Consider the following 72089-nt stretch of genomic DNA (forward strand, 5'->3'; position numbering starts at 1 on the left):
ATTATTATAGTTATTATACTTTAAAAGGTTTGTAGGCGATCACAGTCAGAGGGGTGTACAAATTGTCTGTGGGGTGTACACTGTGGGTACGAAATGGGAAGCAACAAGCAAAAGCCCTAGTCCTGACAGGACATCCAAGGCTGCCGTTTCCCAGACTTTCCAAGGGTGCACGTCACTGTGAGACTTCCAGTCTTCCCAACTCCTGAGTCCTGCCAAGAGACCCGTCCTCCCCTTCGTTTCCTTCTCGCCACTCTAGGCCACTCCCACAGGCATCGTCATACAGATCATACTAGGAATGGGACAATACCATTTTTTTCAAACAGAGTATGAGTATTCACTTTTGTGTACTTGCCAATACCGAGTACCAATACGAGTACTTTTAATATTCAACTACCACAGTCAGGCCCGGAATATCAATAGCAAAGTAGCTACAAACCAGCCAAGTGTAATATCAGATTCTATACTAGCTAAATAACAAGCTAGTAACTAGGTTAGGGCTGTCGACTTAGACAGATTCAATTCAGTGAAGAACTCAAAGCTATCTAACGATGCTGGCTTCCAGGAGGCTAATGTTGTAACGTAAGCTAATGTTAGCTAGCTAGCTATCTTAATTTAGGCTATATAAAAGTTATCTTGCACCTTTTGTCACTCCAACTCCCGTTTCTAACTTGCATTGAGGTTAAGATATTCGTCTAGGAAGCATTTTCGCTATTGCTAAATCAAGAGACATCTCTGTCTCTCTCGCTCTTGGAGCAGGTGTTGCACAACACAGCCACAAATGCGTGCCAAAGACCCGTTCTGAGAGATGGCGGGAATGAGATCTGAGACGGCCTTCTGCAAGGGAGGAAAGATGAACAACATGAGTGTTAAGTTACTCCAAACCGATACCAACGTCGTCGTATCGGGACATTATTAAAAGTACATGAGCACAGTATTGGCCCCGATACCAGTATCAGTGCATCCCTACATCATACATTTCATTGAAACCTCTGACAAGCCGCTAGACTACAAACCCACTGTTGGATTTCATTATTAATCTAATTAATAACCAAACATAGACTCCTTAGGCTTCCTGCGATTCTTCCTGAGATGGCACTCCTACTCACTAGGGGCGATCTCGAAAAATGGTTGCGCATTCGATTTGATACAATGTAGATCCCAGCCATTGTGTTGCATTCACCCTGCTTCTTGTTCTGAGATTGTAGTCTCAGCCAGTGAATGTGAACGAGCGATTAGCAGCGGCAGCCTACATTCCATGTTTGCAGTGAGTTTAGTGAAAGTATGCACTGAGGACATTTGTTTGTGATTTGACTTTACAGTAGTAGGTAGTTATTTGATTGAAATTTTAATATTTTTCTGATTGTTATAGAGGTTATTTTTTGTTTTATTCTGAGAAATAAATATTCTATTTTGTAAATTTGGTGTATTTAGACATCATATTCAGAGATCTGAAAGACCCTCATTCCTGCTGGGTTCGGATCTCAGGTTCTACTATACATCTCAGAAAATATTGTGGAAAGTTCATTATTTTCCATAATTTAGTTCAAAAAGTGAAACTTTCATATATTATAGATTCATTACACATGTAGTGAAATATTTCAAGGCTGATTGCCTCCATGTTGCTCCACGTTGATGCAGTAATTTGTGCAAAAGGAGCCCCCACCAAGTATTCAGTGTTATAAAAGAACATATTGAACATACTGTACAATCATAAAGATTAAAACCAAAAAGGCTTGAAATATTTAACTTTGTGTAATGGATCTAGAATACATTAAAGTTTCACTGTTTGAATTAAATTACGGAAAATAATGGACTTTTTCACATTGTAATTATCAATGGGAAAAATTGCCCATAGTGTGTGCCACCAGATGGTGGTCTCTGGTACATTTGTGAAGAATACACACACAAACTAACGTACATGGGTCCCTTCCACTAGATTGGGAACCACAATGTAAACTCTTAAAACAGATTTGTAACCATCTGAGAATGAGAAGTCAAATGTAACTACGATGACAAAAGTATCAGATGTAACTAGCATAGAGGGATCTTAGCCTAGCCTAATCATCTTCATTTACATGTGTTTTAGTCTGTTGACCCGTGTAGTGAAAGAGTTTCCTGTACATGTATGTTTTTCTTGACACACAGGGGCGGCGTTCACCGAAGGGCTCTCCAGTGGACTCAGTACCTCAGTAGCTGTGTTCTGCCATGAACTGCCTCACGAGCTGGGTAAGGCAATGCTCCCATATATGATTTTAATGTGGATTGAATGAAAATGATTTCCTAAAACTTACCATTATGTTCGACTTAAACTCATCACAAACTTTGTGCATGTCATAGTTCATATGGGGGCTATCTACAAGCCTAGCTGAGTTTGTCAACAGCATGTTTGGCCAGTGGTGCGACCATTTTGAAAATGTTATCCTGTCATTTTCAGTGTACCCTCTCTGTACTTGGTACTTCGTCTAGCCACTACTGAGCATAGTAGTACTGCTTTCTTGACCAAGGTCCAAGGCAAGTATCATAATAATCACATGAAAGTCTCACCAGTGAAGCTTTATCCTCTGTCCTTTTGTAGGTGACTTTGCAGTGCTGTTAAAAGCTGGGATGACTGTGCGTCAGGCCATTCTCTACAACGTGCTGTCGGCCATGATGGCTTACCTTGGCATGATAACAGGCATCCTCATTGGGCACTACGCGGAGAACGTCTGCATGTGGATATTTGCCCTGACTGCTGGTCTCTTCATGTATGTGGCCCTGGTTGACATGGTGAGTCCTGTGATGATGCAAGACTGCTGTTGTACTCGCGTCATGCATCTATCTGACAAGACACGAGTGTTGTGAAGTACAGACATTTACATACAGACGTAAACAATAATAATAAGCTTTCCTTCGTTGGTAGTGATGCACAAACCACAGGTAAAGTGCCTCTGGCACAAGACATTTTCCTTGGAAAAATAGAATCAGCACACTAGATTTGCTCTCATGAACATTTATTCCCAGAGTGGGAATACATGTTCATGGGAGCATATCTAGTGTGCAGATTCTATTTTTCCTATCTACTTGTACTTCTGTCCAGCACCTAGAGATTATCCCATATGGATGGGTGCTCTAAATCTTTTTACCAGACATGTTCCTCTTGTTAGGCCCATTCAGAATTTGTTTTCCACCATTCAACACCACCTGTTCAGCTGGGGCAGCAGGTCTCGTCATACCAGCCCTTAAAGCAAACAAGGTGGCAAGGATTGCTTAGATTTTTTGCGTAACTTGTTGAAACTGGTGGCCTTCAAAACCAAATGGCCTCTTCACACACACACACACACACACACACACACACACACACACACACACACACTCTGACAAGCAGCTTGGGAATGGTGCTGTCACTTACATGTGCTATCAAACCCAGGGCAGTTTTTCCCCATCCAAGTATGACCTCTTGTGGCCATTGAAATGCATGCACCTTATGGTTTGGATCTTAATCCATTTTTATTGATTCTCTATTCAAAGCTTGCACCCAGAAGACCATTCAATACATATTGTTACATTACTTCGTCTTGTTGAGAGGGGTCAGGGAAGAATTTTTACAGCTCACTTTTCTGGCCCCTAGGTGAAACTGTTTTTTGCTTCCCTCTGGAATATGTAGGGGTGGGACCTATGCCCACCTCCCCATTGTTCTCTGTAAAGCGCATTGTGTTGCCTCTGTATGAAATGCGCTATACAAATAAAGTTTGATTTGATTACTTGCAGATTCCTGAGATGCTCCACAACGACGCTGGGGACCACGGGTTCAGCTACTGCGGCTTCTTCCTGCAGAACGCAGGGATCCTGTTGGGATTCTGTATCATGCTCCTCATTGCTGTCTTTGAACATAAAATCCATTTGGACATTGATATCTGATGAGTTTAAAACCTCTCACCTTGAAGTGCCCCTCTGTCTGCAGGCTTTCGGGAGGACTCGGATGTTGTAAGATTGGAATCAGGTGCATGATCTTTAAAAGAAAATACTCTTGATTATAGAAGGTGGAACTGGAATACATGTACACCTGCTCACACAGGAGTGCTTGGGGACCAGCAGCTTTGAGCAACGTTACTAACATTAAAAGGATATTCTGGAATTTTTGAACTAGGGCCTCATTTTCAAATTACCTATGAGGTTTTTGACAGATGGAGATCATTTTCAATTAATTCCATGCTGTAGATGGCTTTGGGTTCTTCCAATTTCACTGGTTGCTTATGCTAGTGCAACACTGGAGTCACGTTAGCCTGTCCAAAAAACACCCCCAAACACCCAAAGCGCACCCAAAAACAAATTAAATATGAGCAAAGTCTCTGGGATTTTTTTGTGTCAATTTACTATCCGTTTTGAATTCAAACTATCGTGCAATCCGTTCTGTTTTGGGGACCTACATTTCTGTCGCTTGTACTCGCACTTTGTTGTCATTGTGCTGGCTCCAGACAGATCTAACTGAGTGTTACTCCGCCTGCCGACAGAAATATAAATTCCACAAACCAGAATCAATTGCACGATGGTTTGAATTCAAAACGGATGGTAAATAGACTCAAAAGAAGCCCCAAGAGACTTTACTTGGAAGAATCCCCAAGAGACTTTACTTGGAGCAACCCAAAGCTATCTACAGCATGGAATTAACTGAAAATGATCTCCATCAGTAAAAAAAACAAACATCATAGGTAAGTCGAAAATGAGGCCCTGTTTCAAAGGTTCCAGAATATTCCTTTATTTATTCCTTTAGCACCACGGGCCTAAATGCACATTCTCCTCCGTGGGGGGTAATATTATTGTATAGGTGGAAGCCATTGCTTCTCTGCGCAGCTGTTACGAAGTCAGTCATAAGCAGGTCAGTGAATTCCCTAAGGTAGGATGTAAGAAATAAATCATTTTATTAGTATATTAGTTGTGCCCAAGCATCTAACCTCTTACAGTAAGCCATTGTGTCCTTATGTCTCATTTCTAAAAAGTAGGAAATTGAATTAACACATTCCATCAGTAGAAATATATTGCTTTAATGTATAAAATGTGAAAATCATTTTGTTGGTCAAGTTGTTAGTTACAAAATGTCATTCTAGTTAGTCAACAACATGATGCAGTTTGTCCCCTGTGTGCCCGCCATTGCAGGTCAAGGTCTTCTTTGCCTAAAATATAGGCAAGGCCAAGCTTTATTTGTGAGGATCAGAGAATATGGGTCAAATGGGTCAATTCTTTTAAGATTTTGTTTACATCTAACACCAATGAGACAATTGAAATGCAAGGCAAAACCCACTGCCTTCTGTAATGCCTCGATCCTGTTGAAAAGTTATGTTCTGGAGAAAATTGAACACGGTTAGATTTTTTATGAACCATTGCTTTTAATGTTTGAGCATGCATCATGTGACCAAGATGTTTGTAAAGTCAATTAGAATGCGGTTATGTTTAAATGTATTGTGCCAATGTCTCCATAGCTGTGTTGAAAATGAGAACCTGGTTTTGATTGTCAAGTCTTTGTTTTCACCATGTGAGACATACATCATGAAGGCAGCCACTTGTGGACTATTGTTTTACTGTTGTGTTCTTTAGGCAGATTTGGGTGACACTTTTGTTCTTTAACATTCAAGAACAAAATAAAACATGGTTGTCTGTCTTTTCTTTTGATCTGTGAGTGCTGTACTTGATCCCCGAGTGACTAATAAATCCAAGCGACTAATAAATCCAAGCAAGAGAATTCTGCAGAATAAGAGAGTAACCAGGCCAGGTCTTCTGGCTGATGGGCATACATATTACAGTTCTCTTGATAAGTCTAGACAAATTTAATCAGCATTAAGTGTAGACTCGTGAGTGCATTGCATTGTAGCCGTGTTAAATTGTGCCCATTTGCACTGGAGTATGCATATTATGTAGAATGTCAAAGAGATGATGCATTGCGCAATCAGACCTCACTTCCTGTTTACGTTGAGTGGCAGCCCTGTTTAATTGTGCCCATTCACTCTTATGGAGTATGCATATTCATACCTGCAAACTAGTCGCCTTTCGGCTACAATCGCCGTTTTTTTTGTCAATAGGCTCTGTGCACCAGCTCCACTACTTCCTGAGAGTCACTTGGCATCTTTATTTCCTGTCCTATATGATTGGCTTAAGTGATTAATCAGGTGTGCGGAAGACCCAGCGCACACCTGATTAATCACTTAATCCAATCATATTGGACAGGAAATAAAGAAGCCAAGTGACTTTCAGGAAGTAGTGAAGCTGGTGCACAGATCATTTATGAATCGTGCAGATCCGGGGAGTTTTCCAAAAAGGGGGGGGGGTGACTGCGTTTGATGTTCAGGCTAGAATAAACCTTATTGGATAATACTAACTGGTTAGCTTGGCATAGATATAAGTACAAACTTGGATGCTACAAGCTAAATGTTATAGAGTGGTGGGTCAATTCCGAACGTGAAATGGTGACTAACCACAGCAGACGAGGGTATAAATACAGATCCTGTTGGATGTAACGTTGCTTGATCTCCAGTTGAATAACATCATGTCAACAGCGTCCAACATCCATTACAATTGCGCCAGTTTTCTCTCAGGATCTCCTGATACAGCGTTTATTCATACAGCCCAAATATCTCCAAAGCTGCTGCTGCTAATCACTTGTTAACGAAATCTTTGATCAGCTGTAGTTTGGATATTTTTGCGGTTTAAAATTAGGATAGAGGACACTACTAGTTGCCCCTCAAGCAGAAACGAAACTTATGTCCGGGAGCTTTCTTTCAAGGAATTCCAAAATAAAAGTCACGGAAAACAATTACACAACAAAAAACAAAACTTTTTTTTTTTTTACGCACTTGGCATTGGTCCGAATGGTATACATACTGTATACTGAAGTATGAAGTCTACTGAATCTGATATATACAGAATAATATTTGGAGGGCCTATTCATCAGTTAATAAGTGATAATAATGGGCAACCTTAATCTAAAAATATGCAAGCAAAGACAGTGTCATCATATCGATACAATAATATGGGTAAGACCATTCTAAGAGGAGAAGTTTTTTTTGTGTGTGTTATTTTATAAATCGGTATCGATATTGGCCGATCCTGAGGAAAGTGATCGGTATCGGCCCAAAAAAATCAGATCAGAGCATCCTTAAGAGCTATCATGTCTCCCTGTCTCATTCTTTCCTGCATTTCAGGCAATGGAGGTTGGTTGTCTTTTTTTGAGAGGCAAGAGGGAGAATAATGTGTAAAAAAAGTAATTGTTTGGTTGCTTAAGTAAATGACTAACTTTTTATGAGATCTGTTCTCTCTTTTTATGGAAAAGAAACATTGAAATTCTGATTAAAATGTTTCAACTGAATCTGGATATCTACATAATTGTATTTGGGGTTGTAATTGGGATGGATATAGCCTACTATGCGCCTCGCAAGAGCCATGTATCTACTCGCACACAGAAATTCTAGTTTCAAAACACTCCAAAAAGCGTAATTTGCATATTAAAATCACTAAAAATTTCTTCCGGGGGAGGATGACTCCGGACCCCCCTACCATAACTTGGTTTCGGACCTGTCACCTTTTTCACTCTCGGGAGTTTGCAGGTCTGATATTAAGTAGAATGTCAAAGGGATTATGCATTAAAGGATATGTACACTGAATATCATGTTTAGCCCTATTCCTGGCTTCCCTGGCATGTATCAGACTAGTACAGGTTAAAATATTTCTGTTTTGTGCAGTACAGAGTTCTGTGTCAATAACGTCGGCGCGCGCACCCTGGCTCGTTGCTACCTATGGGCACACTCGAAAAACTCTAAAAAGTATGATATACGTGGATTTCAAGTTCAGGAATTACATGGTTTATCCTTACCAAGCTCTGAAGTCGTCCTGTAAACACCTGATTTTATCACGACCAGAGGGGCCGCAAAAGTGCCGAGTTATCTCATGTAGCTTTAACAGATAAAACAGTAAAAAGAATCCGCCTGGACAGGCTGGGGGTGGAGTAGGAAACCACAGATAGCCAGGGGGCAGGGCAGAGGCCGACAGGCAGAGCAGGTCTGGAGTCCAATAGCTGGAGTTCTGGCCGGTGCCTATGGGCTGTGGGACTGTAGCCTAAGCGCCCGACTTCATCATCAGTCCTTCCAACCAGTCCCTATATGGGCTTATTTATTTCACTGTTGCTACTTTGCCTCCGCCAGCAATCTTGCAAAGAAGAACACTACGATTTATTTTGCACTATATCAAATAAAGAGGCATAGGCCTACATTTGACCTACAGTCAGATCGGATTATCCTGATGGCTGGTTCTTTAACCTCCTGAACTGATGATCATGCATTTGGCCCACATGTGCACTTGCTGCATACAAATTAATAACAACCGATAGGGCTCAAAAAACGTACCTAAACATTACAGGTCTGGTTTGTTTACTAACGTTATATAATTCAGTAGGCAAGTGAGCCTCGTCATGGCTTAAATCTTGCCGCGGTTGCAATGGTAGGCAAGTCGTCGCTGTACAGGATTGTCTCATATTGAAAAATAAAATGCACTTTCAATAGCCTACTAAATCAATACGAGACACGAGGAATTTCCTGTATTTATGTGCACAGAACTGTAGTGTTGACGGAGGCTCTGAGCTTTGTAGCTGTGCAACCAATTTCAACCATACAGCCAGCCTCTCACTGGCAAGAAACGGCAATCCAATCTTATTAGCGATATTGGTCTATAGGTGGGAGTAGTAGAGAAGGAGATCTGTTAAGCATTTGTCTAGCAAGTTATTGTTGGGTACAATTCAGTAGTCTCTGAATATTGATGTCCCCATGCAGCGTCCCCCTTAAATTCAATGCACATAATTTGTACATAGCGCTGCATTTCTTTGCACTGTTTTTGGGATTTTGTATTAGCACTGTTTTTTGTACTGTTTTGCACTGTCATGTCTTTGCACTGTCCTGTCCTGCACCATGTCCTATGTCGTCTACAACTGCGTATGCCTTAACTCTAGTCAAATTCCTAGTATGTGTGAACCATATATATGGCAATAAACACATCTGGAGTCTTGAGTCTAACTCTACTGTTAACCCTTACACTATTAACCTTTACACCACTGTTAACCCTAACACTAAACACTACTGTTAATCCTTACACTATTGTTAACTCTAACTCTAACAATCTAACTTGATTGTTTTCAAACAGATTAATGAGTTCCTAGCTACAAGTTCTACCCTTGACCTTTTCCAGTCCGGCTTCCGTGCCCACCATAGCACAGAGACGGCATTAGTCAAAGTTGTAAATGACCTCAGAATTAATGCTGACTCCAAAGAGATCTCTATTCTCGTCCTCCTGGACCTGAGTGCAGCCTTTGATACTATAGATCATGCAATCCTCATCAAACGACTGGAGAAGTGGGTTGGCCTCTCCAGTCCAGTCCTTAATTGGCTTAGGACCTATCTAACCGGTCGTGATTTGTTTGTTGCCCTCGGTGACCATAGTTCAGGAAAGATCCCTATGACCTGTGGGGTGCCCTGAGGATCTATCCTAGGACCTCTACTCTTCAGTCTGTACATGCTGCCCCTTGGCAGTGTCATTAGGAGGCACAACATTAGCTACCATAGCTATGCAGATGATACCCAACTCTATATCTCTGTAACACCCAGTAACTACAGCTTGGTTGACTGCCTTGTCAAGTGTATTACAGATATAAATGTATGGATGTCACATAATTTCCTCCAACTAAACCAGGACAAAACAGAAGCACTGATCATTGGAGAAAAAGCTGAAAGAGAGAAACTATCTGCACATTTAAAAACTCTGGAAATTCACACCAAATGCCAGGCTAAAAACCTAGGTGTCATACTTGACTCAGATCTTAATTTCGAAAACCACATCAAGAATATTACAAAGACATCTTTTTACCACCTAAGGAACATTGCCAAGGTGCAACCCTTTCTCTCTCAGGCTGACACTGAAAGACTAATGCATGCTTTCATCACAAGCAGGCTGGACTACTGCAATGCTCTATCAGGCCTACCAAAGAAAGCAATCTCTAAGCTACAAATGATACAGAATGCTGCAGCACGAGTCCTCACTAAGACTAGACGAAGGGCACACATCACACCAGCCTTAAAATCACTACACTGGTTACCTGTCAACTCTAGAATAGACTTTAAAATACTATTAGTAGTCTATAAATCTCTCCACAGTCACTCACCACAATACATTTCAGACATGCTTGTTAGGTACATGCCCAACAGGTACTGAACTTTTAACAGTTCCAAAAGCCAGGACCAAGAAACACGGAGAGGCAGCTTTTAGTTTCTATGCCCCCAACCTCTGGAACACCCTGCCGGAGTGCCTAAGAAGGGCCGAAACAACGGAGGTCTTCAAGCGAGATCTCAAGACGTACCTTTTCAACCTAGCCTTCAATCACTAGCCAGGACCTTGAGACACAGAAAGGCAGCCTCAAACATACCTGTGAATCCTCTGTATAAATTTTCTGCTATGCACTGTATGTATATCAAGTAGTGTACAGAAGCTGTTTACCCTGAAACAGGCATGTTCTGTTCTGACATCTGTGTTGGTTCAATGGCTCAGTGTGCTACTAACCGTTTTCTGCCTCCCCTAGTGCCTCTCTCTCTCTCCCTCCTATCTTCTAACCAGGTCCAGTGGATGCCCCACTGTCGTCCGCAGACCACCCTGTGTCCGATTGATACCCCCGTGTCAGCTGTGGATGTTGTAGTATTTAGTTAACACACACACACACACACACGTACACACAGACACACATTAGTCCACATCCGGCTTAGGCCTGGACCTGATGCTCTTAGCCTTTCTTGCCCTGAAAATGTAATTTAATGTAATTTATTGCTCTATAAATGTTCTTAGCCGTTAGACATATATTCCAGGAGCTTGCTCCAGGTTGCCTGTTTTAATATCCGTGTTGCTTTTATGGCTCTGTGTGCTACTAACCCTGTTCTGCCTTCCCTCTCCCTAGTGCCTCTCTCTCTCCCTTCTATCTTCTAACCAGGTCCAGTGGATGCCCCACTGTCACCAGCAGACCTCCCTGTTTCGGATAGATACCCCTGTGTCTGCTGTGCATGTCGTAGCATTTAGTTAACACACACACACACACACACACACACGTACACACAGACATACACCAGCCCACTTCCGGCTTTAGGCCTGGGCCATAGCAAACACACACCAGTATTTGCCATGTTTCTCCTATGTTGTTTTTAGCTTCTCTTACTCTGAAAATTTAATTTAATGTAATTTATTGCTTTATAAATGTTCTTAGCTGGTAGACAAACATACTCCAGGAGCTTGCTCGATCGCCTTGTTGAGAGGGGTCAGGGAAGAATTTTTACAGCTCACTTATCTGGCCCCCGGGTGATACTGTTTTTTTTCTTCCCTCTGGAATATGTAGAGAGTGGGTCGTATGCCCACCTCCCTTGTTCTCTGTAAAGCGCATTGTGTTGCCTCTGGGTATCAAATGCCCTATACAAACAAAGCTTTGATTGATTGATTGAACTCTAACACTACTGTTAACCTTTACACTAAACACTACTGTTAACTCTTACACTACTGTTAACTCCTTTGTTTTCTTATATCTCTTTTGATAATGATTTGGACTACTTGTCATGCTTTTTACTAATTCGATACCATTCATACTGTTTTAAATCTATTTTTTATATACTTCCATTAATAGTAGCCTACTATCTAGTACTATTAAAGCTATATAACTACTATGCTTTAACTATATCTTGATTCCTTCAGTTCATCTGACTCCATTTCATCCGACACCTTCAGTTCATCACTCCTTCAGTTCATCACTCCTTCAATTCATCCGACTCCTTCAGCTCATCACTCCATTTAATCTGACTCCTTCATTCATCTGACTCCTTCAGTGCATCTGACTCCATTCATCCGACTCCTTCATTCATCTGACTCCTTCAGTCAATCACTCCACCAGTTCATCTGACTCCTTTAGTACTCTTTTATGATGATGTACCTTATGTGTTTTGTTGCTTTTGTATCCTATGTCTGAAATTGTGTATGCTGCTTTCTTGGCCAGGGCTCACTTGTAAAAAAAGAAATGTCAATCTCAATATGATTTTCTCTGGTTAAATAAAGGATAAATAAATCGCAAATGCCTATACGGCACCAGCGTTAGCTCTGGGTGTCTCCACTACATTTTTCTTCTGATTCTGCTTTTTAGAAATGAATCCGAATTTAGCAAGTAATGAACTTTGCTTTTGCATTTCCCTGACTTGATGCATACATATTTGTAATCAAGTGTTGATGTCTGTTGAAACAGAAAATCACACCTAGGTGGTGAAGTAAAGTATGTGAGTAAAGATGCAGGTTTATGAGCAATCTCTACTGCACTCTGCGGAAGGGGCGAACGTACACACAGACAGGTGTATAGCGGCTGTACTGTTTAAACATGTGTCTGTCCTGTCTTTCTTACTGTATTCTGAACCTCACAACTAGGTGTCACTGTTAAGCTTCTTAAAGGTAGAACAGTGAAGTATAGGCTGGCCTGAAGTCCAGCCAAAAATTCAACATAGTTGTCTGCTATGATGGGAGAGAGGCCAGTTGAGGGTAGACTGCAATTGTATTACAAGATTCTTCCAGGCAATATGGTAAACATATTGTAATATTTACAATTTCAGGTAAGAAGGATATTAGATAGATAGATAGATAGATAGATAGATAGATAGATAGATAGATAGATAGATAGATAGATAGATAGATAGATAGATACAGTAGTCTACTGAAGATAAATGCATGGATACATTTTTCCAGATCCTGCTGAGACATAAATCTTTTAATCCTTGATATATTCTTCAGGAGATAGTAGGCTGACTTTGTAATTGTCTTAATGTGACTGTTGAAATTCAGGTCTGAGTCCATGACTATACCAAGATTTCTGGCTTCGTTTGTGGTTTTTAGCATTACTGATTGGAGCTGAGTGCTGACTTTTAATTGTTAAATAATTACAGTTAGAATAAACCGTTAATTAACCTCTTAACCTCAAAAGTCTGACAGACAGACATCTGTGTGTGTGTGTGTGTGTGTGTGTGTGTGTGTGTGTGTGTGTGTGTGTGTGTGTGTGTGTGTGTGTGTGTGCATGGGCACGCTTGTGTAATGAGGGCAATTTTGGAGACATCTATTAATAGAATCAACAATGGCTGGAAAATCAGGGATGATGTTTACATTCATAACCTTTCAGATAAAGAGGTTGTAACAGTTTGCCTTCTTACCTTCTCACACACCTACTGTACTGACTACTGTAATGCCTTGTATGTGGGCCTTGACCAGCGGTCACTGAGGCGCCTGCAATTGGTCCAGAATGCTGCAGCACGCCTCCTGACTGGAACCAAGAAGCGGGACCACATCACACCGGTGCTGGCCTCCCTCCACTGGCTTCCTGTTCGCTTTAGGATTCATTTTAAAATCTTAATGTTTATTTTTAAGGCTCTACATGGTTTGGTCCCCCAATATCTGGCTGAACTGATTCAAGTTTGTGCGACATCTATAACCCTGAGGTCCTCCTCCGAGACTCTTTTAACAGTCCCTAGATCGAGACTTAAGACGAAGGGTGACTGAGCTTTTGCGGTGGCTGGCCCAAAGCTCTGGAACAGCCTCCCTCCACACATTAGACACGCACAGAACTTAGGGGTTTTAGGGGCTTTTGAGGCCTGATAACCTACATCTCCTGTCTTGTTTTGTGTCCTGTACTTTTATTATTCTGTAACTATGTGCACTTTATACTGTTTTCTGCTTTAGTTTGTTTCATATATTGTACAGCACTTTGGTGCAACTTCGGTTGATTTTAAACATGCTTTATAAATAAAGTTGACCTTGACCTTGACCTACCTTCTTACAGATTTGTGATAGATGAGAAATACAGTGCTAATCGGCACCCAAACAGTTCTGGGCTACGTGCAGGTTTAAATGTCCCTCCTTTAGTGAAGGTCAAGGCTATTACTCACCTCCTTTGCTATTGTTTTCTCACTAAGCTGGATGTCTGCTGCAAGACTACAACCAACAAATCAAACTCAAACCTCATAATACCTACAATCGTTATAAGGCTTTATCACTGACACTGATCCAGTGCAAATGGTAGATGATTCATTTCTCAATCAAGCAATCAATCAATTAAACTGTATTTGTATAACACATTTCATACACAGAGGCAACATAATGTGCGTCATGGAAATGTACATATATATATATATATATATATATATATATATATATATATATATAGAAATCAAGCACCTAAATACATATCAGACATGCTTTTAAAATATACACCTAGTTGGTCCCTCAGATCCTCTGGCACTGAGCTTTTAAGAGTTCCTAGAGTCTGGATTAAGAGGCGTGAGGAGGCAGCCTTCAGTTCTTCTGCCCCCAGCCTGGAACACCCTGCCAGACGACCTGAGAATATCTAAACCTGTGGTATGTTTTAAGCGAGATCTTAAAACATACCTTTTTAGCATTGCTTTTACCACATAGTTTTACTATCTTAAAGCATTCTTAATTTGTATTCTCTGTTTCTATAGTTTTTATTATATTTTACATTATCTTTCAGTTATTTTACTTTTATTTTCTTTAAACCTGTTCTCACTGTGTTTACATGATTTATGTTTTTATCCATCTCTTTTTATATAAAGTATAATGTGCTACATTGATGTATGAATTGTGTATGAATGGTGCTATATAAATAAAATTACATTGACATATACTGATCTTGATGCTAATTCAATTTCCAGAGAGAAGCCAAAAAAACATTTAAAAATAAAACAGTTAAGCCATTTGAGCCAATATTGGAGAACTGTAAAAATTCTTCCCTGACCTCTGAATGAGACGATCAAGCAATTTCCTGGAAAATATTGACTACTGTATTAGCTATACCGTAGAAGCATATTATACAGAGCACACACACAAACAGTAGCTGTACATGGTCTGTAATATTATCCATGGTCATAAAGTGAGGCCTACCCCCTAAAATATGGCTGCATCTATTTCTGACTACCAGCTTTTCTATTGGTAACCATATAAAGAAAGGTCAACTATCTTAATATGTTGTTGACATTATAGCATATCACTGAAGTTCCAAAAGCTTAATTTGTCCAAACATTCAAGTTTGATCTATTTCATTATCATTTTATCACACTGTTAATACATTCTCATTTATATTGACAAACATGAGTGAAAGGGGAGATTAAAGTGGTGAGCATCTCCCATAAATATTTTTAACTAGTAGGCCGCTTTGCAACCTGAAGACCCCCAGTGCAGTGCTGACCAAGCAGTTATTGGGCCCTATAAGGCCCTATATACCCCGCCCTCCCCTCACATTGTTGACATTTGTGCTATAATAGATTTACCACCGTGATATTTGACTTGAAATATAAACCCTTAGTCGAGGCTTGGCCTATTGTAACTATTTCTAAGAGGCCACTAAGGGTGTCATGTAGAGTCCATCCATTGCATCATTTAAATTTCCAAATTAGACTTAAACTCAGGGGACACTTTTTTAATAGCTTAAGTCAAGTCACGCAAAAAAACACTGAAGTATCAGGCCGACTGCCAGCTGATATAAAACTGTTTGTGAAGCAATATCATGCGAAGCAGCCAAAGCATTATGTTTTCGATCAAATGATTCAGTTTAATTAGTTTTTTTTTCCCTTGCTGACCTTTTGTAACAGAAGTTCAAACCACATACTGTGCAATTTAAGACTCAGGTCTCAAGACACACAACCCAAGCCCACTCAGTAAACCACCTTCACTATGTGTGGTTCGAATCCCGGCTCCTCCCGTCCACATGTCGAAGTGTCCTTGGACAAGACAATGAACCCCAAATTGCTCCCAATGAGCAGGTGCCTCGTATGGCAGCTGCTGCCATTGGTGTGTGAATGTGTGTGAGAATGTATGTGTGAATTGGTGAATGAGAGGCCACTGTAAAGCGCTATACAAGTGCAGTCCATTTACCATTTCCATTCCACTACCCCAAAAGAATATTGTGCAAACTATCCCTTTACAATCAATTATTAACAGGTTGGAAAAATCTGGGCCTAATTGAAAGAACAGTAAATACCATATCCCCATTTCCTTGTTCATACTGTATGTAGGGAATGATGTCCCTACAAACTGCTATACAGTAGGCTACAACATTGTTTGGTATTATAAATCATGCTGCTAAAGCAAGAAAATCATAACAGTACAGTCATTCCCTGTGAAATATCTTTAAGTTATAATCGAGCCAGCTGAGCAGAAAGGTGTTGCCAACTGAGCAGCAAACATTGGCTTCCATTCGCTCTTTACAAGTTTAGGGAGGAAGATCATTAACGTGAGTGACGTTAGTAGAGAAACTGAGAACAGGATGTTGGATTTGGAACCCTGTCAGTTGGCAACCAGTAGAAATGTGACACTTCACTATGGCATCTTTAATATGTTGTCTCTAAGTAATAGCTGGCCAGCAAGCCAGGATTGATGTTATCAGATCCAAACCATTAGTCAAGCAGTAAAGTAACCCAATAACTTATAGAATTATGCCTTACATTTCAACTCTTTAATGGAACAACAGAATGAACATGAAACTAACAAGACAGAATATAATGTTTCAATTCAAAAGATTACTGTACATTATGCTCTTGCATGTGGAGGGCCAAGTCTTTGATGGGAATGGTGTCCGGTTCTAGACTGTACTGCCAGGGTGAACAGTCAGAAATATTAGTTGGACAACTCTGTTAGCTTATCATTTTGTACATCTCTGTAAAATGGCTATAAATTGCCAATCACTTGATTATTTTCAACCAGTGGCGGCTGGTAATAGACATTTTTCTGCCGCGAAACGGTTGTTTTCATCAATCTGTCTTGATGAATCGCTAGTTGTGCTTACATAGAGCATAACTGTTGTGGTTTTCACATGCCATGATCTTTAGAAACGTCTTTAGAAACGAAATAGCTTCCTCACTTGCTCCAGCACTAATGCGCATGCGTGCTGGAGCAAGTGAGGAAGCTATTTCGTGTCTAAAGACGTTTCTAAAGATCATATTACAGAGGCATGTGAAATACCACAACAGGCCTATGCTCTCTATGAAAGCACAACTAGCGATTCATCAAGACAGATTGATGAAAATAACCGTTTCGCGGCAGAAAATAGATTTTTAGAAGCTGCATTCTCGTTGCCCCCACCACTGGATATACTGGCTCGCGCTGGATTTTAAATTTCTTCTACATGCCTCCGAACTACACCAAAGTGATCTCGGTGAGTCAAACGTCTTATAATATGTCGTAAATAAGGTCCGACGAGCATTGTCCTTTAAAACAGGGCTAAACATGATTTTTCCCTTTACTACTCCGTTAACCTGTTTGTTTGTTTTTTAAGTAAAAAAAGTAAAAGATTAGTTGACTAATCGTTTCAATAATTGGTGACTAATCGACAATTAAAATTGTTTGTTGCAGCCCTACTATACAATATGGCATGTTTGGCCGTGAAAGCGCGCATTTCTGAGCGCCTGTGCCCTTTTTCAATTGTTACCAAAGAGGATAGAACATTGGCGGCTGCCTGGAGAAAAGCGCTGTATATAGAGTCTTTTTTCGAGCACCCCGGCTTTTTGAAAACTGCCATCTCAACTTTTCAGAAAGGCGCTGCCAACATCACTGCGGCTCTTTCAGGCAACCAATGATCAGATATTAGATAGGGCATGACTCGTCAGCTGTCCGGGGGACCCCCCTGCCTGGCTATTAAACAGAATATCAATCGTAAAAATAATAAATGCAGCCAGCTGTCAGGGGCAGTAATGACTGATTATTAGTTGACTACTGTCTAGCCAGCTAACTGGTTACGTTTTAAAAGCTATATTAATTTACATGGACACAGTGCTTGGGTGCAAAGTTACGTGGTCACGAAAACTAGCAATAATTAGCCCATGGGCTTGCTACTGCTAGCTGTCCATGGTTCAAGGTTTTGCATAGTGTTAAAGCATTTTTTGGATCGAGCCTCAGACTTTCAAACCTGTTACAGCGTAGGTAGCCTATGAGAGAACTAGTGAGTATAGCCTATATATGCCACTTGATTTGTTTTGTTTTGACAAATAAACGCTGGTAACGGGTCTCTGGTTTTGTTTATCTGCATACTGTGCATAGTATACAGTGGTGTGAGTGGACTTTGTACTCCGGCTCCATGCAGCACTCCCATCATTTTGCGGTAGGCTAATCATTTTGGTAATGATCCCTGAGGTGATGCTGAAAAAGACAGCAAGTACCAGCACCGGTCCATGTGCGTATAGCCTACTCCTATAGTTTTCCAGCCTGCTATACATAAATATTGAATGAATAGGCCTATTGTTCAATAAATCTATTAAATTTAGTTTTGCATGAACATTTCTCTGATGAAGGCTTGATGCCGAAACATCCATTTTTGTCCAAATTGGAAATAGGCAGTGAGTTCCGCAGTGCTTTTTAGATAACGTAAAAAATTAATTCACTTGTTATCCGGCATCGGCAGTAAAGGCTTGGTTTAATACTTAATTTTGATTAGTAAATTAGAGGTCTGGTTGCATGTTGTAGGCCTAGAGTGGAAAAAGGTGTAATTGGGTTCCCTCATGGTCCCACATGGTTCCCTCACTCGTGAACAAGACCCCCAGATACTTGAACTTGGGGTAAGGACTCATTTCCTACTCGGAGCGGACAAGCCATCGGTTTCCTGCTGAGAACCATGGCCTCAGATTTAGTAGTGCTGATTCTCATCCCAACCGCTTTACACTCAGTTGCGAACCTATCCAGAGAGTGCTGGAGGTCGCAGGCAGATGATGCCATCAGGACCACATCATCTGCAAATAGCAGCGACGTGATCCCCAGCTCACCGAACTGCAAACCCACCTCCCCACGGCTATGCCTCGATATCCTGTCCATGAAAATCACAAACAGGATTGGTGACAAAGCGCAGCCCTGGTGGAGGCCAACCCCCACCGGAAAGGAAGACGACTTACTGCCGAGGACCCGGACACAGCTCTCGCTCTGGGTGTACAGGGATTGGATGGCCCTAAGTAGGGACCCCCTCACCCCATACTCCCGTATAACCCTCCACAAGACCTCTCGAGGGACCCGGTCGTAAGCCTTCTCCAAGTCCACAAAACACATGTAGACAGGTTGGGCAAACTCCCAAGCCCCCTCCAAGATCCTCGCGAGAGTGAAGAGATGGTCGGTGGTTCCACGACCAGGACGAAATCCGCATTGTTCCTCTTCGATCTGAGGTTCGACTATCGGCCGGACCCTCCTTTCCTTGGAGTAAACTTTACCTGGGAGGCTGAGTAATGTGATGCCTCTATAATTGGCACACACCCTCTGGTCCCCTTTTTTGAATATTGGGACCACCACCCCAGTCTGCCACTCCTTTGGCACTGACCCAGACTTCCACGCAATGTTAAAGAGGCGTGTCAACCAAGACAGCCCCTCAACACCCAGCGCCTTCAGCATTTCTGGACGGATCTCATCAGTCCCTAGGGCTCTGCCACTGTGGAGTTGTTTGACTACCTCAGTGACCTCCTCCAAGGAAATTGACGACCCCCCATCATCTTCCGGCTCTGCCTCGATCGTAGAGGGTGGATTAGTCGGGTTCAGGAGTTCCTCAAAGTGCTCCTTCCAACGCTCAACAACCTCCTCAGTTGAGGTCAGCAGTGTCCCCTTCTTGCTGTATACAGCTTGGATGGTCCCCCGCTTTCCCTTCCTGAGGTGTCTGATGGTCTTCCAGAAACACTTTGGTGCCGACCGAAAGTCCTTCTCCATGGTTTCTCCCAACTCCTCCCACACCCACTGCTTTGCCTTGGTCACGGCCGAAGCCGCAGCCCTCCGGGCCAGTCGATACCCTCCAACTGCTTCTGGGGTCTCCCGGGCTAACATATCCCGGAAGGCCTCCTTCTTCAGTCGGACGGCTTCCTTGACCACCGCTGTCCACCACGGTGTCCGAGGGTTACCGCCCCTTGAGGTACCTATGGCCCTCAGGCCACAGCTCCCAGCCACAGCTTCAGCAATGGAGGCTTTGAACACCGACCACTCATGCTCGATGTCCCCAACCTCCACAGGGATGCCTGAGAAGCTCCGCCGGAGGTGGCAATTGAAATCTCTCCGGACAGGCTCTTCCTCCAGACGTTCTCAGTTTACCCTCACTACACACTTGGGTTTCCAGGTCTGTCCAGAAGCTTCCCCCGCCATCGAAACCAGCTCACCACCAGATGGTGATCAGTGGACAGCTCTGCACCTCTTTTTACCCGAGTGTCCAAAACACATGGCCTCAGATCAGATGATATGATAACGAAATCGATCATCAACCTTCAGCCTAAGGTGTTCTGATGCCAGGTGTACTTGTGGGCATCCTTGTGTTCGAACATGGTGTTTGTTATGGACAAACCGTGACTAGCACAGAAGTCCAACAACAAAACACCACTCGGGTTCAGATCGTGGTGGCCATGCCTCCCAATCACGCCCCTCCAAGTTTCTCCATCACTGCCTACGTGTGCATTGAAGTTCCCCAGTAGGACAGTGGAGTCCCCTGCAGGAGCCCCAAATAGGACTCCACTTAGGGTCTGCAGGAAGGCCGAGTACTCTGACCTGCTGTTCGGTGCATAAGCACAAACCACAGTCAGAGTCGCCCCCCCCCACAGTCCTAAGGCGCAGGGAGGCGACCCTCTCGTCCACTGGGGTGAACTCCAGCACAGAGGCGCTCAGCTGGGGGCTAGCTAGTATAGCCACACCTGCCCTACGCCTCATACCGTGAGCAACTCCGGAGAAGAACAGGGTCCAACCCCTATCCAGGAGTTTGTTTCCGGCGCCGGTGCTGTGCGTGGAGGTTAGCCCCACCAGGTGTAATTCGTATCACTCCACCTCCCTCACAAGCTCCGGCTCCTTCCCCCCCAGCGAGGTCACGTTCTATGTCCCCAGAGCCAGCCTTTGCCGCCCGGGTCCGGTCCGTCGGTGCCCCCCGCCTTCACCGCCACCTAGTTGGCAGCGCACCCGACCCCGACAATTCCTCCCGCGGGTAGTGGGTCCACGGGACGATGGAGGATGAGATGGTGTTGCCACGTTGCTTGTTCGGGCTGGGCCCGGCTCGCATGCGGGCCCTCCGTCTGGGCCTGGCTCCAGACGAGGGCCCCGGGCTTCCTCCGGGCCGGGTCTCTCTTCCTTTTAGTTGTTCTGTCATCAGTTTTTTTTTTTACCTGTAACCCCAGGTAGGGTATGTGTGTAAATTAATACAAACTTCATTCAGTTCATAGTTCATCCTGTCAAAACCTTGAGGCAAGTCCCTATGTATTTTTGCTATTATACACAATTGTGATCTGATTTGCTCAGTAGTTCAGTGATAAGGTGGTTGAAATCTTTGCCTTTTCGATGAAAGTACCGACACTTCTCAAATATTAGCAGTATCCATTAATAAATTACTAGACATGGCCAGTAAGTTGCAAATTCCACCCACTCATGCAAGCAATGACACTCCTTGACCTCAAGGTGATACTGTACTAATCACGTTCATGTTTTCACGATTATCTTGAAAACAGCTTTAGCTAGAGTCAAAATTCTTTCAGCGTTTTAATCTTCATCTTCTGCTGTAAATTCTGCCATTTTTCCTTAACATTTTTACAAACTCTATTTTAGACATCTTGTCGGAAACCGATTGGAGCCCGCTTGCAGCTATATTTGAAAGCTGAAGATGTTCAACTAAATTCAACAGACTTGCTAATGAGCTGACATTAGTTGCTGGGGGTATTTCAGGAAGCAATAAAGAAGCTGGAGTAAAGTTGATTGAGTAACCATACTCTCTCTTTGTGCGCAATATTGAACTTTTCAATCATGACTCAGCAGCCCAGAGACTTGTATATACATTTTTTAATGGTCAAAAGTTCACCATGAAAATCATATTTTATGAGACATAGCAAAGCTTTGGCACAGGTTCTTGTTGTGTCTATTCAGCTTCCTTTGCCTGACAGAAAGAAAGAGAAAAACATGAGTAATTTTGTCAGGAAAGTACCATTGATGTCTGCAAAGATACAAAAATATGCATTTTAGTATTATGACTTAAAGTAGTGTTTGAGGTTCCAGTAAAGCATGATTCAGGCCTTGGTGGAACAGTAGGTCTTTACCTTTCCAGAGTCACGGCTCTTGACTCTGAGCTTGTTGACCTGAGACTCAGCGATGTCAGCACGCTCCTCAGCCTCTTCCAGCTCATGCTGAACCTTCCTGAACTTGGACATGTGGCCGTTGGCTTGCTCCTCCTGGGAGGAATTGAGAGAGATACATCAGGAAGGTCTAAAGATTGTTGCAGCATGGGCATCAAGTTGTGTAACTCCTTAGTGAATTTGAGGGTGGGCTTCAACTTTTGTGAGTACTGCACCTTTTTCCTTTATAGAGGGCAAACAATCAAGTATTTAAAATGAATGGAACCCCTACTTAATGGTTTTAATAAACTCAGAAACACAATGTGATTAAAATCCTGCAATGCAGGTTGAATAGTGTATTTTACTATACACTTTATTTTAGACTTACAGCCTCCTCAGCCTGTCTCTTGTAGGCCTTCACTTTAAGCTGCAGCTTGTCCACAAGGTCCTGAAGTCTGCTCACGTTCTTCTTATCTTCTTCAGTCTAAAGCAGATAGGAAATGAATACATTTTAATATGTGTACATTAAATTTATTACACATTTAAAAAATAGTACATATATTATGGTCACACACACATAAGCTGTTTGTATAATGAATGTTGTTACCTGGTATGTCAGCTCCTTGACTCTGCGCTCGTACTTGCGGACTCCCTTGATTGCGTCTGCGCCTCTCCTCTGTTCAGCATCAATCTCTCCCTCCAGTTCACGCACCTGCATGGAGAACATGAGCTCATTGAGATTTTATCAATTACATGCCATAAAAACATTTTACCCCATTCAAGGCAACTCAGGTAATTCTACCACTGCTATTAACTCACCCTGCTCTCCAGTTTCTGGAGCTGCTTCTTGCCACCCTTCATGGCCAGGTTCTCAGCCTCATCCAGACGGTGCTGAAGGTCCTTCACTGTCGTCTCAAGATTCTTCTTCATCCTCTCCAGGTGAGAGCTGGTGTCCTGCTCCTTCTTCAGCTCTTCAGCCATCATGGCTGCCTGCAATCACAGAACACAGCTTGGGTGAGGTGGAGAAGTACTGCTAAGTAAGTCTGCATACAGTAGCTATGACGGCTGGTATAGGTTCAGTACAGTGTGATGATCAGTAGTGTGATTTAGGTGAAAGATGCATAGAAATGAAACTTATCCAGACTCACGTCAGTGATGGCCTTCTTGGCCTTCTCCTCAGCATTCCTGGCCTCCTGGATGATATCATCCACCTCTCCTTGCACCTGCACCAGGTCACCCTCAAGCTTCTTCTTGCTGTTCAACAGGCTGGTGTTCTGGAAGGATGAAATAATGATAAGTTAAAAAATAACTTCCACTATAAATATTCCTTGGCTTTATTTGTGTCTGTGTGTTAGTACCTGGGAATGCAGCAGTCCCACTCTCTCACTGGCGTCCACCAGCTCCTGCTCAGCCACTTTGCGGCCTCTCTCTGTCTGCTCAAGAGCCGCTCTCAGCTCCTCAATCTCAGCCACCATCAGACCGTTTCTGCGGTCCACCATGGCTGCCTGCTCCTTCATGTCCTCTCCAGCACGGACGGCATCGTCCAGGTGCAACTGGGCATCCTAGAAACAACAGGGTGTCAGTAGGTGTGGAGAGATATGTTATAGCTTACTTACTATACTGTACATATTGTATGTTGTCTATAGTGTTTCGTACTCTAGTAGCTCTGTCTGTATACGGTATTTGTGTAAGCCTCTATGGAAAAAAAGTCATGTAAGGACAATAGTAAAGGATATTTCTATATACTGTATCTGTTCCTGTTTCTCAACCCGTTTCCCAGTATAGACAAATCCTGGTGAGGTCAATATTGAGTCGATTCAGGGGCTCTTAAGTCTAGGATGGAGATTCAGTCTAGATCTGCAGTACTGGCCTGGGTTTTCAAGTACTCCTCTAAAGTGTATTCATTATTGTAAACATTCTTAGTACCTTGAGCTGTCCCTGCACATTCCTCAGCTGCTTCTGGGACTCTGCTGCTTGGCGGTTAGCATGGCTCAGCTGGACCTCCATCTCGTTCAGGTCTCCCTCCATCTTCTTCTTCACTCTCAGGGCATCGTTCCTGCTGCGGACCTCAGAATCCAGGGTGCTCTGCATGGATTCAACCACCCTCTGGCTGTTCCTCTTGATCTGTTCCATTTCCTCATCCTTCTCTGCCAGCTTCCTGTCCACCTCACCCTTGATCTGGTTCAGCTCCAGCTGCACACGCAGGATCTTGGACTCCTCGTGCTCCAGTGTTCCCTGAATGAATTTCAGTTCATTCCTTTGTTATATGGCACATCCAAACAGTACTAATTATTTCTATATCCTGTTTTTCTTATCAAAGAGGGGGTTTATACCTCAGCCTCCTCCAATGCAGTCTGGATCTCAGCCTTCTCTGTCTCCACTGTCTTCTTGGCCTTCTCCAGTTCATGGATGCTCTTGCCCGTCTCTCCAATCTGCTCAGTCAGGTCAGAGATCTCCTCTGTGATTTGAAGAATAAACATTTTAACATTAACATAATAATAATACAGGACAAATGAGTAATCAAATAAAAGGTTCTAGCCACAAAGGATGTTCAGTGGAATATTCTGTACTTAAAGGCAAAAGAATCATGCACTACATTAAGCTCACGTTGCAAGTTCTTGTTCTCTCTCTTCAGAGTCTCCAGCTGGTCAAGAGCCTCCTCGTAGGAGTTCTTCATCTTGAAGAGTTCTGTGCTGAGAGAACGAGCCTCCTTCTGAGCTCCCTCCAGCTCAGCCTGACCCTCCTCAAACTTCTGCTTCCACTCTGCCAGAACCTAAAGTAGGAGAAAGCAGCCTTTAATAATTGATACCAACATTTAGGTAACGATCCAAGGGCAAAATAGTAGGACATATGAAGATAGTTCTAAACCCTCCAACCCTCCAGTTGCAGATTTAGGCCCCTCTTTTTTGCCATCCAGTTAGGATAATTTTAACCAATGATTTCCCACAAACTCTGTCCAGTGGCGTTTTCACTCCAGGGGGGGGGAAGAAGCGAAGCCTGCTTACCCCCTATAAAGAAGAAAAAAGCTCGCACACTGCAGGGCTCCTTTTTAAAGATTTATTGCACCACAAAGTGCTGGTGTGACGTTTCGAGCTGCTTGCTCTTCATCAGCCTGTTTACCCCCAACATCCCCAAATGTCATTCATTATTTCCTTCAGAATGTGTGTTTTTTTATTAACTGGATGATATTTTGCCATTCTTTTGTTGTCATGTTTTGCAATCAGTGGTTTAATTCATAAATGTAATGACATATTTCAATTCGTCTTTACTCTCTGTTGTGGCCTCATCACCGGTTTTGCTGAGATTAATTTATTCCAAAATGCGTATGTGATCGGTTTCAAATGCAACATAGTCTCTCTATTGTGTTTTTATGAGGTCTATATCATTTGTCTAAATACACTTTCAGGGCTCTCTAGATGGCAGTAAATGAAGGGGGCAACAGACCCCCTCCCCTGCTTTGCTTCCCCTTTCTCTTTTTTTACCCACCCACCACCACTGTCTCTGTCCTTTCACCTCATTGAAACTTAGTTGTGGTATAATCTTTTTCACCTTGTCAAAGTTCCTCTGCTTCTTGTCCAGGTTGGCAGCCAAGCCGTTCGCCCTCTCAACGTCAATCATGAGGTCTTCCACCTCTCCCTGCAGCCTCTGCTTGGTCTTCTCCAGAGAGGCACACTTGGAGTTGGTGGCCTCGATGGTCTCCTCAGCCTCCTGGAGACGCTGAGCCAGCTTCTTCCTGTTTGGGACAAAAGAGGCAATGTAAAGGCTTCCTCAGTTGGTGGCAGGTACTGTAGAGGAGCCCAAAGTAGCCTGACTTTGAGGTACTTAGCAACCTACTTCCTCAATGTCAACTCATTGTATTGCCTCCTTAGGGAAGGTACTCTGGTTCCATGGACTTACTTGGCCTCCTCCAGCTCCTCTGTCCTCTGGATGGCATCAGTCTCATACTTGGATCTCCACTGAGCCACCTCAGAGTTAGCCTTGGACATGCCGCGTTGCAGCTCTGCCTTGGCCTCCTGCTCCTCCTCAAACTGCTCCCTCAGCAGGTCACAGTCATGGCGAGCAGATTGGACACCGTGGGCCAGAGCGTTCTTAGCCTGGGAGGAAAAGAAAAATAAGGAGTGAGTTTGAATTTTATTTACTCTGGTAATGAAAACTATGCAGCTGGCTGCCCTCAAGTTCATAAATCAATCCGTTGTGCATTGACTCATCAACTCTTACATGGCAAAGTGACAAAGAGACAGAAGAGCAGTAAGTGTGAAACATTAATAGACTAAGACTCAAATCCACAAAGAATGGATTGCTCCTGCTAATAGCTTAATATTTTGCACAGAAATTGCAATGGGAATCTGCTCCAGTTTAGCACGATATCCACAAAAGATTTTGTTCTAATGATATGCCCGGGCACACACGCCCACAAACTTGCCACCTGTGTTCAATTTACGCCCATGATTGGAATTAACCATGTGGTAAATATTGGCATCTGATTGAATAGTCGGATCTTTCCCCAATGTTTCTGGTTTTTCTCCATACGTCAGGATACAGACTGGTTTATAATGAAAACAACAGACCGCACCATTCATCCATCCATCCATCCATCTTCACCCGCTTATCCGGGGTCGGGTCGCGGAGGCAGCAGCTCCAGCAGGGGGCCCCAGACATCCCTTTCTCTAGCAGCATCGACAGACCGCACTTTTTTGCATAAAATATCAGTTCTGTTTGTTGCTGTGCATCACAGCTGACTGAACTTGTTTTTAAATCCCCCTCTATGTATGTTTCACCATTAATATCATCCAATATCAATTCAATATCATTCAAACCTCAGTTCTGAGAAGAGACAGAAGGAGAGAGTGCATACTGACTGCTGCAAGTAATACGATCTTTTCAAAAGCAGTCTTTGTACCTCTCTAACCGTGTGTGGCAGTTAGCTCGTGGTCTTTGTGGATCAGACGCAAGGCTTATTTGGGGCAATTTTGCGCGGAATTGCCTAATTTACATATATTAAAATGAGTCTGGCGCAGCCGTGAAGCTATTTCCTCATCGGTGCAGTTTGCAATACTTTTCACCCTTTGCATGTGCAAAAGCCGTGCAATCGTTTTGTTGATGTGGCCCAAAGAGAGCACGGAAAGATATGGACAGAGATTGTGTCTTTTATACAGTAATCACAGTCTAACTAATTGGCATAGTTAGTCAACATGAAGCGATAGGTTTGGAGCCTTACCTTGACCTCCTCCTCAACAAGCCTCTTGAGCTCCTCAATCTGCTGGGTGTAGGCCTGCTTGCCTCTGGTCAACTGGGACACCAAGGCTTCCTTCTCCTCCAGCTGGCGTCCAAACTCACCTGCAGGGAATGAAAGGAGCTCTCATCAGGCAAAGAACTTTGCAGTTGTTTTCCATATTCATGCCAGTTTTTTCCCCTCTCATAATACACCTTCAAATTGATCATGAGTGCTCTGCATCTGCATATGTACTTTATTAAGCATCAAATGTGTGTTATTCTAACGTCGGTTTATTAGTGCAATACATCTTTGTTCTTGAATTATTGATTTTACCGTTCTCAGTCAGTAGTCTGGCTTTCTGTGCACTGACGTCAGTGATCTGGCGAAGATTCTCATCATTCTTAGTCTTGAGCTCGCTGAGCTGATCCTCAAGGGTGCGTGCCATCTTCTCTAGATTACCCTGTGGGTCAAACACCATGTTTTATAGACACGGTCGGGGGGTATACTTAACTTACACTGTGCGGTGCTGTCTTACAGTAGTACTGGCATTGTAACTGTCATCTTAACGTAAGTAATTCCATGAATTGATGTCTGTTAGTGAGGAGCAACAAATTATTCTTTGATTCTTTAAGCATGTGCAATACTCCTTGTTTTAAGAGTTACGCTGGTATTTGTTGTACAATGCTTACAATGATTTGAGAAAAGTCTTTTGACCCATCGGTATTCGCAGGGTTTACCCTCTAACAGGAGACAAGAACACCGCTGTACCATCGTACCTCGTCAGGTACCTAGAAATTACTTAAGGTATATTTCTGTGTCTGACTGAATTAAATGCATGCATATCTAGAGCCAAGTTTGTTTTTCTACTAAAAAGTGATGTTGATGAATAGGAATGATATTATCACTATACCAGAGGATTGAATTAAATGAACACCTATGTGTAAATGAAGAGAGTTAATTGTTGAGCCTCTTGCTTGCGCACAACTACTCTTCTATATGGGTCAGCCTCACACATTTATACATATGCCTATTGTTTTTCTTAATGCCGTGGACACACATTTTGAGTCGACATATTTTATTATCACTGACCTTAGCCTTGGCAACTACTTCCATGTTGGAGGAGAGGTCGTCAATCTCCATCTTGTACTCGCTCTTCTCTTTCTCCAGCTTCTGCTTGACGCGCTGCAGGTTGTCGATCTGCTCGCCCAGCTCTGCCACACTGTCAGCCTGCTTCTTCCTCAGGGCAGCAGCCGTGGCCTCGTGTTGCAGGGTGGACTCCTCCAGATCACGTCTCAGTTTCTGGAACTCAGCCTCACGCTTCTTGTTCATCTCAATCTGAGCAGCAGTGGCGCCTCCTGCTTCCTCCAGCCTCTCGCTGATCTCCTCAAGTTCCCTGGACAGATCAGCCCTCTGCTTCTCCACCTTGGCCCTGGCAGCACGCTCAGCCTCGATCTCCTCCTCCAGCTCCTCAATACGAGCCTAAAGTAGAGATTAAATGCTCTTTAGCTGCATAGTAATCAATGATGTCTAAATAATTTCTGTATAATCATTACTATTTTCCAAGGAAACACAGTGAGCATGATTTTACTGGGCCTCAGTAACTATACTGCACCTGAAGCTCCTTGATCTTCTTCTGCAACTGGGCTCCCAGAGACTGCTCATCCTCAATCTTGCTGAGGAGCTGGCTGGTCTCAAAGTCCTTCCTATTGAGCACAATGGAATGAATATCAGAGGTTTAGTTGTTTATTGTAAGAGGAGAGTTAAACAATTGACTACATATTTCTATTAGCTACATGCATGCAGGTTTGGGTGTTTTGTAATTAAAAACAAAAGCTACAACAACTTTAATGATTTCTGAAAGATATTTGTATTTACTTCTTGATCTTCTCATCAGCCTGCTGCTTGTCATTCTCCAGATCCATGATGGATTCCTGGGCCAGTTTCAGGTCTCCCTCCAGCTTTCTCTTGGTTCTCTCCAGGTCCATACGGAGCTTCTTCTCTTGCTCCAGAGAACCTTCCAACTGGAGGACAAATACATAATTTTTACTCACCTTTGGTGACAATGGTAATATTGATAATGGGGACAAGAAAAATAAGCTATCAACAGAAATAGTTGGACGATCTGCCCCTAATGTGCAAGACATCCTCTAAGATGACTCACGTCATCGACTTGCTGTTCCAGCTTGGTCTTGGCCTTGGTCAGAGTGTTGACTTTGTCCTCCTCTGCCTGCAGGTCATCCAGTGTCTGCTGGTGGGCCTCTTGCAGGGCTTTCTTCTCCTTGCTCAACTTGGCAACGCTCTCGTCTTGGGCAGCCATCTCCTCTGTCAGGTTTTTAACCTGAACAAGACAAGAACGAAAGGAAACAATGGTCCTCATTCCTGAACGCAGCTAAGAAGAAGTTAAGAAGAAATTTCTTCTTAACTCCACTTACGAAGTTCCCGGGACAATTCTGGCATTCCTGAATGGTTTCTTATCTGGGATTTGTTCTTATCTGAGAACAGGATTTAAGAACGCGGAAATGCAGTCGTAGGTAGGCCAGATTGGAGTGTGCCCATGTTCGCAAGGGCTGAATTTATGAGAAATCCGAGGTGATTGCGTTCACATCAATTCTACAGACGTCCTAGGCTTGAAATAATAATCATAAATACGAGGATATTTGTATCATTTCCAATTACGTTTCACATTTATAGTCATGACTCCACGAGGCATCGTGGTGTCCTAAAATAAATAAAAGCACTACACAAACACTGCAAATGGCAGTGAATGAATAAATAAGCACTAAACTCAGTCGCTATACTCGGACTCACAGCACCTTATATTCCACATTCTGTAAATAAACATGTGAATATCCATAACTAAAATTTATCATATAAACCACTTTGGCGGTTTAGGAACACATTTCCCACCGTTCATGAATCCGGGGGGGGTCTTTCTTAGGGTTGGTCTTACGAAGTTCGTAAGAAGACATTTAAGACACTTAAGAAAATGTTCAGGAATGAGGTCCAATGGTCAGTTGATAATTTGGGAGTAGTACAGATGGATTCATACATGGAAGAGTTTAACTTCATTACTGTTTGGCTGATTTTTTAACAGTACTGCTTTGCTTTTGGTGGTGTTGATACCTTGTTCTCAGTGGCATGTTTCTCCTTCTCCACTTTGGCCAAGGTGAGCTCCAGATCATCAATGTCCTTCTTCAGCTCAGAGCACTCATCCTCCAGCTTCCTCTTCTTGGCTGTGAGCTCAGCGTTCATCTCTTCTTCATCCTCCAGCCTCTCGGTTGTCTCTTTGAGTTTGGCCTCCAGCTGGATCTTGCTCTTGATCAGACCCTCGCATCTCTCCTCAGCATCGTTCAGATTCTCTCCTTCCTGGGAGGGGGAATGTGTGGGAAAGGTGCTAGTATCAGTATTCGCTCTGTATGATATTTTAAACATCTTTAGTGTGTGTGTATATGTGTTGCTCACTCACAGATGCAACTTGGAGAGCCAGGTCGTTCTTCTCTTGCAGCATGGACACCATTTTCTCCTCCAGCTCCTTCTTGCGAGCTTCAGCTTTGGCAAGGGCGACCTTGCACTTCTCATAGTCCTCCTTCATGTTGGCCAGCTCCTTCTCTGTCTCAGCACTCTGCAGAAGAGGCTTGATCTTGTAGTACACCTTCATCCATGGCCAGTGTTTCACATTCATGAATGAACGGATATTGTACTGGATGGTGTAGATAGACTCTCTGATCACAAGAAAGAGTGTGTCTTTAGATATTTAAAATATTTCCATGAAAATTACAATTAAATTTAAAATCCTAACACCCGGGATGATAATATTTTGGTAATTCAAAACATTGTAATATTGTAGTACAACATATTTTCTGTTGGCATAAGTAGCAGTAGGATTAGGATTACTTTATTGATCCCTGAGGGGAGAAATTGCAAAAATAATTTGAGGTTTGTGGTAAAACAAAGGTTAAAAAAACATTATAAGCTCCCTCTCACCTCCTCTCCATCATCTTCACAAACTCCCTCCTCATCAGGTAACCGCGGGCGAGAGCCTGTGTCATGGTTACCAGAGCAGCAAGCTTCTCATCCCTCATCTCCTCAAGGACACCCAGCAGACCAGCTTTGAAGAACACCTGAGGTACAGGTAGAATACACAGATGAAGTAAACAAGGTAAAAGTAGGACACAAAGTTGAGTTTAATTTGATTGAATGGGTGAAATGCTATTGTGTTGGGTGTTTGTTGTTGCTTGTATTTCGTAGCCTGAATATGTGGTATCTTACCTTGGTGTGTCCAAACTTGTATTCCTCATGATTCACATCAATTGACCCAAGCAGCTTCTCAGAAGCCTTCTTGTTGTCAATGAACTGGCCTTCGGGGATGACACTGGCATTCAATACTTTGTATCTGTGTAGAGAGAAATATTGAATATTGATTAGTTTGGTTTTAAATGTTAAGGATGAAAAGGTGTTTGTGGGAGTGCATACATGTACAGTATGTCTGTGTGTGTATTCATGTGCAAATGTGCATGTGCCTTTCTACATGAACTTTGTGTTTTTGTATGTGTTAGTGCACAAACGTTTGTGTGTGTATCTGTACCTTTGCTTGAAGTCAGCATAGAGGATTCTGCTGGGGAAGCCCTTTCTGCAGATCCTAATACCCTCCAGCACACCGTTACACCTCAGCTGGTGGATAACCAGGAAGTTCTCCATCAGACCTGGAAACAAAAGACAATGGCGTAAATGTTTTGTTCTTAGAAGTTAAGTTTACATTTAAATGAAAGTTTAAAAGGTTAAACCATTTGTAAAATTTGATTTATATACTGTAGGTATATATACCTGGAGTCTTAGACTCATTGGGGATCAGGCAACGCACAAAATGAGGGTGGGTGCTCCTCAAGTTGGTCATCAGCTTGCCCAAGTTCTCCTGTAAGGGTGTTCCAAAGGACAGCTTTTCTCAGATACCATTCATAATGTTGATGACAAGCTAGACTGTAACTAGACCTAATCAGCATTCATGGGAGTTGGGGTAAAACTAACCATTTTGTAAATATATTTGTTGTTAATGGTATGGTTTGTATGGTTATAAGTTTAGTAGTTTATTAGAAATAGCCATTCAACAAAATCATGGCATGAAACATCACAAATATACCTTGAAATAAGACATAAAAGCTCACTCACTCTGAACTGAGAGGACACAGTCTGCATGGAACCTCCCTTCTTCTTGCCTCCTTTCTTTGTGGTGTCTATGAGTATCAAGAGTTAGATAATAATACACAATAATGTGATACAATATTTATATTTAAGTAATGTTAGCTCCAATGTTAATTCATAAACAATCAATTAAATGTGAATAATGTACGGTATGAACTTGATATGAAAACAATTCGAAATCACATTCACTATGGTCATGTTTACACAGTCTTTCTCAACAACTTCCTACTGTACAACATTTTCACTCTGAACACTTGAATCATCTATTTCACTCAAAATTACCATTTGGGAGCAAAAAAACTCAAACATACATTTTGCATTGAGGGGATTAAAAACACAAACCTTCAGGTGGAGCAGCAACGTAGAGAACGGTCATCAGTTTTACTGAGGCCTTCTGGTACAGCTGAAGCACAGAGTCGTTCAGGGGGTCCTTGTTCTTGTCCAGCCAGCCATTGATGTTGTAGTCCACTGTACCTGCGTAGTGGACCAGGGAGAAGTGGGCCTCGGCTTTGGTCTTTGAAGGTTTAGGCTTCTCAAAGGCCTTGTTCTTGCCAAGATGCTGATCGTACAGCTTGTTCTTGAAGGTCGTGTCTGAAGCCTTGGGGAACATGCACTCCTCTTCAAGGATGGAGAAAATGCCCATTGGCTGTGTAGGAAACACATTTTGATCAGACAAGTGTCTGTTTACAGACAACAAACTTTTCCCACATTCAATGAAAATACTAACTAAATAACTCTTAACTGAGCCTTAACAAAAAGAATACTACATAATGGTTTTCAGAACATATGGGCCACACCTTCAAAACCAATCCTAATTTCCCAATACAACAATATATGATCATATCTGTGATAATACTATATTATCCTGATATTCAGTTGTCCCAATCAAGTGTACCCATTATACTTGCAAAGCCCAAAACGTGTAGCATTATAGTTTTCACCTTCTCAATAAGCTCAATGCAGGCAGCCAAGTCCATGCCAAAGTCAATGAATGCCCAGACGATGCCCTCCTTCTTGTACTCCTCTTGCTCCAGGACGAACATGGTGTGGTTGAAAAACTGTTGCAGTTTCTCATTGGTGAAGTTGATGCACAGCTGCTCCATGCTGTTGAACTGTAGATTCAGAGTTTAAGAGAGAATATTTGTTTAGATACCCTCCATGTATTGATTCTTTATCTTGACTTTATTTACTATTAATTAATTAGGATAGATCAGGCACGTTCTGTATACAAGAAACAAAGGAAGTCAATTAGCATGAATTGTTGTAATTTATGAGTTAACTAAATCAATTAATAATACAACAGGATTTGTTTTACCGAACTTGGCCAAAAACCCTGAAATTTCCGATGGCAATACCAAACTCACGTCAAAGATCTCAAAACCGGCAATGTCGAGCACACCGATGAAGAAGTTCCTTGCTTGCTTGGTGTCCAACATCGAGTTGATGCGGATGACCATCCACAAGAACATCCTCTCATAGATGGACTTGGCCAGAGCGCTCACTGAATTATTCACCTGTGTAATGAAAATGCCATGAGATGGTTCCATTTTCCTATGCAAAAGTACTAAATCTTACTGGAATTACAGTCTGAATTCTGAAAGAACTTTGGGAAAATTAAAAGACCATTACAGTTACTTTGTAACAGCATATCTTGAGTATTCAAAGAAATAAGCACTTAACTATTTTCTTTCAGAAAACTTGTAGCTCTCAAGTTTGACATACGCCTTACCTGAGGCACTGTCTGACCCTTGGTCACATACTCGTTGCCGACCTTCACTCTGGGGTAGCACAGGGCTTTCAGCAAGTCAGCTGAGTTCAGACCCAGAAGGTAACTGATTTTATCAGCCACTAGAGGGAGAGAGGAGTAAAAAGAGTTTGAGGGATCCAATGATCACAATTTAATTATTAAGTATAAAGTAGAAAATATAAGAATTTGATAGAGATTTTTGAGGAACGTGGGACTTGAAGTGGGACTCACCCTCTGTGCCATCTGGCTCAGCCTGCTCCTCACGCTGCTTCTGCTTGAAGTGCATGTTGCCATGTTGCATGACAGCACCAGTCAGCTTGTAGATGCCATGCTTGTCTTCAAGGGTGAAGCCCAAGATGTCAATAGCATCCTGGAGGAGGATGTTAATGTTAGATGTAAATAAGTAAGATCAACTCAAATGTGCCAGGTGGAGGGACTTAATTACTCAGCATTTACACACATTTTATTAAAAACTTCTGTATTGTAACATTTCAGTGACTCACGTCTGTAGCGTCCAGCTCCACGTTGTCATCGATACTGGCCACAGTGATCTGACCCTGGCTGATCATGGGGTAGTCATAGGGGTTGGTGGTGATGAGTGTCATTTCTGTGGAGAACCAAGAATGAAAATCATCAATCACTCAGCTTGTATTAGACTATGTTACATTTCTGCTTGCTGGATATGTGCCAGAGTGATCAGCTGTTTGTGTGCTGATCAACCCGTCTCGAGGCCTGGCTTTGTCGATGCAGCACCTTTCTCATTGGATTGTTGACGTGATACGTATAGTGTAGGTGATTTGTACAACAACAGGCGTCTGGAGATCATGATCGGAACACCCTTTCCACAAAACATGTCATAAATCATGGGCTCTGTTCAGGGGTGTAACAGTAGAGGAGATCTATGCTGCTGGACATCACTGTACACTTTTGTCAAAGCATTACTTTGTGTCCTCAACATTTTGACTAAGGATGGACCTCTCTCTTTTGGTCCTAGCCTAGACTCAAGTGCCGGAGGATTATCTTCTTTACCCAGGCTTTCGTTAATGATAGCATGTGCTTCATACATCCCCATACTAATGTGTTGTATCGAGTGAAATGGCGGAAAGGGACATATACAGTATAACCACTGTTCTCTGAAAGAAAAGGAGATGCAACACTAGAGGGTCCCAAATGTTGTAAAGTATGACTAAAACTGAAAACACCATTTAGTGCAGCAGGTTACTGTATATTATCTTGGTACAGAGGGTTAGTCATCTCTACACTAGACATTAGCCTGTTCAGGTGTGATTCAAAGCTCTAACGCCAGCATGGTAATCAATCTGTTGAGGCCAAAGCACGTATGCCAGTGTGTTTCCTACACTAATGTGTTGTATCTTGTTCCCCACCATAAGGGAACAGTAGTTCTCTTATGGCTCTTACAATTTCCTTGACACCCACTAGTGGGCGCTGGTTCTCTGCACTTTGATTTAACGTACCAACAATCTCAGGCTTGTGGTTGGTCATCATCTGGTAGAAGATGTGGTAGCCTCTCTCATCGGGCAGCTGGAAGCTCACTCTGGACTTCTCCAGCAGGTCTGGAGAGAGAGAGAGAGAGAGAGAGAGAGGGCAGGAGCAATTTGAGTCTGAAGTAGGACAACAACAGTCTTGGCTATAATATCATGAGAATACATTCATTTTTTGTTTACATTTCTGCCCACCATCTGGTGTAAAATCCTTGTGTATTTAGTGAAGAACTGAGAAGTAATACAAGCCAACTCACAAGTTTCAATGTCAGCACTGGCCAGTTTGCCAGCAGCTTGGAAGTGAATCCTGATGAATTTACCCTAAAGTAGAGCATAGGGAAATACCAGAGGATCAGAAAATAAATGAAAGTGCCATAATAGCACACAGTATTAACTCTTCAAAGTACAACATTATGGCAACTACAGTAATGCTGCTTCTACTGATAGTATCATAATAATAGAGAGTATTAAAAAGAGCATGTGCTACAGTATAGTGATAGCCATGTCCCTCCAAACTTACAAAGCGAGACGAGTTGTCGTTCCTCACTGTCTTGGCGTTACCGTAAGCCTCCAGCAGAGGGTTAGCTGCAATGATCTGATCCTCCAGGGAACCCTGAGAGAGAAAACCACGCTGGTCAGTAACTAGACAGGCCAAGGACAGGCTTACATTCTGGAGCTGCAGGGATAGAGGGGGACAGTTGTGCACAGCATAACAATACCACAGTACCATTCAAATGAAGCAGTGTAGGGGTCAGGTGCTTTGCTCAAGGGCACAAAGGGCTACTTAAACCAGGAACTGTCTAGCAGACAGAAAATAACCCACAATTGTTCCCTGACAAACAAACAACCTTTTGGTCTAAGGACTTGCCTTAATTTTTCCAGCCTCCTTCTTCTTTTCACCCCCAGATACAGCAATGGTGGCAAAGTACTGGATGACACGCTTGGTGTTGACAGTCTTTCCAGCACCGGATTCTCCACTGGTTTATGGAATAGGACATTTTTTTTTTTTAGTCTACATAACAGACTTGTTTTCAAATTAAAGTATTGACAAACAACTCAATATAGGTATTGTCATATAAGTAAAATGCTGCATTGAGACACTTGATTCTGTTCTACACAAACTGTTAGTAGCCTAAGTTCTAACAAACTAAATTATTATTGATTGAAAATTAAATGTTAAACTTACGTGATCAGGATAGACTGGTTCTCCCTGTCTGCAAGTAAAGAAATATACAAGAAGTGTCATGAATAGCATCATGAAGTACATGAATCATACTGTACCATCTATCAACCTCCATCCATCTACATCCACCCCCCCCCCATCCAATTCATTTAGCCATCCATCCCTCCATTTATCCATCCATCAATGATTGTTCGTACCAGTCAACATGTTCTGGAAGGCGTTGTCAGAGACAGAGAAGATGTGGGGTGGAGCCTCCATACGCTTCTTCCCTCTGTAGGCGTTGACCACTTCCATGTCGTACACAGGGAGCCACTTGTAGGGGTTCACCGTGGCACAGAAGAGCCCAGAGTAGGTCTGCATCAGAGGGGATTAAAAAAAGATGTTATGCACAATGGTGCATGCAGGGTCTATGCATATTAACAGATATATAGTTAACATGCAGATATTAGAGTGCAATTATGGGATATATTTGTGTATGTGTGTATGTTGTATCGTTTTCTTACGTAGATCATCCATGCTGCATAACGCTCTTTGAGGTTATACAGGACAGAAGCTTCATTGAGGTAGGTCATCATGGCCATGTCCTCAATCTTGTCAAACTTAGGGGGGTTCATTTCGAAGATCTCCGCTTCTTTGAAGGTTTTCACCTTAAATTAAGAAATATGGGTGAAGCCAAAACTAGTTTCAACTGGATATGAATAAGTATTACAGTTATTGAGTAAATATTATTCACTGTAAAAATGGATTCAAGTTCTGATCAGGAATGAGGCCTATATACTTTGCTTTGCTTTGCAAAGGAGACATTAAAAGCAGAAACAAATAACAATTGAACTATAGTAAAAGTAAAGTGCATTATTAAAGAGACATTAAAAAGCAAAACATAAATATGAATTTAGACATAAATGTGATAGTGCAGGTAATTGGTGTTCATAGGGTGTTATGTACAGTGTTGTTATACAGACACACTTGGCGACATCCAGTAAACAAATTTAAACCAATTGAACATACCTCCTTAGTGAGTTCCATTTCCACATCACACGTCCCACCATCCCTCTTAACAACGAGAGCCTTGAGGTACAGCTCTACCTTGTCGCTCACAAAGCAGGCATTCTTAGCATCAAATGGCCTGCTCTGGGCCTCAAGCCTCTCCTTCTCACTCTTACGGAGGTAGACGGCAGCTTTGCCGTACTGGGCCATCTCGGCGTCCGTACTCATGGTGGCGGTTTACTGGAAAAATAAATGTAAAAATAAATAAATAGAGGTCCACTGGACATGTTTTTTGCCTTTAATGGTGGGTGCTACAAGTACAAGTGAAGAGATCAGCATGCACACTCTGGGACTAGATCCCCCTAGATACTTTTCAAATAAAAAATTAAATACTATGCCACATACTATCTGCTTTATTCTGTCTATACTTAACGTTTCGGTTTAGGCCTTCATCAGGACAGTCCTACAGACAATTAGCCACATTCAAAATGATTCTATGTTGGTCTTTTAAATGTTTCTGTTTTTAAGTCAGGTCAAATAATATTAATTAAGGTTTAAAGATAATATGGCACAAAACACGATCATTCTAGTTGGATAAATCTCAGTCAAACTATAGCAGAGCAAAGATGCCACTGTAGAGGTGGTGATGAAGATCTACATTATGACCTGGAGTAAACTAGACCTGAAATTAACATCATATACAGTACTGTACTTGTATAAGATACAATCTTGTCCAGTGACTTTAGATAATCTGCACTGGTACTGTGCAGTAAAAGTAGCATCACACCATATCTCACCTGTTCTTCCCCTCCCAGTTGAAATACTCCTACGTAGATGACACTGGAAGGGATTTGGGTGTTGTGAGTACACATATGCCAATCTTTTAGCCCAAATTACGTACATTATTCAAAGTCATGCTGTCATTGATATTGTCATTGCCTTATCTCTAAACTTATCTTACAGTCAACAAATACAGTAGTACTACTCCAAACTTATCTTACAGTCAACAAATACAGTAGTACTACTCCAGTACTATAAGATCTCATAACTGTGTTTTTAATCATGTGTGAAGTATCACCTACATGATTAAATATCACTGTGATCTTAGCAAGCTATAGAGAGTGCATCCCTTGTTCTGGATGTTAGATTGTAATGAAATGCACATTTTGTTATTGCACTTTTAGTACGATGTGTAAGACCTCACTGCAGGGTGTTCTCCCGAGAGTCTCTAGTCTGAGTGTGGATCTCCTAAATAGCTAAGAATTATTATTACTCTATCTCATTGGAAAGGAGGGAGGATTCACCTAGCCTTGTGAGACCATCCTGATCTCGCAAGCTCACACTCTCCTCTCCACAGATCAGTCTGACAAGCTCCATAGAGATCCGTTTGGGCCCGTACATAATTTGGTCAGACCAATCTGTATCCTGTGACGAGGAACTACAGTACTCGAAGCTACCGGCGTAGTTAGGTGTGACAGGACTGTAGTAGCCCCTGATAGGTGGTAATAGACAGTCCATCCAATCACCTGCCTGTATTTTTCAAAAGTGCCTGCCCTTTTCCAAAGAGTTTCCAACAGAGCTTTTCAAGATTGCACACAATATGGTTGTGTGAAACAACTATATTGTGAATCTGACGCATCAGATTAGGGTTCACCACATCCATCTCATGATTCAAATGTTTGTTATCCTACAACTAAGAATTTACTTGATGAGGCAGAAATTATTACATATTATGTATTTACAGTGAACACCTCACATCTTTAATGTACCGGGACATTGTGATAATAAATATAGGGCTAATAAGAACCTACTGTACATAGTACAGGTTGAAGTTTGGCTTCTTTAGTGGAAGTCTTGCCATCAACAGACAACAGCTGCTCCTAAACTAAACTAACTAATTTAATTCACCTCACTTTGTGTTAAAAAGAGATATCTAAGTCAAAATATCAATAATTGGACTGTGAATGAAGGATGCCGAGTTAGATAGTCTTACCCCAGAGGTTGAAGCTGTATGTCCATGGATGCTGGTCTCTGGGCTCCCCTTATATTTGGTCAAGAGTGCCTAGCAAGCAGAATCTAATTGTGGACTCCTCAAGAAAGGGCATCAGAGACATGAATCTATAGGTCATGACGTACAGTTATCTCCCCTCCCTCCCTCTCGGTTTTTTTATGATGAAGAAACTTGTATCAAGTGTTCTACAGGACTATCATGCCTTTTAATTTTATTTTTTCAGAGTAAAAAGGTTGTCATGAGTACTAGTTGTAGTGAAAACTATCATAAATCATATTAAATAGTAAGTTGTATTAATCAATATTGTGAAGATAGAAGACAGAGATGAATCTGTAGAAGGATATAAAGAGCAGTGTGGATACAGTTTGGAACTGCCTATGATTCAAAGCTTACCCACATCATTCCATGAAACATGGTAGACATTGTTACAGTAGGTGTTATGTCTTGGACATGGTTGCCACTACTTTCATCTATGCGTTATATTTAGTAAAGTCGTAACTTATGTAGCTAGTGACCACTGCTAGGATGAATTCTGAAGCATACAGCAATCTCTTGTCTGCTCAGATGTCTCCAAAATCAATTAATTCATCATGCAACAAGTCAGTGGCAGCACTACAGAGCATCAGAACCAGCTGATGTTGAGGAAGCTGCTGGGAAATCTTGACTATTAGTTCATGTATTATCATATTACTCGGCACATTTTTAGAGCACATACTCTACATGGTCTGTAATATGTAATATTATCTTTGGTCATAAAGTTCACCATAAAGTGGGGCTGCATCTATTTCTGACAACCAGCTTCTCTATCTGTAACCATATAAAGAAAGGTCAACTATTTTAATGTCTTAATACTTGACTAAATGTTCTCGGCATTATACTGTAGCATACCACTGACGCTTCTGAAGGTTAGTTTGTCCAAACATTAAATGTATACATTAAGGAGGAAAGTTTGATCAATTTCATTATTATTTTACCATGACAGTTAACACGTTCATAGTGACAAATGTTAGAAGAGTTAAACAGAGATTAGATGAGTGGAATGAGTGAAGTGGAGACCACTGAAAATGACTACAGTACCTACAGGTCTATCAACAAGGTTATAATTTCTAAATGCTTCACCCCATATAGAGTAGATGAAAATACCCTCAAATAAAAGCTGTCAGTCTGCATGTTAACCCCATAGCGTGTGGAAGAGTACAAAACCAAAATAACTAAAATAATAAGTCCAAATACTTTTGGAATGATCTGTATGTTGGTAAACAGAGCAAACTCAGAACTAACTGCAGCTGCGGTGGTGTGGTCTCACCAGCAATTGATTATGATTCATGAGTAAATAGTATTTAATTGGGAGATTATGTATTCAAGATTTGAAAGAAACTGACAAAATACTGAATCCATTTTACTCCAGGTGCAATACAATTGGACTAACAGAGTGTCAGTTTGTACATTGTCTATATTTATTTATTGGCCTTTATTCATGTAGCCTACATATACTCTAATTTATGTATAATCGTGTACACAGTGATTGCCAATAGGCGGCCTACTTATGTAACCGAGTTGGTCCACCTCCCAAGTGGGAGACCCAGACATCCCATTCCACACAATAAGACAATAAGACTACAAAAAATTACAATAAATAAAACTAAAAATACACCATATGCATGATAAGTCTAAACTACGAACAAAACAGTAACAAAACACAAATCATACTAACATACCAGACATCAGACATCCACCAACTACGTGATCCAGACACTTGCTGCCCTCTATGTTGAAACAAATGGGAACTCATGCTCAAAATAAAAAAGAAAAGGCTGCCAGACTTTATAATACCTTCTAGTGCAGCCCTGCAGAGTAAATCCAAGGTGCTCCAGTTTAAGGTGTGCCATCACCTCCCTAACCATCTCACCTCTACCCATCGTTTATAAGATGGCGGAGTTGCTCTTATCCAAAAAATAAGATCAATCTCCCGGTATATAAGGTTATAAGGTAGGCTCTCTGGAGCACACAAACGGACTGTTTTAGAGGTCGCATGTCATGAAGTTTATGGACCTGGTAGAATTTAAGACTGTTCAAATCATGTATAGAGCCAGAAACAATTCACTCCCGGGCAATATACAGAAAATATTCTGTGACAGAGAAAGGGGATATGATTTTAGAGGGGAGTTTAATTTCAAGAAACATTGTGTTCGCTTGACAATGAAGAGTATGTGTATTTCAGTTTGTGGTGTGAACTTGTGGAATAATCTGGGCGTGGAGTACTAATATAAAGCGCATTGTGTTGCCTCTGGGTATTACACAAAATATATATTTTTAAGAAGTATATGGATGAGGAAGGGTTATTAGACAGTGGATACTGGGTTGCAGATTTTTTGGTTTAATTATTTATTACATATTTGAGTTAATAGAGGAGTGAGAAAGGGGTAGGAACCTACAAGTGTACACTTCTTCCTACTCCTTTTTGAACACTGTTATTGTTTTTTGTTTGTTTTAATCTGTTTTTATTGTGTTCAAAATAAACTTGAAATAAACATTCATTCATTCATTCATCCTGGCCAACAATGAAGAGAATGCTATTGCTTTCCTTTGATTGGTTGTTAGTTCTGCTTCCCCTGGTGGTACACCAAACATGGCTGTCAGATGACTGGGCTCTACATCCTTATCACAGATAAATTATGTTCTAGATCTAAGTTCTAAATATTTCGACCCATAACCCTTTCCGCCTAGGGTAAGACCAGAACATATGGCATATGTTGGACTGGTGCCTGTTTACATCTTGGGCAAATCGGGTCAGCCCCCTGATAAATTCTCGCCAATATGTCGCTTGATGATGAATTCTATGGAGCACCTTAAATTGTATCAACCCATCTCTGACACACACAGATGAGGAATGTACCAGTTCCACTGCCCACCTCCAGTCAGTATCTGATATGTCCAACTCTAACTCTTCCCCCCATTTCCTTTTTATATAATCAGGAGATGGAGACCCCACCCTCTGGATATTCACATACAGCATGGAAACCATCCCTTTAAGAGTCGGATTCATGTCCAATAGTCCGTCTATCCACCCACTCTGTCGCAACTCGAGGGATGAGGTTTGCTTTGCCCTCTCATTGACGAGCTGCTGCTCAAGCCTCCGCTGCCAGAGGATGGTTGGCTGGAGGAAAGCTCTCTGGTGATGGAAGTTGGTCCGGGGACTCATGCACGCCAGACACAGCGATGACAATCTGGAAAACAAAACATATTCTTTACCACACTTAACCACACCATCAAAACATATCTCATGTTACTGAATGATAATCCATACAGAGTAAGCCATATGAATTAAAAATATACTGTATATAAAAAAATATAAAACCTTGTGAATTTGAATGTAGGAAGCACCATTGAAGGCCACTGCAGCTGACAGCTGAAGATTTTCCCTACGTAAGGCTGGCTTTCCCACTTATTTGTGGCGTCGCAGTGAGAACATATCTGTGTGATAATTCAGCAAAACGATTTATGTAAACAACAGTGCATATTAAGGTAATAAAATATGTACAGTAGTGTTGATACTAATTATTTTGTCAGTGGTGAGGTTGCAATTACCATTTGACAGATACAAGGGTCCCAACAAAAAATGTCTCAATATTGCAGGTGCGGATGCATGTTGGGCATGTCCTGAACAGCTGCATGAGTTTGTCCTCATGAACAATGTATTTTGTGGCGTTGTACAGAGGTAGACGAGCACTGTACAGGTAAAAAGACAAGCAGAAGTGCACACACAGACAGACATGGAACTCTTTGTAATTTACTTTTTTGTGCGTGGCTGTAAGCCAGCGCACCGAGGATAGCAAATGTCCAGTTGTCACTCCCTCCCTGGCTTCCTTCGTCCCGTTGTTGACCTGCAGTTTTATGTTGCTACCACAAGAGGCAGATAGACTGCATTTAACTTTTTCGGCCACGGGAGGGCAGAAAGAGGCTTAAATAGACTGTGTTCCTTGTTCAGTTTCAGCAATTCAATGAGTATTTAGTTAGGCTATTTAGTTTATTATAGGGAGGGGTCGGAGTCTTGCCACCACACCACTGTCACGCCACGGACCCCACCACTCAGCCCCTGAGAGGGCTAGAGAAACACGGTCTTCACCGTTGGGGGCAGGTGGGTGGTCCGGAGAGAGGTACACTGTCCACGACCAACTCTGACCCGAGGGGGCGGAGTCTCGCCACCACGCCACTATCCATGCCATGAACTCCACAACTCACCCCCTGAGCGGGCTAGACACACACGGTTTTCACCAGTGGGTGTATGGAGATTGCCCGGAAGTAACTGCACTACACCCAAACCGCTCTGACCCGAGGGGGCGGAGTCTCGCCACCACGCCATGCACCCCACAACTCAGCCCCTATGAGGGCTAGAGACACACTTGTCTTCACTGGTGGGGGCAGGTGGGTAGCCCAGAGAGTGGTCCACAGCCCCCGACCCAATATGACATGAGGGGGCGGAGTCTCGCCACCACGGACCCAAGAGCCAATGGGCCTAGGATATAGACAATAAACTACCGGTGGAATGGTGGTGGAGCATCCATCGGGGACCCGCTGTAGGTCCGCTAGCCTTGTGTTATATTCCGCCGAAGGTCCACCAACTCGTCCATCGGGGACCCGCTGTAGGTCCGCTAGCCTTGTGTTATATTCCGCCGAAGGTCCGCCAACTCGTCCATCGGGGACCCGCTGTAGGTCCGCTAGCCTTGTGTTATCTGGGTTTATCCCTTACCTTTGTCCAGGAACAGAAGTTGAACCAATTGCAGCAAAATAGCTAACATTACAGGAATCATCAGTGTAACTGCTTTAGCCACTGACCGCTACCATTAATGTTATGGAAGCTGCTGCTAGTTGTTGTGAGCTCATGAGCTAACTGGCTATCTCGCTCTTATTGTGCTGGATTAGCATTGGAAGCATTGGAACTGATGTGCCCAGGCGACAAGACCTATCTAAATTTATCAGACATTATTTCATGTCATTTCAATTCTACCAGTCCTGAACAGGAACAAGGCACAGGCACTACTTTTCTTGACAATGATTTTAGCTTGATGATTTGCTTGCTCTCTCCCCCTCACACACACACACACACAGTACTGCAGCCTACCTTTCATGATTCTGTGTCACATCAGGCACATACTGTAGGTGCACACACTAGAATCCTGTAGAATCCCAAGGTTCCCTTGAGCAAAAGGAGGTTGGTGTTGATGTGAGTAATGGTGTTTCATTGATTGAGTAGACCACAGATACCGAGCAACCTAGAGGTCTTACTTGAATCGATAACGTAAAACCACACACTAATAAAAGATGCATACTTGTAAGACAATAAAATGCATCCAACTATGCTTAGTGAACTTAGCTAAATAACAAACTTACACTTGACTTGAGTAATTACCTTTACTCCATCTTTTCGGCTTCGGAGCTTTGCAAGACACTTGAATGGAAGCTGCCTTGATACACGAGGTATGTTGGCAGCCCACATCTCCTGTCTGTGGCTGGTAGATAATGTAACGTTAGTGCTAACGTTATACATTACCAACAAACATGCATGAAGACTGACGAACATTATCCCGCCAAGGAGGTCAGTTCTGTTTTTGGGTGGGGCTGGCCCAGCCCCTAGAAGTTGCTTTGTCCTGTTATCCCTCCCCTCACTCCCTCCGTCCAGTAAATGTTGGCCAGCATCTCTCTGTTGGCACCACAAGAGGCAGTAGTTTGTCCACAACACAGGTCTTTGCAGGGTTGTGGCTGGATGGGGTACAGCTACGGCCTGTGTGGAAAGGCTGTTCCAACTGATCAAATCGGGGGGGGGGGGGGGGAAATACATTTGAGTCCCGAAAATAGCTGGATAGGCGTCACAGGTAAGGTGTCATTACCTTAGTGCATTGTTGCAGAATCCATCTAACGCTAGCTGTGCTAATGTGCGGACTAGGTGGATTCCCCAAAATAGCTAGATAGGCATCACAGGTAAGGAGTCATTGCTTGATGAGACTGTTGAGACTCTAAGGTATTATATTACCTACATAGCGTCAGCTTCAGCATAATGCCAAGACATTTAGCAGCTAGCAAGCTGTTCTTGCAACCTTTGCTAATGCTAGCTGTGCTAATGTGCTAGGTGGAATCCTGAAAATAGCTGGATAGGCACCACAGGTAAGGAGTCATTACTTTATTACATTGTTGCAGAATCCATCAAATTCGAAATTGCCTATTGTATGATGATGAGAATGTGTGATGGATGCTACCGTTAGCCTTTGCTAACTGACTCACTAATCCCATGGCCTGGGGGGCCGAAGGGGTTTCATGATGGATGCTTGGGCAGTCAGTGATCTCCAGCGCTCTCGGTCTTCGGCTGTGTTGCTAACGCTAGCTGTGCTAATGTGCTAACTAGGTGGAATTCCGAAAATAGCTGGATAGGCGTCCTGGGTGTTGTCCTGTGCCAACATGTAAGTCTGTAAGCTTCGTCATTTGCACTCCACTTGTTGAGTGTATACCTTGGTTTTATTGTTTAGTCTTTGGTTTGGGTTTTTGCCCCTTGTGGTGCCTTTATTTTAACATTTTGTGGAAACTGCTGAAGCCTTCATGTTACAGTGACCTTTACATGCAAAACTTGTGATGTTTGTCAGTGTGAAACCATCTATGGCTTCTCACATGGCAGGTAACTCAACAAGAGTTCAAGCCCAGGGGGATGCAGAATAAAAATGTTAATGTATTGCATACTCAGCCATTGTGATGTGTGACATGATTTTTTAACGATATTTTTAATTTGTAGCTGTTACTGTTTCTTCATCTTGTTTGCATCTCTTCATCTGACCAGTCTTTTGTCTGCTTACACCTCAATCAGTCCCACCTGTGTTGAAACCAATCAAATCAATCAGTGAATCCATGCTCATTCCAGAGTCCCACAACTCATTCCCATCACAGTATGGCAGTGACACAACTCATTCGCAATGGCAGTAGGCCTACTATTGTTCATGCACGATTCCTAGTGTAAATATATAGCTGTGACATTTATACTCTTTTTTTTAGGTCAAACTGCCAGCTTCTCACTTGGCTCAACAAGAACATAACCTTCTCATGGTGTCTATGGTTGTGAGTTCAAGTCCCGGGTGATGCAGAATAAACATGCTAATGCCTACTCAGGCATTGTACTGTTTGGATTTCAGCCGCATGATTTGTAAGATTTTTTAAATGTTTAAATAATTCCTCTTCCTCCTTAAAACGCCTGGCCCCGATCCAGTGCTGCACACCAGCTGTAATTGAAAGAGCATTCATAGCTGCATGACTCAAATGATCTCATACAGTAATATTAGAGACCTGTGTTTCAGCCTTGACATCTAGGAATCTCTTTTGAACCAAGGTTTCTCTTTTGGTCTTTGTTAAGATTAGGTTGGTATCAAAAACACACAGTGATGGTCAGAAACAGGGAATTTGAATACTGATACATTATCAATGTTTAGCCCTGTTATTACTAAGTCCAGAGTGTTACCATGCTGATGAGTGGTCTCATTTACATGTTGGGTAAGTTCAAAGCTGCCCAATAGATTCATAAGCTCCATAGCTTTGGAGTCATCCTTCGTATTAATATGAATGTTCAGGTCTCCATTCAAGATTAATCTATCATATCTAGTAATACCAATTGAAATCAGGTCTGAGAATTCCTGTAGAAATACTGATGAATATCTCAGTGGCTGATACAATGTAATGCTAGTAAGTAACCAAGTAAACCTTTATTTATATAGCACTCTTCACAGCACGAGTGCACAAAGTGCTTCACAGTGGAGAATAAAAATACAAATCACACATTCAAAATCCGTCCACTCCTCAATGGCGGATAGACACTCATGCAGTACGTTGAGTTTTTCAATCAGGTTTAAAAGAGAAAAAACGATTGGATATCATCTGCATAGCAATGATAAGAGATGCCCTTGAATTAGCTGATTATAAGGCCAAGATGAAGCATATAGAGAGCAAATAGAATTGGAGCTAAGACAGGGCCCTGTGGCACGCCGCAGGAATGGGGTGCGGAGCCAGACGTAAAAGGACCAATGGGCACCCATTCCCTAAGCCTGTCTAACAGGATGCTATGATCTACCGTGTCAAAAGATCAAGCAGAACCAGAATGCCACATTCGCCTGAGTCTGAAGACATTATGTCGTTTGAGACTCGGAGCAGCTGTTTCTGTGGAGTGGTTCTTGCAAAAGCCTCATTGGAATTTGTCTAAAATATAATGTTTATATTGTCTATAATATATATATATTATAAAGTTTTTCAGAACAGTGCTGAGCTGGTTAGCAACTACTTTTTCTAAAAACTTCGAGACAAATGACAACATGGAGATTAGCCAGTAGTTTTTTAGTAGGCAGGGGTCTAGTTTGGGTTTTTTAAGGAGGGGCTGGACGACCGCCTGCTTAAAATAAGATGGGACTGAGCCAGATTCAAGTGAGCTATTTATAATAGAGACCAAGCAGGGGCCGACAGAACTAATAAATTCCTTTAACAAGGGTGTTGGTAGAATATCTTGGGGGCTTGAGGAAGATTTCATAGAGCTCATAAGGTCAGTTAGGTCAGTTAGGTCAGTGAGTATGCGGGCCAGTAAACCTAGCCTGGAAGGGGGAACCAACCACAGGCAAGAGCGCAAGAACCTGATCATCTGGGCTAAAAGCACGTTGCTCAACCCGACTGTCATAGAAACATTTCATTTTTTGTTGAGCACAGGCCAACAAAAATAAATAGGGTCTCCAACAAAATCAGCTCCATGGGGAACACACTTTCTCACCAGCACGTCGTTGTGAATGAAATATGCCTGAGCATTGGTTTTCACTCCACTAGCAGGGAGAGCGCCCTCAAACAACTCCTTCAGAGTGGGATCCGCCTGCTTCATTGCAGGGAGATTTCTCTTAAACCCTGACTCAGCAGCATGAGCGTGAGGCTCCCCAAATCTAACCTTGTGTGTCAATGCGTAATCGTCTGCCAGCGCGGCAGCTTCGGCGGCAGTTTGAACCATTTTCTCACTAACATACGTGGCAAATTGTTCAAGCACTACTAGGTCACACAAATCTTCAAAGTTATCCACCTCTGAGGCCTTACACCAGAGATTAAAATGCAACACCAAGTCGCGTGCAAACTCAAAATGGGACTGTCTTATTCTTCCTCCAATTTCTAAAGTGCTGACGGTAGGCCTCCAGCACCAACTCGCAGAGGCGTCATGCCTATAGAACTTGAGGGGGCACGTGCCCCCTCAGATTTGGTGTTTTTTTTTTTAGTTTTTTTTTTTACATTTCTGTTATTGTTTATTTACCATTACATTTTACAATGCGGAGCTATGATTATTTCTCTACTGAGCTGAATGTTATATTTTAATTATGTCATTGACCACCTCGAAAACCCACCATAACCTCTTTCAAAAAGCCAAACACCCTCTTTCCCGGTGGATTTGGTTTCTTCCAAATTAACACTGGACCTGGAAACCCCCCCCCCCCCCCCCCGCCTCATCTCAGATAAACCCGTTTTCATGGTCTGCTTGCATATATTTAGATTAAGGTTGTCCTTAACTGATGAACAGGTCCTCCAAATATTAGGCTATTCAGTATATCAGATTCAATATACTTCATACTTCAGTATAGTACAGTATATTATTCGGACCAATGCCCAGTGAGTAAAAAAAGTAGATTTCTTTTCCCTTGAAAGAACGCTATCGGTAAGTTTAATTTCACACCGCTTGAGTGGAAACTGGTAGTGGGCTGTGTCCCGATTTAAAACTGCAAAAATGCACACAAAAAACACAAAAATTTGGCTAATAACTAATAACGCCTCGCTATCTCGTGCCCCCTCGGTTTTTTGGGTTGCATGACACCCCTGCCAACTCGTATACCATAAGAACCGCCGACTTCACTTTAGCGTAGCCCAGACAATCAACTCGAGTTAAAGAAGAGTACGCTTCTTGAGCCTTTCCTGTAAAACCACACTGCAACATGAGTGTGCGCTCAGCGTCAGGCCAGCCGCATGTATCAGCAACTCGCTCAAACAAAGAAGAACGACTCTGGGTCCTTCTTGTTAAACTTCGGCAATAAGTTGCGAATAATATCAAAGGAACTGTGGGACGTCCCCCCAGAAGTCCTTTTGTTGCTCAAAGGTAAGATTAGGGTTAATCACAGTAGCTATGACTGACGATGCATGCTAGTGACTATATTGCGTGTGTTAGGCTGATGTTTGCTTGCTAGTGTAACTATCAAACATGCTGGAGATCCTTTTAGTGTACAAGGAGAAGAGTAGGGGGGAAAGGACGCAGCCCTAGGGGAAGCCGGGTTCTGATGGATCTGGAGTCTTTTTAGGTGGTCTAGCTTGTAGAAGCTAGCCCAACTTGTGATATTCCCACTATTTCTTTCTTTATTTCTTTCTTTCTTTATTTCTTTCTTTCTTTTTTTCTTTCTTTCTTTCTTTATCATAGTTCTCCCCAGTTTTTTGCTTCTTAACTACTTCTTCATACTTTGTGCTAGAAACTTCATTCAAACGTTAAAATGTTTGTGACGTTTAGCTATTAATCGGATGTATTCAGATTTTTTATATTTTTTTTATTTTTTTAGTAATTTAACTTTTAATTAAGCAATAATACACAAGATGCCGCATCGAGGCATCGAGTGTCTTATTGCGATTATATAACACACACCATTATAATCAACAAAATCATTACATCTTTTTAATTTTAATTTGCTCTCAAACTTAAGCTTTCGGCTAGATTTCATCTTCCACAGAAAGTACTTCCTTAGCGACTCTACGAGCATTCTCTCCCTGGCAACATGCTTGGGATTGGTTCCTTACTATGGGCCTAGTTAACACTAATTGCCGGTGTGCTGCCGGTTATAACATAACTTAATTCATCAAACTGCACATCTAGTTAAGTCTTTATCCACCTAAGGTACCCAAGAGAAAAACAATAGCTTATGTTTCCACCACTTGTTAGCCTACTACCACCGAAACATTTTAATATGGGTTGCGAAATAGCTTGCATCAACGTCTTATTGAAACAGCTGTTGCGAGTTGTAAACATCAAGCGCTGCGGTGTAAACGTTGCCATGGAAATCACAGACTTGATGCAAGAAAATAACGGCGTAGCGATACGTTAAGTGTTGAGGCCCTAGCCATGTATTAATCAGCTAGCCGTGGTTCTATCGTGATTAGTACAGTTGACCAATCAGAGAGCTTGCTCAAACCTACCCGTTATATAATTAAGCAATAAACCACTCGAGGCCGTGTGTTATAGTGATTTTATAACAGCTAGGGGGCATTGTTAAACCCCCCCTAGCTGTTATAAAATCACTATAACACACGGCCTCGAGTGGTTTATTGCTTTTATACAACGGTTACTACAGCTATTAGTGTAAAATAAACACACAGCAATGTAAAATATTAACATTTATTCAAAACGAAGCATCATTCCCTCAATTCCGCTGAGCAAAATAGTTCCCCTAACAAAAGGGTTGCCAAGCAACAACAACAACTACAATGCACTGGATGTAATTGGGAGGCGCATTAATACTGAAAATGGAATGATATGCGGTCCCAGGTGTGTGTTACAAAGTATTTTAACACGGCTTGCAGCCAATCAGAATCAAGAACCAGAACTAACCGTTGTATAATAGTAATTTTTGTCCCATTGAAACTGGTTGAAACTGCTGGTGGAATGTTCAGTAGCTTGATGTTTTTAGAGTGGTGGCAGCTGTTGCTTTGAAAATATTTACACATTTTGTAAACTGCTGGCACTCCTACAGTTTTGAAAGCTCACACACATATTATACATCAAAACGTTCACACAACTGTGCTGATTCGTACAATGTAAGTATCTAAGTTGTGTGATTTACAGTTTCTGAAGTATGACGATTTATTTGTCAACTGCGTTCCCCATTGAAACATATGGCGACGCACTCTAGCTTTTGAGCTGCTAATTTTGCATTTTTACTATTTTTCTAACTTGTTGCTATGCCTGCAGTTTTAACAGCTCATACACATATTATATATAGAAATGTTCACACAACTGTGCTGATTCGTACAATGTAAGTATCTAAGCTGTGTGACTTATAGTTTTCGCTGGGTGACGATTTGTTCGGCAACTGCGCTCCCCATTGAAACATATGGCGAGTGAGTCAGTGAATTCTGTGTTCTGTGCTTTGGTGCTGTTAGCTGTGTTGCTGTGCTGTGGTTGCTATGGTGCCAGTTCACAGGAGATAGCTGGAAGTTTTAACAGCTCATACACATATTATATACATCGAAATGTTCACACAACTGTGCTGATTCATACAATGTAATTATCTAAGCTGTGCAATTTATAGTTTTTGCGTTATGACCATTTGTTTGATGACCATGCTCACCATTCAAACTAATGGCGCTCCAGAGTTTGACATGTTTTTGAATTATTTTTCAAGATGCCCATCCACATCCATTGTATGACCAAAACGGTGGTAGAGCAATTATAAACTTTCTCGAAAATGCTAGTTTTGTCAATGTTTTGATCTGAATCATTGTATATGATCATAAGTAACCTTAAAACAGGGCTAAACATGCATTTTCCCTTTACTACTCCTTTAAGAAAAGTAACAAAGAAAAAAATAAAGAAGCTGAATAATAACAGAGACAGTAATGACGTTCAAGTTCATTTATTTTGTGATGCAAAAGATCATTTTATGGATGTGAATAGTTTGCTCAGTCGTTGTTTTTGCAAATAGTCATTGTTATCCATACACAGCCTACTGTATGTCTTAGCTTCTTAACATTATATACTTATTCGGTATTGGCATACTGTATAGGCTAATGTATTGATGTTTACACACTAAATCAAATGGTTGAATATAGCCTAATTTGATTGGTTTTCTTAAGTCTACTAAGTTTAAATCTCATTTAGTAACAACATTAAATTGTATAATGAAATCATTAAAAACAGCCAACAATGGATTAGTCTCTTAGGACCCTTTCACACCTAGTCCGGACTTTCCGACTTTCCAGTTTGACTCGAACCAAATTGACAGGTGTGAATCCTCCTTGACCATGGTGCGCAGATCAAAGACTCGGTCTTTGGTCCGACCTCAAGAAGAGGTGGTCTCGGCTCGAACCAAGGTTCGCTGCCTAATGTGAAATCAAAGGTTCGCACTTTCGGATCAAACAGACGCGCGTGCATCCACAAACCAATCAGTGTCAAGTATAGGGAGACGCACCCCCAATGCAAGTGATGACGACATAACGTAGGTCTGCCACCAAAAATCCTTTGGTCCGCTGGTGTGAAAGCGAAAGTTATGGAACTAATCAATAAAAAATAACAAATATGAAAGCGCCAAACGGGATTCTGGTTCGGACCTTGGTCTAGATCTTAGGTGTGAAAGCGCCCCAGGTTGTTTTTCAATTGCTATATTGTGCTTTGCTCCATTAATAAGTCAATTGTCACTCATACTTAGGTGCCAATGAAGCATACCTTTTTTTTCTCTTTTCTTTTCTCATTAGGCCGTGAGTAAATATTGACTCGGAAATCAGCTTCACTTGTTATTACTTCTTGGTATCAGATGATAATATATGATAAAGTTCTCAGGCATTATTCCATACATTAATGCAAATATTGATACACATTTCTACACCAGAGCTGCCTTTTATAAAATTTTTGTTCAAAAGATTTGAAAAGGATCTATATATTTGGTTCCATGAAAACAATAACATTCAAAAATCGAAATGACAAAGGCAGCATTTTTGCAATAAAAGGATACACACTTCATGAATAATGAAAATAAGCAGACTACTTAAATGGTTGCCCTCAATCAGGAAGAAAATACAAGATATCTTCCTTCATCAATTGCAATAGCACACATGTTATATATGTATTGGAAGTGCCCCTGTGGTTTAGCCAACATTGGACAAACAAAACAAATCCCCGAACACAGAACAGCCATACGCACAAAAAATCGAGACTATGCAATTGCACATCATTACATCCACGCCAACCATGGATCCCTAGCTTCGCTAAAGTTCTGTGGTATAGAAAAAGTCTCTGTGTCGCAGAGAGGTGGCGATATCCAAAAAACCCTGCTGTGCAGAGAAGCTTCATTGTGGATTCACACGCTCAATACAATAGAGCCTTCTGGACTCAAGGAAGAGCTCAGCCTCTCATGCTTCTTATAGCCAGCTGCCCTCAGCCTGCTTACCTACCCAGCCTATTTACTACAATTAGTGCACCTCATCCACACTTAAGTGTTGCTCTCTGTAGGCTTTTTGACCGTTAAGGTACTCTACCTATTTGCACTGGGCCCATGTAATGTTCTGTCCTATGCTCTGTCCATGATGTTGCATTTATTGTATTCACAATATTGATAGACTTTGTCCCATTGACCTTTGATAGATATGCCCCCTCTCCTACGTTAATCGAGTCCTACGTTCCTCTTGTATATGTTTTGTTGACTTTGAGTGTTTATATTTTGTGTTTCTTTAGCCTCTAGCCTCCCTGAGATCAGCCGCTTCATTAGTGGAATAGAGACATTGGCTGTATGTACTCACCTGCCCTGGTGATCAGCCCATAACCTATAAGTACCACCCAGCCTTTGTTCTCACCATGACTTGATGACATGATGAAGATATAATTGTCGAAACGTTAGACGTTTTATCTGCACCTAATAAATGGCCTCATGCCTCGTGTGCTCCAGTGATTCCTCGTTCATACTTAAATGGTCTTGTTCTAATCAGCTGTCAGTAACAAAACCATGGATAGCACACAAGTTCTTCAATATCCTATTGAAAACAGTATTCCAACATTCCTCTTTGCTCCTGTTCATTTCTGCTGTCCACCCTCTCACTCATTCATAATCCCATTCAGCGCACAGTGAAGTCTGCGGGCCAATCAGCACGACTGTATGAATTGGCTCACACGCCTCCTCTGGGTTCAGCCTGAGTCTTGTGATTGAACAACCAATCAGCTGCAGATATGAAAAAAAATCAAAGTGAGCATTGTATAAAGTCTTTAAAGTTAAGTCAATGGATACAGGGGAGATAGAATGTGTTGTGAATCACTTCCTGTACTCACGAGTGAAGTGGGCAATGGTTCTTCACGGAAATAAGCTTCACAAGCCTCTGGCTTACAGTGGACAACTGAACAAAACAGGGCAAATGTCAAGCCTGCCAATATCACTGCCCCAATAGAAACAGTAGTAGGCTTTAGCCAGGTTTCTCCAGGACCTGAGAACACAGACAGTCTTGATATTACTAATACAACCAGGTGTGTTGATCACAGGATGATCAAAATGCCACATGTGGGTTGATGCTGGAAAGAACATGGGTGAGGTCTATCCACCTTGCATGCACACTGCGACCAGCACAGCCCCTTTCTCTGAGAAACAACACATTTATTTTCTTTGTTCAAGGACATAGAGTTTACTTTGCATATGTGTTTAACCATCAATATACTGTCAGTATAGTGGAGCAGAGGCCCAATTTCAGGTTAAAGACAGTGGTGTGTGTGCATCTGCAGTTGTTACATTGATAAAAAAAAATAAAAAAATAAAAAAGGTTACCTATAATCTAGTTTCACAATACCAGTCAATCAGAGATCTCCGCCTACTAATTGTCAGCAGTTTTCTACATCCAACATAGTCACTAGAATGGTGGCGAGAATGGCCGCTAGCAAACCTACACCCTAAAGACTTGGGATTGAATCTGCAAAGCTTTTTTATTTTTATTATTATAATTTTTTTACTCAATTTGGAATGGTTCTGCAATGCAGGTTTCCACCAACTCTGTTTCCTCCGTCTCTAGTTGAGCAAAACGTTTAGAGACTGATTTTTGAGTCTACCTAGAACATGACTTTCAACACTAATTTTAATTATGATTGTTATTTTGAAATCCCATATCTGTATATATATAATTGTTTATTCATGTTTATTCAAAGTGTGTTCCTTTAAGAGCCAGTGAGTGTGGGTGGGAGTGACCTGACTCTGACCTGGCGTGTCCCGGATAAAGGGAGCGCCAGGTGAGTCAATCAGGGTCAGCCGGTGCCGACCAGGGCAGCGAACCTCAGGAAGAACTAGTACTTTGACCACTCACAGAACTCTGAACTCTGGATTGAGTGGGCACCCCTTTTGCCTGCATTCTAACTGAACCTTTAAGGATTGATTTTAAAACCCTTGAATGGACTAAGATCGAGGAGAGGGCTGGCCAAGGCCACACTTGATGGAAAACATGGGGCTATCCATGACTGAAGTAAGGCTTCCCTCCTTCTCAGCTCTTTTCAACGGTCCAGCAACTGTGAGGTTATTCTTGTATACGGTGACAGGGAGCAGGATCTACTGGGGTGGCTACTTACTTGTATCATACACTGTAGACAACAACGCTAGACCTTGTGGGTAAAGGTTCGCTGGTGGAACACCCCAACCCCGTTTCACGTTACAAATTTTATTAAAAATTAAACTTTATATTGGAGTCAGCCAGGCCTCTCTTGCACGTCTCCAGATAGTTCAAAATGCTGCTGCCCGTCTTTTAACTGGTACACGAAAGAGGGAGCACATAACACCAATTTTGGCCTCTCTCCACTGGCTGCCTGTGCACTTTAGAGTTCATTTTAAGATTCTTTTATTTGTTTTTAAATCTTTAAATGGTCTCGCCCCGTCCTACCTCTCTGAGCTGCTCCATCCTCATGCTCCTGCCCGGTGCCTCCGGTCAGCTGACCAGCTGCTCCTGGAGGAACTGAGGTCAAAGCGGAAGCTCAGGGGGGGAAAGAGCCTTTTCAGTCTCTGACCCCAAACTATGGAACGATCTGCCCCTGCACATTCCACAGGCTTCATCACCGTCCATTTTTAAAACTAGTCTTAAAACCCATTTTTATTCCTTGGCTTTCAACCAGCCATGAGACTTTGCTCCTGTTTTAATTGCCCTACTGTCTTTTATTGTTTTTATTGTTTTATTGTTTTGTTACTGTTTGTATTGTATTTATGATTACTCATGTACAGCACTTTGTTGCAGCCATGGTTGTTTTTAAAGCGCTCTATAAATAAAGTTGAGTTGAGTTGAGTTAAATTCATGGTCGATATGTGCGATATGTGTGTGTTGTACAGTATCTCCACCTGTGGAGCACCCACCTGTAATGGTGACACATTGTTTCTCAGTGCTGCTGCTGCTCCTGCTGTGGGAGTCCATGTGGGTCTGGGCCCTGACGCAGTACACTGCTCCTTCCTGCAGGGAGGGGATGTGGAGTTGGTTCTGTCCCATAGAAATCACGTGTGTCCAGGTCTGCTTTAGAGACAGAGCAGAGTTAGAGCATGCCATGCCATCCAATGAGCACCAAACGGATGTGCTTAATATGGCACGAAACGGTAGCTCTTGTGAATATGCCACAAAACAGTAGCTCTTATGAAGTGGCAATTAGAAACTATGAAACAAAACAGTCATTTAGAAGTGATCTTTCCAGAAAAATCAACGGGGGGAAATGGGACAGGAGGTAAGGAAATAAGACCGGAGGTGAGGTGAGGAGACAGGAGGAGAGGAGAGGATACAGGAGGTGAGGAGAGGATACCGGAGGTGAGGAGACAGGAGGGGAGATGAGAGGAGAGGATACAGGAGGTGAGGAGATAAGACAAGAGGTGAGGAGGGGAGACGGGAGGAGAGGAAGGCAAGGAGTGGAGACGGGACTTGGAATGGTTTGATTCACCTTTCCTGGGTTTGTGTGTGTGAACCGGGGGGAAGGCTGTTATAATTGTTTTCTTAAAAGATGGACCTTTGGATTATTGGCGGGAAAAATGGTGGACCTTTCGAATTTGTATTTGAGTACCCCTGGCTTAGAGCATTTCAGGAACAATAGTTTTAATCTTAGTCATCTCTTTCTGTTCTCCAGCTTCTACATATCCCTTGATCGGATAGAACATACAGTATAAACGCCTATGATATTGAACTCTGGGCCTAATACCAAACCTAACCCTCTGACCAGTTCCACTCTGTCTGTGTGTGTTGGACTCACCCTTAGTTCCTCGCCTCCCTTCCAAACTGTCACCGTCATCCCAGCAGTCACAGGCAGGTCTCTGAATGTCACCAGAACAGAGTCACCCATGGTGGTCACAGTCATATCAGGTACAGTCAGGATCGCTGTTGTGTGGAACAAGATGTTAGTGTATACTCAAAAATAATAATAATAATAATAATAATTTTGTGTGTTCTGTTACAATGATGAACAGAAGATTCAAAGCATACTGTATATATATGGATGGAAACATGTCTAAAGCTTTAGTCATTCTACTGGTATTGATCACAGTCAATAAAGTAGGATGCATCGAATGTGTGAATCATTAGTGCATCAAAAGAGAACATATCTCCCATAATGCCTTACTCTCTCTCCTGTTGAAGGGCCTTGTCAGCGTTGACCATGGTGAGATACGGTTGCCGCACTCTGCCCGAACACGGACGTTGTAGTCAGAGTCTGAACCAAGGTCACGGGTCAGATCACATTCAATTAAGGTAGTTTGCTGGCATTCAAGCCCATCTTGCCAGCTTCCATTTAAGATCCTCAGCTCAAAATCTCTACAGATAGAAAATGAAAACGTGAGTTCTTCATGAAGCATTTCATTATTAATATTACCATATCGTGTACATATTATAAACCTAACCATAAAACCATAAAATGAACCTCAACTTGAAAACCAAGTCACAATAGAATCAGAGCCAATAGTTCAAAAAGTCTGAATTATATAAAAACCTGTGGGGCAAGTCTGTTACTGGATACCAGCCATATCAGGGAGCCTCCAGTCAATGTACCAGAACATTCTTGTAATGTTTTAAAGGTGACTCACCCCTGAAACTGCACAGAGTATGTGGGAGTACTGCAGGTAGACTGCTGGGGCCGCCATTTAAGCACATGCTTCATGTTTATAGACTCCATTGTAACGTCTCTTGGTGGTGGCAGCAGCAAGGCAGCTATGCATATGCAAACAGACAAACACTGTCAATGTAAAACTGACTGAAAATTAATAGATGGTGTAAACATTTGCATTTGTCTGGCATTGACAATAAGTAATTTACTAGTACTACTAATTTAGTCAAGCAATGTCAAATCAAGAAATGTGGAATTGGTGCTGTGATATTTCTACAGCGCAGATGTTACTGAGTATAGTAGTGATGAGATGAGAACGTATGTTATAAGCACAGATAAACCCTGCCATTCTGTTCAGGTACACATACATTAGAGTACACACACATGTGTTTTTGCGCTCATGTAGGCCAACTCATTCCTGACATTCCAAACCTTATTTGCAAAGCAAGTGATTTTAGCCTCAGGTCTATTGTGACAGCAGTAGATCCAGTATAAACACACATAAGTGGTGCATACACACATAGACACACACATGCACGCGCACACAAAACACACACAATTTAAAAAATGTCATCAGTACAGTTTAACTTTCATTTGTTCACTTAACTACTGTATAATGTTGCACTAGTTGCACTAATCACGCTCTCATTGAGAATAGTTACTAGAAGGCTCATATTTTGTTGACATAAACCTTGCAACCACGGTTAAAAATGAGTTAGACATGAGAGTACTCTTTGACCTTGATTGTACGCCTGAGTCTTTTTTTTGGTTTGACCTCAATTTCAGACTTTGGCCACAGGCTGAAAACTCACCTTTTCAAGATACGACCCTGACCCTTCCTCCTAGCACTTATTGTATTTGTAGTTTTACTTTAGCACTTCAGCACTCTTAGATGCTTGTTTAGAAAGGAGATGCACTTATGATTTCTGGCAACTAGTAGGTCTCTTGATTACCTGCGGTCAATGATTACCATGACAGGGCCGGACTGGCCATGTGGCGTACCGGGCAAATGCCCGGTGGGCCGGACCTACTTGTGGGCCGATCTAAAAAAAAAAAGAGCTAACGAACGGCCCATAGAGCAGGGACAGCGGCCCATTGGTCCATTATCTATACTGACACTGGGCTGGCCCAATCATATGTAGGCCCCACCCCTCCCTCTGTTAGTTTCAGGTGTCATTTGCGTGGGCCGTTAGAGAGCCAGCTGGCCTGTCCCCCCGTCAACAAATCGCGCAGCAGCACCCCCCCCCCCCCCCCCGTCAACAAATCGCGCAGCAGCATCCCCCCCCCCCCCCCCCCCCCCCCCCTCAAAAAATCGCGAAGCACCCCCCCCCGTCAACAAAACGAAACTGAAGGTGTTCCATCTCACCGCGTCGGCTCGGCTAGTGGCCTGACTGGGGCTACATTTCCCGGTAGGAAATATTCACCCAGTCCAGCCCTGGGTCCGGCCGATTGTGGTGGGCCGGTCTGGGCCAAAAATGCCAGGGCCGATTTTTTGTCCCAGTCCAGCCCTGCCATGGTAGTGAACGCACAAATACAGGTGATTGAACAGCAACAACCACACACAGCACATACACATGCATCTGCGGTCGCCAGTGGAAGTTGCTCCCTGTATTTCTCCCATCCAGGCTGTCCTCCTCCAGGAGCAGCCAGGAGTAGTGGGCAGCTTTCGTTCATGACGCCCAGGGACCAAGTCCAAGTGTTCAGTCCAGGTTCTGTTCAGCGACCGGACTGAAGAACATCTGTTCTTCTGCATGTTTTTTCGTCTTGAGTTCTTTTTTGGGACCAAACCCTTGCGGACACGGGGATAACAAGCAAACTCCGCACAGAAAGGCCCGGAGACCTTCTTGCTGTGAGGCAACAGTGCTATAGGTACTGCGCCTCCGTTAAATTCACGTAATGTAAACGTGTAATCTGTTACCGTTCCTCAATACACTGCTGAATTGGAGCATTAGCAGTGAAATACTGAGAGTGATGATGAAATATGTGCCTGTGCTGCTCTTCCCCTCCTCCTCTCAAACCTCCTCATCCCTTTATCTATCATGTGCCCTATGAGTCCTTCAGGACGATGAACTGTACTCTCATCCTCAAAAACAAATAGAGCCGTTACAGAGGCGCGAAACTCATAGAGAAGCACACGTATTATAATACTCCAACGATGATGATCTACATCATGCAAAGTAGTGTTTACTCATTAACAGTACTTACAGTTGCAGAGGATGTTGAGGAGCAGGTGAAGCGCTCCGCTGAAGAGTGTTTTCATCTGGAGCATAGCTCCTCTGAGTGGGGCAGGGGTTGAGTGCGCCTGACCATCAACTATGCTGGCTCTAGTCCACCTCTTTGACCATCATAGAGATGACCCTCACATGAAACGGCTCCTTTGTTTGTAGCATGGTCATCACATCAATCGTGGTGAAATGGTTCATCCAATCCGAAACATGACCATGGTTGATCGTTAAGCAGTATCTGCCAAACTGCTCTGTTTTCACAAGCTAAATTAATGAAATAGTCTTGTGGCACAATGTGACCATCATGTAAAGCTCCTTGCACTGTCTTCAGGAGGATTCTTCGTCCATCCAACGCGTTATGCTCCGTGTGTCTGTGTTGTTTGAGAAGTGTGCAGGTTTTGCTATTTCCCTTCGGTGTGTGTGTGTGTGTGTGTGTGTGTGTGTGTGTGTGTGTGTGTGTGTGTGTGTGTGTGTGTGTGGGTGTGTGTGTGAGAGCACGCGTGTGAGGTTGAACTTCTCTCATGAGAAACAGGTATTGTTGGATGCTGAAGTGTGATTTATACAGTAGCTGAAGAGCCTGTTTGACTGGCCATGCACTGCAACCTCTGCATGTGTGTGTGTGTGTGTGTGTGTGTGTGTGTGTGTGTGTGTGTGTGTGTGTGTGTGTGTGTGTGTGTGTGTGTGTGTGTGTGTGCGTGTGTGTTGTAACAGTCTGTTCCTCAAACGTAGTTTGTTGGGCGCCTGCCAGGGCAGGGGAACCCTGGCAATATTTATAATCTGTCTGAGTCCCAGGCTATTACACAGGATGCATGTATCACCACTTCACATGAACCCTCAGCAAGCTTGTAAAGAATCACACTTCAACACAGTGGCACACGTTTCATGCAAGTATTCTGAACCAAACACTGCACACAACTGAAACACAGTCCAACTCCCACCAGCAGGTGGCAATGTCCCAAAAAATCCAACAATGCAACAATGTCCCGAAATTCCACCAGCAGGTGGCACCACCCCAAGTCCTTGGATATCGCACCACAAGTTCTTTATCCAGCCCACTCTGGCGTGGTAAACAGCAGTAAATAGTCACAGTTCAAAATACAGTCACAGTTCAATTCGTTTGTTCATCAGTTCACCCATTCACAAATACCCTGAGTACTGCATAGTTCTGGCAGAGATCAATCCTGGTCCAAAATGGAAAATCATACAACCAGAGCCACCGCACAAAGAAAATAAACGGATCAAACTCACTTTGTCGTCCAGTCAGTTTAGTCTGCGGGTGACGTCACCCCCCCTTTCTCCCTCGAATGCGGAAGAACGGAGGAGAAATTGTAGTTTGTCATAGAAATTGTAGTTTCATCACCTCCTTTTGTATTTCACCACCTCCCTCAACCTTTCACATAGCTGTGCTAACCTAATTCATGACAGGATGACCTCGAGGAGGTCAACACACCTAGACCTTGTCTACTCCAGAATAACCATCCTTTGTCCCTTTGTCTCTTCAAGAAATTACCGCCTTTTCTCATGTCACGTGTCTGTATTCTCGACCACTGTTGATGACGCCTGCCATTTAATATGATGTACAATGGGTTAGCCAATCACATCCTCAAAGCTATACCTGTGTTTTGCTTGAATATAAGGCCGCGCTGACCAGGAGGCGACACTTCACTTGGATAAACCACTCGTGCTTTGTCCTGAAGTCCTTGCGCTCGTATGTTTTCTCAATAAACCAGACTTAACCTGTTTGAGCGAATCTTGGTAAATCCTTTTTGACTAGATCAGTTAAAATCCATTACACCAGCAACGGCCCATGCCCCCCCCCCCCCCCCCCCGAAATCCACCGAAGGAACAAACAATGAGCCTCCAAAATAGTAATCCACCGAGGTATTTGGAATATAAACCTTCCGTAGGCTTCCTCCCGTTCACGAGGCCATAATCCACCGCGCAATCGGCTGGGGTTCCGTGTTAGAAGACTCGCTCGTCAGACGAAGGTAAGGCTCTGTGCACACCCTTCACGCTACCATACGACTGACCCCATCTTCCAATTTCCCGGCTAGCTATACCTACTTCCCATTGGTAGGAGGCGGACACCGGACTAACAGGCATACATATTCATGAGCCCAAACGGGAAGTGCTCCATGAACGGGAACGGGCAGAGCACGTTACAGTGTGTGTACACCCAGTACTGTATATACAGTGGAATCACAGTTAAGACAGTGGATTGAGTTTTCTTGGCTGGCTGACTCCTTACTTGATCCTCATGAGAATGCATGTTTGCTTAAGGCTGGATTCTGTTCTCAAAGCGTGGAACGTCCGTTCCCTCACTCCTCGCTCAGCACTGTCTGCAGCGGATCTACAGCCTGGTCATCAACAGGCACAGTAGAAGAAGGTCTGGGCTGTTTTAGCATTTTTGACATTGAAACAATCTGAGATGCGCTTTTGCGTCTGAAGCGTTTGCAATTTAATTTGTTAAGCCGTTGTGAACCCATAGCAAGATTGCCATGCCTGTGATCAGTGCCTGTGATCACTAAAAACTAACAAACAATTTTTTTCAACATGTTTTCTTCCCCAAAGTAAAATTATTTATATCGTTTTAATACACTTTTTAAACACTTTTTTTGTTGTTGCTAGTATACTGTAGCGTTTGTCGGATTATCACTCCCTCCCTCTCTTACTCCGTTACTCCTGACAATGTTGGCCTGCATCTCTCTGTTGGCACCACAAGAGGCAGTAGTCCCAGCACACCAAAATCAAAAAGGACACCAAAATCAACCCACCGATCTCCACTGCACAAGTAGAGTAGTGGTCAGAGCATTGGACTCCCACACGGGACATTCTCAGAGATTACCGTCTATGCTGAGCGAAACTCCTCTAGTCTATATGTAGCTAAACAAACGCTGTTGTTTATGTTTTATACATCCGGTGGACTTCCGTTTCCCCCTTAATGATACAGACTACTACCACCTGGTGGTGTGAAGTTATCTCATCTCACACAAGCGCAGATCGGAGGTTCCACTTGGCTACTGGCACAAACGGGAAACCTGTGTGGGGTACCTCATCCTTTCACTCCAACCTTTACCCCTTGCGTTATAGGTCAGATCCTGTCCCAACCCCAACCCTTATTCTAACCCCAACCCACACGAGGGACTGGAAGAAGGACACCAAAACCAACCCGCCGATCTCCACTGCACAAGTAGAGTAGTGGTCAGAGCACTGGACTCCCACCCGGGGGGCCGGGGTTCAAGACCTGGTGGGGATGACTTTATGTTATCATCAGTGTAACTGCTTTAGCCACTGACCACTACCATTAATGTTATGGAAGCTGCTGTTAGTTGTTGTGAGCTCATGAGCTAACTGGCTATTCCGCTCTTATTGGGCTGGATTAGCATTGGAAGCATTGGAAATTATGTGTCCAGGCGACAAGACCTATCTTAATTTATCAGACATTATTTCATGTCATTTCAATTCACAGCTATTTCAGTGGCATGACAAGCTTCTGTCCTACCAGTCCTGAACAGAAACAAGCCAGCCACGCACATAAGCCAGGCTGGACCTGGCCTGGTTTTTTCCTTGAGGAGGGGTGCTCCTCCTGCCTGCAGATCCTCCTTCCTGCAGCTAGAGGGCGCGGCAGCACCCTCAGCACCCCCCTTCCAGTGTCCCTGCTCACAGACAAATGAAATGCCAGTGCAGGCTCTGAAAGGGCGGTGATAAGGGCGGTGATATCACCACAGTGCCTTGTGATGAGATACAGGGTGATGGGGACAGGTGGACGAGGAGACAGATATGGTTTATGTTATGGTAGTTCTTTGTGTGTTTCTGTTATGGTAGTTCTTTGTGTGTTTCTGTTATGGTAGTTCTTTGTGAATTGGATTGGAGTTCAAGGATTTTACTTCACCCGGTATGAAGAAGTTAAGAAGTTTGCTATTTTGTATAGCCTGCCGTATGTTTATTTCAGAATACAAGGAGTTTAAACTGCATGAAGAGAATGTATGCACTGAACTACACTACATGAGACAGATATGGCCTTAGTGATACATTTCACTTATAAATTATCTCATCTTTTGACAGTTCAATGTCACATACAGTATGGCAGCTGCCTGCATTACAAATGTGTCAGAGAGAGAGGAGACTTGTCTCAAAGACTTTGGACTCTGATGGTGATGATTAAACATTAACTAAAACCATAAAGCTGTAAAGTCATAAAAACTCAGGTGAAACAAGCACTCATTCACCGTATGCCTGCAGTGTTTTTTTACCCTGATACCAGTGGGAGAGGAGGGCGGGTGAGAGAACCGCAGAGACACTGATGATTAAATCATTATTACTAAACACAGTCCCTCAGGGAAACTGACTCCCACCTCTTCTGAGTGTGGGGGGACATTGTTGGTCTACTTCCTCTTACCTGAAATCACATGACTGAACGAGGCTGGTCTCCTGAATGACTCACCCAGTATCTGTAACGCTAGAGTCATTCTAGAAATATGAAATTAGACATTTATTTTCATGCTCAAGTGTATGTTCACAGATCTTTACTTTAATTATGTTCATATTGTGTTAGAATCGAGTATATCCCTTAAATGTCCATTGTTATACAACCAAACTGTATGCAGTCTCTGACCAGTAATCTAAAAACGGAAGAAAAAAGTCATTAAATTAATTTGTTAGGAATTAGTTTCAGAATAGGATTACAGAGAACTCTGGGTCCTATTTCCACATTATGGTTTTATGATGTTAATGTGAGTTAGCCATTTTACTCTAATGAGCCAAGATAATGGCCAAATGCAACTTGAATTTAGCGACTAAATTATAATCAAATACTGTACATTGTTGGTCCTCTGTTAATATATTCATATATTCCAGCTTCTTATTTACTCTACGGAATTATGTACAGTATATCATACATTTACAAGGATGTTTTAACTTGTGCAGGAAGTTGTATGTGGATGTTGTCACTTCCTGTTTTCTTGTACTGTACACAACTGGGCTACAAACAATAAAGAGTGATTAGGGAAATTGGACTGAAGGGGATGTGAAGGTTTCCGCTAGCAATTTCAAAATGTCAGCAGAGTCATGGTAGAGGTCCAGGTGCTAATTCATTTTCACATTCTATCCATGATTTTTTATAGATTGTATTGGCTACCAGATAATTGATTATGTTAATGGAAGACGGAGGACAATATCGCAGAATATATTTTCTAAATCTAAAATATTCAGTAAAGCAGTATTCATTTCTGTGGAAAAGGTCTATAACCACAACCCACCCCCCCACCCCCCCACCCCCACACACACCAACGTATCATTCATAACCTTGATTGATTTTACTGCTCAATGCTGTTGCATTAGGAACCAGAAAAATGACCATGAGAGGAAAAAGTTCAAAACCATCTGAAGTGATGAGGAGGCATTGATCTCTCCCCTAAAAGGCAGGAAATGGAAAGGCTAAAGTGACCACATCATCATCATCATCATCATCATCAGGTTGGAGACAATGAGCCTAAAGAAGTGACAGTTGTTTCGAGGTTGGTCTAGGTGTGGCTGGTGAGGTCTGTCGTTATTATCGTGGTCATCATGATCAGTGTGAGTTTAGGGGGGTGGAGGCGGGGTAGCAGGGGCCAGCAGGGTGCGGCCGGGAGAGGTTTATGACCTCAGTAGGGTGTAAAGTCCTCATGTCACAGCCGAGGGCCTGAGATATACAAGGCATAACGGTTGGGTAGAAACAACCGCTCACAACCCTCGAGCCTCTTCGTTCAGTCCTCTGTGCTTCACATCGTAGGAGTGTGTTGTGGTTTGTCACCTCTGAATTAGAGTGTTACTTGTTGGCCGTATCTCTGGATTTACTAGGCCAATTTATATTTTTTTGTGTGGGAAACTTTCCAGCCATTGAAATTTCTTCTGGGCCCCTTAGTGTCATTTGGCCTGTTGTTTAGTATTTTTTAGTATCTATTGAGTGTGTTTGGTGCTGAAACGTTTGGACCATGTCGACCGCCGTGGAAGCGACAGGTTTCTTCTTGTGTATAGCTAGCTGGCTGGTCACAGGTGGAGCGCTTGCCAACGATTACTGGAAGGTGTCCTCCGTCTCTGGCAGCGTCATCATCTCTCACCGGCAATATGAGAACCTGTGGCACTCCTGTGCCGAAGACAGCTCCGGCATCGCCGAGTGCCGTGACTTTGAATCCCTGCTCGCCTTGCCTGGTAAGAACCTGAACTCTGAACTCCCATCACAATGACACATACTGTACACCAAAACCTGCCATTTAGAAACAGTTGGATTGGCTTAGTTATGGTCAAGTTGTGGTTATTTTAAGATGTATGGATCCCATTATTTACGAAACATGTAGAGACTTTAATAATAGCCTACTTTCTCATGGATTGTTTCATATAATCAGCATTTGCTGATAAAAACAGTTCTTTTGATTGATTTGAGGTTAAAAACACCCAGAAAAATCACCTGAAGTCTGTTTCAACTTGAGGTATTCAAAGGTGATGGAAATTGGAACTACTTTGTTACCGCCTATATAAACTTGCTACGTAAGTCATTGTTGTACCGTGGACTTAAGTCTCTTATTGACAGTCTCCTTCCGAGTCTCCATCTGTTTTACATCTACAGTCATAATAGAGGGCTTGGTCTGTCTTTTTTATAAATCCGTCTCTCCTCCTGGATAGCACTGATGTGTGGTCTTAAGGTGTTATCTTTAGTGGTGGGTGCCATTTTGTTTCATAATCCTCTGATAGGAAAATGGAGGTAAAAGAAGGATGGACCTTTCTCGGCTATTGTCTTCATAAAGTATAACTATACAGTAGAACCTTTTTTTCCAGTGGAAAACTGATGCTTTAATTATCGTGATGAAACCTCAGTACTGGTCCTCATTTCAAATGTGATAATTTCTTGCACCTAGAGGGTCGGCTTAGCCATTGTACTTTGTGATGTAGGCCAGCTTTCCAGTGTGCTCTCGTCATAACCTGGGAGGAGCTCTGGTTGAAGTAGGTCTTCCAGGTGTGGGTGCTGCTGCTAGCTGGGTTCCATACCATCGTTCCGACATCTTATTAGTCCCACGTCTCACTAGTCCGAAACATCCCATTGTCGGTCGGACTCTTGAGCCGTCGGAACAATGGGATGTCTGAGGATCGGTGAACAAATTTCGGACTAGTGAGACGTCGGATCAAGGGTATGTCGGAACAGTGGGCAGTCCCCGCTACCTGGCCTACGTGCTGCTGCCGCTGATCTGGGTTGCATTTTTTGAAAATAAAAAGGGGCGGGCGGGCAAACATCCAGCTGAGTTATTGGGTCTTTGGTCTTTACAACAGCAATTAACAGTTCGAATGAGTTTTACTATGCAGCTTGTTAAGAAATACAAGGGCAGAATTGATTGAACAGTTGGAAAATCTTTCTTTCTTGGAAAACTTGACCTCTTAGCTTAGCAGCCTATTATATTTAGTATTAACACTCATTGACTTCTGGAGATACCGTATCTCTTTAAGTGTAAAATCATGGAAAATAAATACATTGCATTCCCTTGTAAGTAGATTTCACCTTAGCAAGAATTTGCAGTTTTGCAACTGTTGCAACTCTCTCTCTCTCTCTCTCTCTCATTATCTTTCTCTCTCTCTCTCTCTCTCTCTCTCTCTCTCTCTCTCTCTCTCTCTCAGGCCATGTGCAGGCATGCCGTGCTCTGATGATCATTTCCCTGCTCCTGGGACTGGCCTGCATGATTGTGACTCTCCTGGGGTTAAAGTGCATTAAGATCGGCTCGACCACTGAGCAGGCCAAGGCCAAGATCGCCATCACTGGTGGTATCATTTCCATTCTCTCCGGTGAGTTCTGGGTTGTTTTATCTGCCACATCTATACAAGGCGCAGTGTTTTCTCCCTGGTACTTCCTGAATGACCCATCTCATGAGACAGCTACCTCAGCCAGGATATTCCTGAATGAAATTATCCTGATTATACCAAATAGAAGCTAGATTTATAGTGTTACAAAAGTGTGCCAAGTTTGTGATTTCCCCTCGGGATCAACAAAGTACCTATCCACCTACCTACCAAATGCTATTTTGATCAGATCTTTAGGTATGGCCACGTCACACATTTAGCAGGCAAATTAGGCTTAGGAACTGAATATTGTATCACTAAACATTGTAAACAAAGCCTCTATCTCCCGCAGGTCTCTCTACTATGGTCGCCGTGTCTTGGTACGCCACGAGGGTAGTGGAGGATTTCAACAATCCATTCTTTGGAGGCGTCAAGTGAGTGGTTGTGGACTGAGGATCACGTGCTTATAGCCACAAAATCAAATATAACACAACAGGAAAACATAACATTTTTCGTTGTTTTTGTGGGCAGGTTTGAGCTGGGCACCGGCCTGTTCATGGGCTGGGGCGGGGCTTGTCTGGGCATGCTGGGAGGATCTCTTCTCTGCTGTGCCTGTAAGAGGGTCTCCGCTGGAAAACCAAAAACGTAAGAAGTTACACTTCGATGATGATCATCAATACAATCTCTCAAACCACTACCCCGTGTTAAACGCTACATAACATTATCTCAAGTAAAGTTTATTTTAGGTGCTTTCTTTCCACCTTTGCTTAGTCTGTCTGTCTTTCTGACTTCTGTTTTGTGTGTGTTTCTTGCAGAGGTTACTACTCAGGTGCTCAGAAGATCTACACAGCCACCGCCAGGTCCGAACCTGACTCAGTCAAAGCTTACGTCTGAGACCACATCCTCTCCCTACCTCCACACTACTACTGTACTCTGTTAATGATGCTGAACACCTTCACTTCTCTCATTGTTCTCACCCCATTTATTTGTCTCCTGTCACCCTGAATTTTGTTATTTCTTTTTAGGTTTTTGATGTACAATTGTGGATTTTAAATCCTTTGGAATTATGAGTTTGTAATGTGATCAGTTTGTGTGGAATTTGTGAATCTTCTTAATAAAGTTGTATAAAATTTTATATATAATTTGGGCATTTCTTTCATCATACCATGTCTGTCAGATTGGAAATAGTAGTAGTTGTACTTAAGAGTAGTTGTAACTATATATATATAAAAATACAAATAAAGATTAAAAATGGATATATGTACATTGAGGTAAAATTAATACTGTACATGTATGTAAAAAGCAATTTGAGGTCTCATCATGTCAGAGTAAACGATGCTACACATAATATGCATACATGTGCAGAATCATCTATAAGACAGAAAGAAGGAGTTTGTTTTATTGTGTTTAAGACAGAAAGAAGGAGTTTGTTTTATTGTGTTTAAGACAGAAAGAAGGAGTTTGTTTTAGTGTGTTTAGAGTGTGTCTACGTAATGATGGAATGAAGTGAGTCGCAGCCAACTGTGTTACTCGGTTGGCTTGGTCTGAGGTGCTCACGTGTGTGTGTGTGTGTGTGTGTGTGTGTGTGTGTGTGTGTGTGTGTGTGTGTGTGTGTGTGTGCGTGTGTGTGTGTGTGTGCAGGGATGGGGAGTATTTCTATTACTTGTATTTGAAATACGTATTTCAATTACTTTGGAATATTTTGTTTTTGATAAGGCCGATAAAAAGTCAAATGTAAGGACAAAGTGGAGTAATTTTGTATTTAAAATACTCAAAATACTTTCTCCACGAATAAAAAACAAAACTAAAATAATACAATATTCTTATAATATTGGATGTAACAATAAATAATGTTTTAGGGCACATGTCCCGAGGCTTTTGTTCCCTTTTTTTCAGTTGAAAAAAGTTGAGCGCAGTGCTCCAAAGACTGTAGACAGTGAACAAGTTAACTAGCTGTCTATCTTGCTGCTGTTTAGCTACCTAGACCGCTGGTGGACAGTGAACAGCGCAGCTCTCAGACTTGACAGGCATCACGTGGATGCAAATTGACCAACACTACCAGTGCCACGCTGCTCACAACTTCAGATCTTCAGATTCAATGGATTGTCTGTCAAGGTAAATTATAATCTCAAGCTAGCGATCGATGCTAACATGCCGATGACGCTAGCATGCTGTCTAGGCTAGTGTGTAGTAATTGTCCATACTATGTATGTAGTACATACTATATAGTACACCAGATGCAGCATGCTACATCAAAATTGTGCCTATTACATCTGGCGTACTATATAGTATGTACTACATATTCCAGAAATTACCCCAAAAATGTAGCAGGCATCGAGAGGATGCTATTCCAGAAACAAGATGGTGATTTGAGTGAAATGTCACGTAGCTGTACAGTTTCCGATTTGTTAAAATTGGTGGAAGTTGAGACGACAGTAATTCGCCAACCTAGCTTAAATGTTTGTGGACACTGTAGCTTAATCTGTCGGTGGGAAAAAAAAAATTTTAGCAGATGTCTTAGTTATATCAAGATTAAGCTAACTATTGGCATCGGTGTGCTTATCGGTGTCATATTTATTCAGTTTGAGTAATTTACGATCAGCTAGCTAACTACCTTTAGCTCAATTGGCTCAGTTGTTGGTAAGCGATGAGTCCCAGCCCAGTTGATAACCCTCCGTTGCGGGTTGGGAGGATGCAACGGTCGGCTGGGATCCTGCCTCTCATAGTTAACCAGCAACTGGTCAGTGGACTCTACCAGGCAGCCTACGTTATGTCTGAATCAAATAACATTATCAAACAAGCTTGGGAACTAGTTGCCTAGCATAATTTAAGCATTAAAATCCAACGGCTAACTCCTCCAAAAGAACCCCTCCACTGCACAAGCTTCTCACCAACGCCAATAATAATAAGCACAAGCTACTGGAGGCGAGTGTTGCAGCTGGTGCTAAACGAGGCAAAGGAAGAACATTTTGTGGATTATTATCACAGCCATTCCACAGTTTTATACAGAAAGGTGAGGATCGAACCTGTTGGATGACCAACTCAAATGCCTGGCTAGCTCAAAATTGTTGTAAGTTTAACATGAACCATATGCGAGCCAGAGCCTGTCACATTCACTGGATAACTCGAGTAGCATGCTACATTTATCTGGCATACTAAACATGTTTTCGTGGAGTAGTATGTACTAAATAGCATGTAGTATGCGAGATGCAGTATGTACTATATAGTATGTAGCATGTAGAGTGTTAACTCCACACC

At 42.5% G+C, this 72089-nt stretch overlaps 3 protein-coding genes and 1 pseudogene across 4 annotated transcripts in view; 2 read left to right on the forward strand and 2 right to left on the reverse strand.

Moving 5' to 3' along the window:
- The window catches only part of slc39a6 (solute carrier family 39 member 6), a 12476-nt gene extending 6923 nt beyond the window's left edge, over positions 1 to 5553 (forward strand). Inside the window, exons 9-11 of the mRNA XM_084458136.1 lie at positions 2146 to 2226; positions 2576 to 2766; positions 3748 to 5553. Coding sequence (XP_084314262.1) covers positions 2146 to 2226; positions 2576 to 2766; positions 3748 to 3897 — 422 coding nt within the window. The 3' untranslated portion in view covers positions 3898 to 5553. The remainder of the gene's footprint in view (positions 1 to 2145; positions 2227 to 2575; positions 2767 to 3747) is intronic.
- Positions 5554 to 24169: 18616 nt separating this feature from the next.
- On the reverse strand, positions 24170 to 38188 carry LOC311325433 (myosin heavy chain, fast skeletal muscle-like; annotated as a pseudogene). The gene is made up of 32 exons: positions 37982 to 38188; positions 37477 to 37620; positions 37171 to 37327; positions 36977 to 37004; positions 36659 to 36767; positions 36311 to 36403; positions 36048 to 36111; positions 35764 to 35862; positions 34792 to 34895; positions 34520 to 34658; positions 34271 to 34389; positions 33906 to 34055; positions 33483 to 33653; positions 32884 to 33187; positions 32509 to 32573; positions 32167 to 32254; positions 31928 to 32045; positions 31612 to 31735; positions 31327 to 31463; positions 30809 to 31064; positions 30466 to 30708; positions 29504 to 29680; positions 29218 to 29363; positions 28955 to 29045; positions 28432 to 28821; positions 27676 to 27802; positions 27346 to 27464; positions 26025 to 26221; positions 25677 to 25860; positions 24735 to 24900; positions 24461 to 24585; positions 24170 to 24362 (listed from the first exon to the last, which is right to left on the reverse strand). The product of its transcript is annotated as a myosin heavy chain, fast skeletal muscle-like (transcript).
- Positions 38189 to 43099: 4911 nt separating this feature from the next.
- On the reverse strand, positions 43100 to 58872 carry crfb16 (cytokine receptor family member B16; the record flags this gene model as incomplete). Its single annotated transcript, XM_084458183.1, has 7 exons — positions 43100 to 43198; positions 55036 to 55187; positions 56619 to 56690; positions 57083 to 57203; positions 57958 to 58082; positions 58324 to 58514; positions 58784 to 58872. The coding sequence occupies 7 exons, from the start codon at positions 58870 to 58872 to the stop codon at positions 43100 to 43102; spliced, it is 849 nt and encodes a 282-aa protein (XP_084314309.1).
- A 7842-nt stretch (positions 58873 to 66714) lies between these two features.
- Positions 66715 to 69931, forward strand: cldn15la (claudin 15-like a). Its single transcript, XM_084458390.1, has 5 exons — positions 66715 to 67217; positions 68673 to 68837; positions 69184 to 69265; positions 69363 to 69476; positions 69647 to 69931. The coding sequence occupies exons 1-5, from the start codon at positions 67001 to 67003 to the stop codon at positions 69723 to 69725; spliced, it is 657 nt and encodes a 218-aa protein (XP_084314516.1). The 5' UTR covers positions 66715 to 67000; the 3' UTR covers positions 69726 to 69931.
- The last annotated feature ends 2158 nt before the right edge of the window (positions 69932 to 72089 follow it).

The sequence above is a fragment of the Borostomias antarcticus genome, assembly GCF_949987555.1.
Source record: "Borostomias antarcticus genome assembly, chromosome: 24".
Classification (NCBI taxonomy): Eukaryota; Metazoa; Chordata; class Actinopteri; order Stomiiformes; family Stomiidae; genus Borostomias; species Borostomias antarcticus.

What these genes read in the sequence shown, in the direction of transcription:
- cldn15la (XM_084458390.1), top strand. Translation starts at nt 67,001, where the DNA reads ATGTCGACCGCCGTGGAAGCGACAGGTTTCTTCTTGTGTATAGCTAGC. An exon ending in ATCCCTGCTCGCCTTGCCTG is followed by an intron (nt 67,218 to 68,672) that starts GTAAGAACCTGA and finishes TCTCTCTCTCAG; the next exon opens with GCCATGTGCAGGCATGCCGT. An exon ending in TATCATTTCCATTCTCTCCG is followed by an intron (nt 68,838 to 69,183) that starts GTGAGTTCTGGG and finishes TATCTCCCGCAG; the next exon opens with GTCTCTCTACTATGGTCGCC.